General features: G+C 43.5%; 2 protein-coding genes across 2 annotated transcripts; both read left to right on the top strand.

Annotated features, from left to right (window-relative positions):
- Positions 1 to 3,381: 3,381 nt before the first annotated feature.
- Positions 3,382 to 9,527, top strand: lratb.2 (lecithin retinol acyltransferase b, tandem duplicate 2; the record flags this gene model as incomplete). The annotated part of the gene is made up of 5 exons (XM_079257536.1): positions 3,382 to 3,605; positions 3,688 to 3,793; positions 6,082 to 6,156; positions 6,291 to 6,443; positions 9,372 to 9,527. The coding sequence occupies 5 exons, from the start codon at positions 3,382 to 3,384 to the stop codon at positions 9,525 to 9,527; spliced, it is 714 nt and encodes a 237-aa protein (XP_079113662.1).
- Positions 9,528 to 10,914: 1,387 nt separating this feature from the next.
- rbm46 (RNA binding motif protein 46) lies at positions 10,915 to 45,277 on the top strand (the record flags this gene model as incomplete). The annotated part of the gene is made up of 10 exons (XM_079257871.1): positions 10,915 to 10,933; positions 13,031 to 13,213; positions 15,540 to 15,720; positions 15,800 to 15,956; positions 18,781 to 18,910; positions 22,379 to 22,476; positions 24,388 to 24,817; positions 35,154 to 35,353; positions 36,309 to 36,411; positions 45,009 to 45,277. 10 exons carry the CDS (start codon positions 10,915 to 10,917, stop codon positions 45,275 to 45,277), a joined length of 1,770 nt encoding a protein of 589 aa, XP_079113997.1.
- Between the last annotated feature and the right edge of the window lie 15,671 nt (positions 45,278 to 60,948).

Raw genomic sequence — 60,948 nt, 5'->3', positions numbered from 1 at the left:
AGTCTGTTTCTGTGACAGAAATCAGATATCTAGATGCAACGAGATGAATGTAATAATCTGATTTTCCACATCTTCATCGACTTCTGAAAAGTGGTAAAATTCCTGTCCACATTTTCCAGTTCATTATAGGGTTTATTCTACAGTTCATACTGTTTTCTGATATTTTCAAAACATCCAGACTTGTTAAAAACAACTTCAGCTAAAGTTTTAGCATTAGCTGCTAATTAAGAAGCTAACAAGATGCGAAATATTCTGCCTGTAAATGTCTTACTTTGTTAATGCTCCGACTTCCTGCTGCTGCACACCTTCATGTTTTTCTATTGTGTTCCCAAAAAAAGCATCACTTCCAACTTTTTAACACAGAAGTTGAAAAATAACAGAAGTGGCACCATTTTTTTTCCACATATGCAGATGTAAATATGTGGAAATGGGAGTGCATGAACAAAGACATGTGAGTATTAGGTATAAATGTTGGTGTATTAGTCAGATTTTCATAATCTGATTATTTTATCTACATGACCACTTGAATTATCCGATAAATCCAGAAATCAAGCAAATCAGACGTTTAAGGCTGACGATCAAGCTTAAGTTCCTCCATAATACTCAGATGTCTTCTTGTAAATATATTCGCAAATCTGATGTTTTTTATTCTTTTACATCTGTGTGTGTATGAAATAAGCAGACGCTCCATCATGGTCTTGGTTTTCTCATGTAAATGATGGGCAGCAGCAGCGTGAAGCCCAGTTAGCAGCTTATTAGCTCTCACATTCAATCAGCTAATGCTAGCATCATTAGCTAGCATCGGGGTTATTAGACGGTAACGGGAATTTGGAGTCTTATGTTACTACTTATGTACGTACTCTGAAGGAAATCTGCCAACCGACTGTCTGCAGTGAATGTAAACCCATCAGATCTGATCATTAAAATGATCTCATTACTCGTAATGATCAGAATTTCATTGTCATGGAAACAGGCTCCAACTTCGGACACAAAACTCGACGTGTTTACTTTCCAACAAGCATATCTTTCAGCTCTGTAACCAGATGAAGCTCTTCTGTAAATATCTGTACATATCCTTAACGAACTGATTGTTTTCTAGCAGTCACACTTGGGTACAGAATCTGCTTTTTTACAGCTTTGTAACACTTTATATTATGTTTTTATGTAAATAAAGAACTTGGAGGTTAAACGGTCGTCTTCTTTTACTCATTACAAAGTATCAGGCTGTTTTTGTTGTTTCATCTTTATTTTTGATTGCCTGGCGTTAATAATAAATAAACAAGAATACTTGAGGAAAATTAGAACATTATTCTAAATGGTAGCAAAAATTGTAAATGTTTGTGAATTAAATTATGGTAATTTTTCCATTTTTTCTAATAAAAAGTATAATTTGTTTATAAATTATTTTTACACGCAACGAGATCTAAAATTTCTCATGAGGAACTTCCAGTCTTTCTCATGGTTTTATTCCTTGGAGTTTTCTGGTAATCCTTATACTTTGTCGCCCCCTGCTTGTGATTTCTGGAGCTACAACCGGTTTAAGAAGTCCAGACCTCATCCTGACTGAAATGTCTGATGGGACCTGAAGACAGCTGTGCCTGAACCGACACAGTGTGATATGTCAGGTTTTTGTCCATTTTAGTTTGTATTTACATCATTTTAAGACCTGGTGAAACAAATTAAATCATACCAAATGTTATTTTTGTTGCACTTTTCATACCAACGACCAGTACAACATGCTTATCACGATAACAGCAAGAATCCCATGTCATATTAAAGTCACTCCATAATCTCTGTCAGCAGCTTTGACTTTAATGATTCTGATTATGTCCTGTTATTGACTGAAGCTTAAAAACTACTTGTAGTCATGATTTTGTGTTCTGAGCCCTGATTGGCTCGCAGATCCAGCAGGTGTTGGAGGTCCTGCAGGTGTTGGAGATCCTGCAGGTGTTGGAGATCCTGCAGGTGTTGGAGGTCCTGCAGGTGTTGGAGGTCCTGCAGGTGTTGGAGATCCTGCAGGTGTTGGAGATCCTGCAGGTGTTGGAGGTCCTGCAGGTGTTGGAGGTCCTGCAGGTGTTGGACCCTCTGAGTGCAGCCTCTAACAGCACCGCGCCGAACGTTAAGCAGCTTTTTGTGTGAGTTGTGTAATCAGAGCTGGAGGTTGCGGAGTCCATTGCAGCCTTGTTCTCGCTGGACATTAACATGTGATTCAGGTGATTTGGACACGTGTAAGCAGCTCTGAACGCAGCTTATGAACCCCAACATGAGGTGTTTTCAGACAGAAAGGATGGATGTGATTCAGGTGAGTCGGGTGTTTTTGTTCAGGTATTCAGAGCTGCTGTGTGACGTTACAACACTCTGCTGGACCCAAAATCTCTGTTCTGCAAACAAAAACCACCTTTTGTTGTTTTCTGTTTCTTTTTGGGGTCATTGACACCTGATAGTCCACCAGACTGGGACTGGGACTCAGTTGTTCTTCTGGTTCGAGTTTGCTTTCACACTGCACTGGTCAAACGGAACCTTTTCAGTAACATGTATTCCACTTGTTTTGTGCTACGTTTCCTGCCTTGGTTCGCATCAGGCAATCTGAGTCTTACATTTCCGGACAAACCATCAGTTTGCTTGTTTAATCTGTGCCATGGTTCATTTGCACATTCACACCACCCTAAATGAACCAAACTTTCTGAGGAAATGAACCAGTCACAGGAGACTTTATGACCATTTTAGGACACGTTGACACTGGGGCTTTTTGGACCCTGGTTCACTTCCACAGATGACCCAGTTCATTTGGAGCGGTGTGAACGTATGTTGCGACCAAAGTGAACTGGAAATCAAGGTTCATTTTGCGGTTTTCTAACAGTGTGAAAGAAAACGGATTAGTGAATGTTTTCAATCATGATCAAATATTTTCTTCTTTCTTCTTGTTGAGTTGTTATTTCAGAGACTATCGCCCTCTAGCGAGCAGTTGTTGGAACTGCATGATGTTGTTCAGATGGTTTTGTTTCTTTCAGTAAAGTTTAGCATGAAAAAAACAAAGATGCAGAACATTTAGAAATTAGATTCCCAAACGCCCATTTGCGCGGCTATGCAGATGGATGGAAAACTGAAAAGTTTTAAGTTATTTTGGACCCATTTTTGCCTCGCCTGGCCACTCTGTCCAGGACTTGGTTGACACACAGTGTAGATGTTTAATATGTGTGTTGTTATGTACTGCTGTAAATACTGTTGCTGCTGCTGTAGTTTTCAGTCCAGCACTGCTTCGTTTGGGGGTTAATGATCAGCAGCAGATGGAAAATGTTAGAAAGCAGTGAAAGTTTAATCTCCTCTCTGCTCCTCCCCCAAGCAGAATAAAACCTCTGCTGCCCTGCAACTCCTCGCACCATGTTTCGTCTGCAGCTGCTCGCTCTGCTTTTCGTCTCCACGGCAACGCCTGTGCCGCCTGACGAGGAGAAGAAGAAGAAGAAGACAGAAGAGGAAGATGATGGGGAAATGAAAAGGAAGGAGGGGACGGAGTGTAAGTATGACCTGATGTACAGGAGGGGAGACCTGCTGGAAGTTTCCCGGACTCTGTTCACACACTTTGGGATTTACCTGGGAGGAGGCAGGTAGGTCCGACAGCGTCCAGTTTCTTCTTCTTCTTCCCTTTCCTTTCCCTCTCTGTCATGTTCTTCCCTTCCTCGCCTGCAGAGTCGCTCACTTCATCCCAGACATCATGCCCGTCGTCTCCAGTGACCAGGTCCGAATCAAGCAGATGGTCACCAACAGCAGACTCATCCTGGGAGTAATCGCCAAGGTAACAGAGCAGAAACACACCAGGTGGACAAAACAGATGCCAGAGACTCTCATTTGTACCTGATCCTTCCCAGAATGTTTCCCAATATGAGCAGCAGTCAGAGAGCTCTCAGTTTGGGAATTATAGCTTTTTATTAATATTTACTCCTGATGCATCAGTTGTGTGACGACTTTTCGGCTAAAAAACATCTATTTTACTCCCCGTCAATGCCCAGTGACCCTAACAGGGATTATCTGTGACCAAGAATTCAACCTGAATTACCTTGAAGCAGTAAATGTGAGACAGTATTATCATTAATACAAATAAAACTATGAATATCTTTAAAATAAATAAGTAATCGGACGATGTGTAAAATGTAAATGCAATGATCAGTCTGTATTTTCATCCAGGTAGAAGATAAACATGTCAGATGAGGAAAATTAAAGATCTGATTGTTGATCTGATGCAGATTTTATCAGACGACTGATGAAAATCTCCACCTTGCCCACTTCCACTCAGGAAATTCCCTCCAGTCACAGTTCCCCTCAGTTAGCATGCTAGCAGCTAGCAGCTCCATGGTTTAAAGCCAACATTTAGCTGATTCTCCGGCTGCTTTTCCTTCAGGAGATCAAATCAGCAGCAGTTCGATGTGAGAAAAGTGACTTTTAAATGCTAAATACAGCAGAGACTTTTAGCTGTTTTATTAATTCTTCACGGCGAACCACTGAGGACTTGTCATCGGTTGGTTTCAGGTGGTATTTAACACGTCGGACCCTTCATGTGAACGCACATTGGGAGAAAATAAGAAGAACTTCTGGAAACTGCTGAACTTTACACACATTACAGAACTATTGCAGAATTCTCCCTTATTGACGGCTAATCCAGCAGCCATCTTGCTTCCTGTCTCTTCTCTGAGAGCTCTTCAGGCAGTAAAAGTCGGTTTCATCCTCACTCTTGTTCTGTCGCTTTTCTTTTGTTTCCTCTCTTTGTTTGTAAATTTGTAACTTTGTGTATTTTTTATCAGTCATGGTGCACGATCAGAAAAAGCCAAAGTGTTTCTGAGTGATTTTCAGTGTGACGCGGCATCCCACATGAAAACATCGCGGTTTTTCAGCCTCGGCTCCAGACGTTTACACCTCATAAGTCAGCATGTTAAACGAGTAGAAAATGCAGAGTTTAAAGGTTGGAAAGTTACATAAAGTGTTTTTAACACAACAGAAATATCACATGTAAATTTAAACTCCCAGTGGTTTGACAAGATGGAGGCAGAAATGTAATCCATCCATTTTCTCCACGCCAAACGCCAAAAAATAACAAACAAAATAGATCCTATGCTTTGGTTTTGAACTTACCGATGCAAAATAAATGTGAAAATATAAAAGACAGGTTCTTACCTCCTTGTCTAACAAAAACAAGAGAAAACTCAAACCAAATAGGCTCACAGCTTTTAACAAATGTCCCCGAAACAGTTCACAAACTTCACAGACTATGTCTCGCTCTGCCAGCCTGACGCGACCCAACGCCACGCCACGCCACGCCACGCCACGCCACGCCACGCCACGCCACGCAATGCAACGCAACGCGATGCAACGTGACGCAACGCAACACAATGCAACGCAACGCAATGCAACGCAACGCGATGCAACGTGACGTAACGTGACGCAACGCAACGTGACGCAACGTGACGCAACGCAACGTGATGCAACGTGACGCAACGTGACGCAACGCAACACAATGCAACGCAACGCAACGCAACGCAATGCAACGCGATGCAACGTGACGCAACGTGACGCAACGTGACGCAACGCAACACAATGCAATGCAACGCAACGCAATGCAACGTGACGCAACGTGACGCAACGTGACGCAACGCAACGTGACGCAACGTGACGCAACGCAACGCAATGCAACGCAACACGATGCAACGTGACGCAACGTGACGCAACGCAACACAATGCAACACAATGCAACGCAACGCAATGCAAAGCGAAGGATGGTACGCCGCTTCGCCCCTCCGAACCCTCCAACCAGACACGCTGTTCTCCTTCCTTTTAAAAAGCAGCGAGCCAACCCCGACCCGTCTCCTCAGGCGGTCCAATGCTGGTGTCGGGCGGCGCATCGGTCCTTGCTGGCACACACCGGAAAAAACACAAATAACACCACAAGAGAACATAGACACAATACGACTGCAGTCGTAACACGTCCATTTAAGGGTCAGAAAAGCGATCCTGACTAAATTTTCTGTCCTCTTGCCAAATCCTGCACCAGAACAAATGGTCTAATGGTTTAAAGTATGGTTTGTGTTGCAGTGTGGCAGCGTGAGGGTGGACTCAGTGGAGGACTTCGCCTACGGAGCCGAGATCCTGGTCAACCCCATGGACAAGGTGACCAACCAGGCGTTGGCTATCAGCTCTAGTCATGACCTTCGTCATCATCTGAGCCGTGTGTGAGAGGGTCTGGATGGGCTCCAGGTGTTCATTAACAGACTTCGGTGGATGTTTCCGCCGGTTCTCTGCAGATGTGCAGCCGCTTGGCGCTGCAGGGGGAGGAAGTGGCCCAGAGGGCGGAGAAGCTGCTGGGAGAAGTGGCCTACAGCCTGCTGTGGTACAACTGCGAACACTTCGTTATGTACTGCCGATACGGCACCGTCATGAGCTTTCAGACCTTCCAGGTGGGAAAACTGTGCTTAAAGTCAGAATATCTCCTTTATATGCTCAAAGACAGCATCCACTCCCCCTCTTCCTGAAGCCTGATGGTTTAATTTACAGGAATAAGAGGCAGATTCCTTCTGCAAAATCCGGGACAAGCAGTCGGATAGAAGATGCTTAAAGCATCCGTAAAGATGATGAAAGCACTGTTTAATTACCATTTCATCTACATATTCCTTCCCTTTTCAGTTTCAGCCTTAAAATCATTTAGAAACAGAAGAAAGTCTCTGGTGGAGGCTCTGATACGAAGACCTTTCTGGTCCCGGCAGCAGCCTGACCTTCAGCTGCAGGATAAAGCCGATCACCGATCAGACCTGAATGTCCCTCTAATTGGGTTAAGCCTCCTGTTGCAGCAACACTGAGAGCGCCATTGTTCCCGCTCAAAGCCGTCGGCTTGTGAAAGAAAAGGGGAAACAAAGTGCTGCTGTTTGGCTGCAGGGAGCGGAAGAGGAGGAGGAGGAGGAGAGGACATGAAACGATGAAGATGCAGAAAGTTTGGCTCGCAGGGAGCAGAGATGATGAGATGATTAGGTTCATTCCTGCAGACGGATGGAAAACCTGTCACGGACACATGAAACGAGCTAAGAGGAGGAATCTGACAGTAATTAATCAGATCATTAATCTGAACGCCGTCATCAAGGTGATGGTCATGTGACCCTCCAGCTGGTCTACGGAGGTTTTCCAGCGTTTCTATCAAGCGGCAACCTCTGGTGGTTAAAAGTGAAGCGTATGCAGAAGTGCATAAAACTGCAGTTCCCCCTTCATCCACTAGGGGCTGCAAAACAGAGCAAATCCCCATAGACTCCCATGTTAAAAAGACCAACTTCACAGCAGGAATAAACATGTTTACAGCAGAAATAAACATGTTTACAGCAGGAATAAACATGTTTACAGCAGGAATAAACATGTTTACAGCAGAAATAAACACGTTTACAGCAGAAATAAACATGTTTGCAGCCTGGTTCAAAAATCCATTTTAGGTTTAATAGGTCAGGTTTACCTTCATGACAACTGTGGGTGGAGTGAATTTTTTTCTAACTTGCCTGTTTAATAGTGATTTAATCTCGAAGTTTGGCATATTTAGGGGCGTGTCCTTTTGATTGACAGGTACCCGATCTCCTGCTTCAAGTCAGAAGAACGTAGAACAACTGCGGTTTTTAGCCGGTTAACAACGTGACTTAGCTTTAGCCCGCTTACCTCCGTTAGCTGGTTAGCTCCTGTTATCTCCGGTTTAGCTCGGTTAGCTCTTAGCTACAGAAAGCTCGGAGTTCGCTCGATGTCAATCATCCACCATGACACTCACAGCCCCCCTCTCAGCTCCACCTCTTTGCCCATATTTGTATTTTCCTGATGCGGCGACACGCATGACGCTGCCAAGATGGCGATGGTAGGAACCGCCCACCGAGCTTCAATTCAGCTCTTCAGAAACCTACGGGTGACGTCACGGAGGCTCCGTACATCTCTTTATATACAGTCTATGGTTTCTATCCTTCCAGGAGGTTTGCAATCCAGACACAACATGTAGTGTTTATTCAGAGACTCTAGATGGTAAATCCACCATTATTTATCACATCTTCATCACCATCACTACCATGTTGCTAAGAGACCTCTATTTTCACCTGGACATGATGAAGAAGACACTTCCTGTCAGACTTTCCACCAATCAGAGAGCTTAAACTGACGGTAACGTCCAATCAGGAGCAGCCAAAGATCAACAAGTGATGAGAAAAGCAGGAAAATAATGATCCGCAATGGCTGGAATAAAGCCAAGAAGATGTTTGGGATGCAGCTGAGGTGGAGGTGCTGCAGTGAGGACAGCAGGAAGATAGTAGCAGGAAGACGTGTGGAAACATGGAAACAGTGTGTGTGTGTGTGTGTGAGTGTGTGTGTGTTTGTGTTTGTGTGTGTTTCAGACTTGGTCGCTGCTGATCTATGTGTGTTATTTCTACAAATGTCTGGTTGCTCTTTATGCTGCTTTATCTGTTCATACGTTCATTTTACATCATTTTAGCCTGAAAACATCATGTCGCCATGGAAACGTGTCCCCTGCAGGCTGACTGGAGTTAAATAGTTCAGCTTCCAGATGCGGTTTTAATCAATAAATACAGCAGACAAGCAGACCAAAGAGGCTGCAGAGTTAGTCAGGTTGTGTCTGTGTGAAGGACAACAAACACGACGGCGCCATCTGGTGGTTGTTTGTAGGCAGGAGGTGAAACTGGACTCTCATTTTTATGTCATTTCTTCCTCCAAAGTGTTATAACTCCTCCAAGTGGAATAACATTTGTGTTCAGATAGGATGAAAAATGTCTGCATGTTAGCAAAATATCCAACCAGCCAATCACATGTCAGCAAATCAATTTCGTCATGCAGAAGTGATGAAAACGAGTAAAGATCAAACTGAGCATCAGAATGAGGAAACAGGAGAGAAAATGGCAATAAATGAACCACTGACTGCCACAAGGGGATAAAAGGTACATAAAAAAATATAAAATCACTGTAATGGTGAATTAAACAACCACAAAAGCAGAAAAATGACCACAAACTGATGTTAAACGGACAGAAAGAGACACAAAACTGCAACAAATGGAAGCAAAATGAGAACAAAGTTCATCAGAAAAGACTTTTGTTGCTAGAAATGCCTGTAAAATCATAAAAAATGCTTATAAAATCTGTAAAATGATCACACGGAGGCAAAAAAAAAACAGTTTAGAACAACAAATGAAACATCTGGGAAACCAGATGTCTGTTGGAAAATGAGAAAAAACAGACTGAAAAAAAACCCTAAATAATCTGGACGTGAAAAAGACAAGAAATAAAGAATGAAACACAAAGAAACGGATTGATTTAAAGCTGACTGGAAATGATCGATCCTCCTCCTGTCTTCTCATCAGTTCTGTAAGACGGTCCGGAAGCTGCTGCTGAGTCGGCGCGTTGCCAAGGTGACGGCGATGCTGGCGATGTGCTGGCTGGTGTACCTGCGAACGGCGAGCGCCTGGTCCGTCCTGCTGGCCGTCCTGCTGCCATTCCTCATCTGGATGGCGTCCTGACCGCAGTCCTCCTCCAAACCATTTCACTGATTCATCAACAGAAAACTCACAATAAAGGACGTGAAATAAACATTTATTTATTTACTTTGTGCTGTTGTTTCATTTGTTTTGGTTTCATTTAACCTAAAGCTTAAAGTACATGGTGATTTACACGTTTTCTAGTTTTAATGTCCTGATTTGGTGATTTTATGATGTTCCTACGTTGCTGAAAGTGAAAATAATAACGGGATATAATTATTTACAAACTTAACGACCAATATTTCATTTACAGAAGATAAATAACATATCAGATGTTGAAACGGAGATTTTTTTAGATAACTTTATGGAAAATCTGAGCTGATTGTGAACCAACACGTCTGTAAGAAGCCATGCAGCTGGGATGGATGCAGGATGTGGTTCAGTGTTGTCTTGCTGAAATCTGCAAAGTCTTCCCTGGAAGAGACGTCGTCTGGATGGGAGCAGATGTTTCAGCTTCCCAGATGTGGAAGCTGCCCGTCGGACACACGTGGACTCGGCGTCCACGCTTTCCAGAAAGGATTTTTTATGAACTTTGGTCCAGAAAAGACGACTGGGTCGACGTGTTTGTTAACGCAAGACCACCTGAAGGCCACATGCACACAGGTTTGATCCTGGATTCTCTGAATCTTTGGTTATTTATTATGATTATGATTGATTATTATGATTATTTATTTGGTTATTTATTATAATCTGGTTATTTATTATGCAGTGTGGATGCACTGTATTGAGATGGTGCAGGTTTTCTAAGTGATCCTGCCGGAACACACCTAACTCAGATTCAGACAAGCTCTGCACATGTCGGCTAACTACACATTGATTTGAATCAGGTGTGTTGCAGAAGGGACACTGGTCCTCTAGGACTTCTTTTTCTTATTATTTTAAATGTTTTACATTTTGCAACCTAACTAATTTAATATTGGAGTTTTTGTTCCTGAATTTCTGTGTTTATTTAACCTAGTTGTAGTCAGTTTTTAGTATTTAATTTAATTTAATTTAATTTAATTTAATTTAATCGTGCATTGTTACTGCCTTCGTGCCTTGAAGAATGTCGCTGATTGGCTGAAGCCGCTCGCCTTCACGTCACTCATAAACTGTGTTGATTTAACCCTTTTTTTTTTTTTTTTAATCAGTTGTTAGTGTTAATTTAATTTAATTTAATTTCATTTAATCGCGCATTGTTCCCGCCTTCCGTGTCTTGAAGAATGTCGCTGATTGGCTGACGCAACTCGCCTTCACGTCACTCCACGTTACGTCCTTGTCAAACCGTTTCTAAGCAACGCTTCGTCTCTGTCCGACGTGATCGACGTCGCCTCCGAGCTGGTTGAAGTTTTGGCTCCGCTAACAGGAAAATATTCAACAGTGCGAAGAAATGCCGCAGTGTAGAAGCGGTAAGGTTTATTATTTATTAAAGCGGTTCGTCTCGACGTGTAATCGCGTACTCTGATAAACGGTTTGTAATAAATCTTTCTTGGGAGCTAAAGAAGCTACATTTGACCGCAGTTAGCATGGATGCTAACTAGATGCTAACCAACTTTACCGCGACTGCTTTAAAAGTTAAAACTTTACAAAAACCTCACAAAACGCAACATTTAACAACTCTGACTGCAAACACCTTATAAAATAGACAAACATTAATTACTAGTTATGATATCGTTGCTAAATATTGTTGTGCCGGCTCCCAGAATAAAACAATTGCATAAAATTGCCATAAAATAGCAATTTTAACGTAATTAAAATGATTTGATCATTTTAGTTTGATCAACAAACACATTATTGTGAGAAATTAAAGGTGCAAAGACAAGACTATATATCTTTAAGTATGTTATTTAAGTTTTAAATAATGTAATATATAAATAAACAAAGTTTTGACGGATTAAAGTGAGGAATATGATCATAAATAATGCAGATATGTATATATATATATATATATATATATATATATATATATATATATATATATATATATATATGTGTACATATATAACAATATGTACAGATAATAATCCACCTCTAAAGCCAGAAAAATCACAAATATTTAATATGAACGAATATGTCCCGGTGAAACTCCACCTGCAGTTAAATAAACCTAAAGAAGAACTCTTGTTTAATACAGTTAGAGCTACATTAGACTTGTTTTTGTCATGTGACTGATCTTTACTCCTCATCCTCTGGGTCATGTGACTGATATTTACTCCTCATCCTCTGGGTCATGTGACTGATATTTACTCCTCTCATCCTCTGGGTCATGTGACTGATATTTACTCCTCATCCTCTGGGTCATGTGACTGATATTTCCTCCTCATCCTCTGGGTCATGTGACTGATATTTACTCCTCATCCTCTGGGTCATGTGACTGATATTTACTCCTCTCATCCTCTGGGTCATGTGACTGATATTTACTCCTCATCCTCTGGGTCATGTGACTGATATTTCCTCCTCATCCTCTGGGTCATGTGACTGATATTTCCTCCTCATCCTCTGGGTCATGTGACTGGTATTTCCTCCTCATCCTCTGGGTCATGTGACTGGTATTTCCTCCTCATCCTCTGGGTCATGTGACTGGTATTTCCTCCTCATCCTCTGGGTCATGTGACTGGTATTTCCTCCTCATCCTCTGGGTCATGTGACTGATATTTCCTCCTCATCCTCTGGGTCATGTGACTGGTATTTCCTCCTCATCCTCTGGGTCATGTGACTGATATTTCCTCCTCATCCTCTGGGTCATGTGACTGATATTTCCTCCTCATCCTCTGGGTCATGTGACTGGTATTTCCTCCTCATCCTCTGGGTCATGTGACTGATATTTCCTCCTCATCCTCTGGGTCATGTGACTGATATTTCCTCCTCATCCTCTGGGTCATGTGACTGATATTTCCTCCTCATCCTCTGGGTCATGTGACTGATATTTCCTCCTCATCCTCTGGGTCATGTGACTGATATTTCCTCCTCATCCTCTGGGTCATGTGACTGATATTTCCTCCTCACCCTCTGGGTCATGTGACTGATATTTCCTCCTCACCCTCTGGGTCATGTGACTGATATTTCCTCCTCACCCTCTGGGTCATGTGACTGATATTTCCTCCTCACCCTCTGGGTCATGTGACTGATATTTCCTCCTCACCCTCTGGGTCATGTGATTGATATTTCCTCCTCACCCTCTGGGTCATGTGACTGATATTTCCTCCTCATCCTCTGGGTCACGTGACTGATATTTCCTCCTCATCCTCTGGGTCACGTGACTGATATTTCCTCCTCATCCTCTGGGTCACGTGACTGATATTTCCTCCTCATCCTCTGGGTCATGTGACTGATATTTCCTCCTCATCCTCTGGGTCATGTGACTGATATTTCCTCCTCATCCTCTGGGTCATGTGACTGATATTTCCTCCTCATCCTCTGGGTCATGTGACCGATATTTACTCATCCTCTGGGTCATGTGACCTGGACGTTACTAACGACAGGTAACCGTGTTGTGTGTTGGACAGACGGAGACCGAGCCTCTGACGATGAGATGGACGAAGACTCCGGGGAGGCGGGCTTGCCGGCAGTCAGAGATACCTTCGAGGCGTCGTGTACGAAGGAGTTGGCTTTGCTCGCTCTGATGAAGAAGACGGGCTACGACATGGTCCAGGAGAACGGACAGAGGAAGTACGGCGGACCCCCGCCAGGTGTGTGACACGGGAAGGCCGTGTCCTTCTGTCCGTCTGAGATCAGCTGATCTCGTCTACTAAACGTCTCTGAATGCAGCGGTCGTCTCCTGCAGTGTTGTTTCTGTTTCCAGGGCTGCTGCTAGACATCAGTACAACTGAGTGGGGCTGAACACACGCACACACACACACACACACACACACACACACACACTCTGATAGGGCTGCTACGTTTATTTAGACTTGAAATTGATTATTTATGACAATTATCATTTTATCTTTGACAACATGAATATAGTTAACATTAAACTGCGGCTTTTAAACAATGTCTTTAGGATTCCTCAGATTTTAGAAAACAAACAACATAAAGCTTCGTCTTGACAAAGTGCAAATACTGATGTAAACTGAACAGATAAATATAAGTATTAAACAACACTGCGCGTCATGGTGTTCTAGACTCCACGTCATACATTATAACCTTTTAATGCACGGATCCGCTTTTACTATCAAGGTCCCACACAGTAAATATTTTATAACAAATCTTTTTTTAACATTTGCTAAATATACTATACAAAACTAAATATACTTAAATATACTAAGATACTTAACTATAAATATAGTAAATATACTTATACGAACTATTTTAAGTGTGCCTGGATGTACGTTTTATACCAAACAACCGCTGTCAGGCTGCAGCGCGTTTCTCTCATTCACCTGTTAAAAGCCGGCTGATCTGAACCAGCTGGTTAACGCGTTGCTATGGTAACGCCCCGTAACGGAGGGATATTACAGTGTTTAACTGGCCAAACTATGTATAGGAAAATAATGCAGCAAGTTCTCACTGACAATGGTATAAACTATGTTTAGGTGAACTTCCACAACCTACTGCAGTTATTCTACATTGACCTGCAGCCGGAGCCGACTGAGACTGGCCGCCTGGGAGTGCTTTAGGACGGGAGAGGCTCCCGCTGCTCCTTCCCGCCGGTACCCATCAGCTGCCTCCAGAGTCCCACAGGCCAAGAAGGCCCGATAGGACTCCTTCTTCAGCTTGACGGCATCCCTCACTGCTGGTGTCCACCAACGAGTCCTGGGATTACCGCCACGACAGGCACCAACGACCTTACAGCCACAGCTCCGGCTGGCCGCCTCAACAATAGAGGCATGGAACACAGCCCATTCGGACTCAATGTCCACCGCCTCACTCGGGACATGTTCGAAGCTCTGCTGAAGGTGGGAGTTGAAGCTCACTCTGACAGGGGACTCAGCCAGACGTTCCCAGCAGACCCTCACAACACGTTTGGGCCTTCCAGATCTGACCGGCTTCCTCCCCCACCATCTGAGCCAACTCACCACCAGGTGGTGATCAGTTGACAGCTCCTCCCCCCTCTTCACCCGAGTGTCCAAGGCATGTGGCCGCAGGTTTGACGATACGACTACAAAGTCGATCATCGAACCGCGGCCCAGGGAATCCTGATGCCAGGTGTACATATGGACACTCTTATGTTGGAACATGGTGTTCGTTATGGACAATCCATGACGAGCACAGAAGTCCAATAACAAAACACCATTTGGGTTCAGAGGAGGGGGACCATGCCTCCCAATCACTCCCCTCCAGGTCTCACTGTCATTGCTCACGTGAGCATTGAAGTCCCCCAGCAGAACAATGGAGTCCCCAGAAATCAAAAATCAAAAAATCGAATATTGGGATTTCACAATTTTAAAATAGATGTTTAGTTAAAAAATCGATTTAAAAAAAACATTTTATATATATATATATATATATATATATATATATATATATATATATATATATGATATAATTCATTACAAAACTTTTGTCATTTTTATTAAATCTTTTTACTTGTCTTCTTGAGCATTATAGCAGCAGAATGATGGTCTAGCTACTGTGCTGTTTTTTTCCTCATTGAAGATAAGAAAAATGATGAACAAAATAAAGTTTTATACTTTTCTTTTTTGCTTTTAATCTACAAAAATGAGCAATTTCGAAGAATTGTGAAAATCGCAATTTAAATGGAATCGGCTCTCTAAAAATCGGAATTGAATCGGGACAAAAGGGTATCGTCTGTTTATCTGGTTCAGCAGGAAACGTTTAGGACAGGAGGGTCCATAGTTGGTCCCCGAAGGACGCTGTCCAGCCGGTTTGTGACGTATCCCTGCTCCCACGCACCTGGCTTACAGGAAATGAAGTGGACTGATGTGAGTCAGGTCTGTTGGAGCAGAGATACATGGAGAACCTTCAGGGTTCTGGCCAGAGCTGGACCTGATTTAGGACCTGCAGCTACTGGGATGGTCCCAGTCTGAAGGGCTTTCTGGTTCTGTCTGGCAGACTGGGAGGGTCCGGCGCCGCCGCGGGACTGCGAGGTGTTCGTGGGGAAGATTCCCAGAGACATGTACGAGGACGAGCTGGTGCCTCTGTTCGAGACGGCCGGCAAAATCTACGAGTTCAGGCTGATGATGGAGTTCAGCGGAGACAACCGCGGCTACGCCTTCGTCATGTACACGGACAGGTAACCTCCTCCTCCTCCTCCTCCTCCTTCTCCTCCATGTGAACCCAGGAGAAACGACGGCTGGTGTTTGTCGTTGCAGGGAAGCGGCTCAGAGAGCCATCCAGATGCTGGACAACTACGAGGTCCGACCCGGGAAATTCATCGGCGTGTGCGTGAGCCTGAACAACCGCCGCCTCTTCATCGGCTCCATCCCCAAAGACAAGCAGAAGGAGGACATCCTGGAGGAGATGCAGAAGGTGGGACGGAGACCTTCACCTCATTATTCACTGACGGACAGCAGAGATTCAGCCGGTCGTTACATTCACGCCAACGACAAGAAACGTGTTGGTTTCCGGCGTTGCTTCAGCGACGTGTGAGGAGGATTTCTCTTCCTGGGTTGTAAATCTGCTTCATCAGCTGTCAGACAGACGTCGTTTCATTGGGCTCTGAGCTGAGGACGACAATCATTTTCTCTTCCTTCAGTCTTTCTCACTTTGATTGATTGAAAATGTTTATTTAATATGAAAAAGAGTAAATGAACGTCTTTTTTTCCACACATAGTTTTATATCTTACATGGAGTCTTGTCCATTTATCATCCGTTTGAGTCTCCTGGAGTCTGATTTTCCGTGTCAGAGTTCCTCGTCGTGTGTTTTTCCTTGCTGGGCCTTCAGTCGCCCCCAGTTTGCTTTTCTTTGTCTTGTGAGTGAATCTGAACCAGATTGTTCCTGTTTAGGCTGATTCTCTCCTGCAGCGTTCCTTACTATGTAACTCTGCTGTTACGAAGTACGTCGCTGTAATCTTACAGGCAAGCACTCTCCTGTTGCCTAGTTCTCACTTTTCTTTCACCTATTTGGTTTTATGTTTCTCTTTTAGCTCAAATTTGATGAATTTATGCTAATTGTTTGATAAAAGTGTGCATATACATAATACATAATCATATTGTAATAATAAAAAACACTTTTAGAGAAAAGTTCTTCAAACAAGAGAAAGTAAACAAGCGGTTCTTCTGAATTCAGGTATTTGTAGCGTAAAGGTGGCGTTGGGCAACCTCGGGGGGGTTCAGGTGTTAGCGCCTCATCCAGTAACTGGATGGTTGGTGGTTACACACTTAATTTAGACCCTGTTTGCACCACAATGCTGAAGCAGTGAAACAGAAACGTTGTGTTTTAGAGGTTGTCAGTCTTCCCAGTCTCAGCTGTCCTGTTACCTCCAACGTAGAGCGGTAGAAGAGGTCCGTTGTGGACGCCGGTGCCCAACGTGTAATATGGAGCCCTACCTTTTCCAGTAGACATGATTTACCCTTTGGCTTTGCACCGCGACAGTTCCAGTCGGATTTACCCCCTCTATCATGCACAGAGGCTGTTTATAGGTAGCGTTATGTGAGCCTTTTAGCCGTTAGCCATTAGCTGTTAGCCGTTAGCTTGCTTGTCTTCGCTGTTTTGTTTTAATAACAAAGTTGTTTAATTTTGTCTGCTTCGGCATTGGCTCTAACGCGGCACACTTTTCCCTCTAGCGCTTTAATCATCTCATATTGATCTTGATGGAAGGCGTTGTGCTGCTAGTTAACTTAGCATTAGCACCTATCCAAGCTATTTAGCTTTAGTGCTAAGTGTGTCGGTCACACACACAGAGCTCTAAAAGGTAAAATAACTTGGATAACACTGCAGTTTCCCTTTAAATACTTTAGTTTCAGTGATTTGTAGGTGTTTAAAGGCTACTGTGTGTTGGGTTTTAGGTAAAAAATTCATAAAATTAGCATAAAAAGTGATAAAATCAAAGCAACGAGTGAGCGGAAGCAGGAAGTGTGTGTAAGGAAGCAGGAACATGAAACAGACTGATGAAGAAGCTGGTTTCGATCAGAACACAGCAGCTATTAGAAAGGTTTAAAGTCCTAAACACATTTATACATTTTCAGAGTGACTTTTCCAGCTCAGGAGTCAATTCTTAAGCTCAAATCACTTATTCCTGCTACCACTAGCTGCTATCTAGCTAGCTGACTATCTGTTATCTGGCTAACTGACTAGCAAGCTAGCTGCCTATCTGGCTTGCTGACTATCTGGTTAGTTGGGTAGATGCAATTTGATTATCCGGCTCATTCACTTGCTGCTATCTGGATAGCTGACTAGGTAGCTAGCTGCCTATGTGGCTTGCTGTGGCTAGCTGACTATCTGCTATCGGCTAGCTGACTATCGGCTAACTGACTATCTGCTATCAGCTAGCTGACTATCTGCTATCGGCTAGCTGACTATCTGCTGTCGGCTAGCTGACTATCTGTTATTGGCTAGCTGACTATCTGTTATTGGCTAACTGACTATCTGCTATCGGCTAGCTGACTATCTGCTGTTGGCTAGCTGACTATCTGTTATTGGCTAGCTGACTATCTGTTATTGGCTAGCTGACTATCTGTTATTGGCTAACTGACTATCTGCTATCGGCTAGCTGACTCGCTGCTCTCTGGCTAGTTACCTTCTGGCTTTTTGACTAGCTGATAAGTAGCGGTTAGCATGCAGCGCTTGTGTTGCGTTTAGCAGGATGTGGAGCCCGCGTGAAGCCTGGCGTGTGCACAACGTCACTTCTGGTCCCATTTGTTGAGATCGTTGTCATTCTGCTGAAAAATTACCGGAAGGAAAAGGTTTCCATGGAAACGTGTAAACAGAAGCTTTGTGTCAATACTTTGTTTTGTATTTGTATGTTACTGAGAGATGTAACGTGTGTTTGGCTGCAAGGTGTTCCTGCAGCCCAGACCATCATCCCTCCACCTCCGTGTGGGCAGACAGGCTGAGCTGTCTGAGGTGATACACTGTGTGTCTGTGTGTGTGTGTGTGTGTGTGTGTGTGTGTGTGTGTGTGTGTGTGTGTGTGTGTGTGTGTGTGTTTTCATTCTGACGTGTCCAGGATGAAGGCCGACGTCCAGATGTCTTGCCGTTTGTTCAGAAACAACGCTACCAGACGCTGACCGGCCATGTTGGTTGTATTGATTAGTCCTGGGCTGTGTTTCTGTTATGAACCTGCATGTCTGCACGGTATGACCACGCATACTGACATGTTTTTCCTCTGTGTGTGTGTGTGTGTGTGTGTCAGGTGACAGATGGAGTGGTGGATGTGATCTTGTGTCCGAACTTCTCAGATAAGGGCAGAAACCGAGGCTTCGCCTTCGTGGAGTACGAGTCCCACAAAGCAGCTGCCATGGCCCGGAGGAAGCTGTTACCCGGTAACCAACCCCTTTATTTGTGTGTCTTTATGGTGTTTTATGTCTCTTTGTTGTGGTTTTGTGTGTCTTTATGGTGTTTTATGTCTCTTTGTTGTGGTTTTGTGTGTCTTTATGGTGTTTTACGTCTCTTTGTTGTAGTTTTGTGTCTTTGTGGTTTTTTATGTCTCTTTGTTGTGGTTTTTTTTGTGTTTTATGGTGTTTGTGTCTTTGTTGTGGTTAACCTGTACCTAAATACAACTATAAATGTGTGGTTTTGAAACAAAGATCTGCTTTTAGTGGAAAATAAATTGTCACTTTTTAACATTCAAGGCGTTTATTTCTTTTAAAACACGCCTGAAGCATCATCAAACACATCTGCTCTGGCTTGACTGGTGTGGTATCGGTTGTAGTATCGGTAAAAGTACGAGTACACACGCTTGGTATCGAGCTGATACTGATATCGGTATCGGTGGATAACCTACTCATGATGCTTCTGAAAACCACAGAACCAGGTGAAAAGTCCGACATCGACACTCCTGTTAGCGAACGCAGCCGTAGCTCTCCTAGCTGACCACAGATCAGCGCTGCTCTCTCCAGACGTTCCTGAAGAAACGGCGAGCAGGACGGAGTCAAACAACACAACACGCTGTTTTCTTCTTTATTCATTTCTAAATACGGCACACAGATTGCTGTGCTGTATGCTGGTCAGGACAGGGTGAAGAAAAAACCCAAAACAACCAGCTGTTTTCACCAGAAGAAGAAAACGGCGACACTGTGGCCCAGCGGGCTCAGACGCTCGGTTCGCTGCTCTGCAGCCTCCGTTTTTCAGACTAGATGAAGATGAACTGCACTCCTCACTTTGTCCCGCTGGTGTGTGTGTGTGTGTGTGTGTGTGTGTGTGTGTGTGTGTGTGTGTGTCCAGCAGAGGGCGGCAGAGCCCTTCCATCTGAGGCTGTTCAGGTCTCCCCCAGCTGCAGATGGACGTCTTTAGGAAGTGTTTCAGCAGCTGATCAGTGCAGAATGTGAGTCTGCTTCATAAAAGCATCGATAAGGAGTTTATATCAGATTGATTAACCTCCCTACGCCTGTCTGACTGACAGATCTGCCACCAGATCCACCTGATCATCATCATCCTCATCCCTCAGACTGATTAAATCCTCTCTGCTTCCCATCTGACTGCAATAAAAACTCATATTTTCCCTTTTCTGACTGCTAAACATCTCACTATGTCTGTAATCTGTAAGGAAGCCGTGTGTTTGCTGTTTTCCATGTCCGCTGACTGCAGCGTCGCACGTTTAAACAGACAGGAAGCTCAAAAAGCAGGAATCTGGAAATGTCCTGGGAAAGTTTTTAAGGATCCAGCTGCCACTTTAACCCGGTTTTTACCCGTCAGCAGGAGGTACTGTGTCCGCTGAGCAGCGATGAAGCAGAGCCGTCAAATAGCTTCACATATAAAATGTTTTCTGTTAAACTCGAGATTCCTGGGTGGAAATTTCCATATCTGCTTGTCGCCCAGCAGCACAAAGCACCTGAAATCCTTTAATCCTTTAAAATGCTTTAAGCACTGTGAGGAACTGGGAGCATCACGTCATAAAACCAGCAACTGCGCAACAACCAATCATTCATTCATTCATTCATTCATTCATTCATTCATTCATTCATTCATTCTCCTAACTGCTTTTTCCAGCTGGAGCCTATCCCAGAAGTCTCTGGGCGGAAGGCGGGGTACACCCTGGACAGCTCGCCAGTCCATCGCAGAATAACAACCAATCCATCTTTATTTATACAGCACTTTTCACACACACAAGTAAAAACAAGAGAGGAAAAACCTGCAACCAGGACATGGTTGTAGACTGGAAAAGTCCAAACATAGGAAAAATATACATACATAAAACTAGACTGAAGTTGTAGTATTAAACTAAAATAATAAAACTATACTGACTTTATTTACAAGGCACTTTCAAACGAGCACATCTGAAACAAAGTGCTGATTATAAATAAGATAAATGTAGAATTTAAAACTAAACTACATAAAAACATGAGACACAACAGAAAGCAACACAATAAAAACAAATAAATAAAAAACTTTGTCTTGCTGTGGCTGAAAGCTAAAGAATAAAAATGGGTTTTATGATGAGTTAATAAATGGGCAGTAAAGAGGCCGATCTGGTGTGTAAAGGCAGATTATTCCGCAGTTGTTTCCTCCAAGCGTCTTCCCGGACCGTAGGCCGGTTGGGGTGAGGAAGCTCTCAGACGCCGTTTAGACACCGGAAACCGACATAGAGTTTAAAATCCAGTCTAAAACACTCAGTCAGCCAGTGGAGGGAAGCCAGGAGACCAGTAACGACTCCTCTGCGACTGGTCCCAGTAAACGTCTTGATGTGGCGTCGACCGACTCGTGAAGTTTAGAGCAGAAATATAACCGAGATGAAAGCGTGCATCACGGTTCAAAATGCTGCCCGGAGAGAAGAGATTTACCCTCAGTCAGCCGCTTTAAACAATAAAACCTCACAACTTGCAGCCTATGTTGGTTTAATGGGAGTTTCCACCCGGCACCAGTTCAGACCTGGCCTTGTCCAGTGCCGAAACAAACCAGTAGCTTTGCCCCAGTTCATATCGCCGTGTTTGAGTCTGTTTTAAAAACAAAGGACAGCGTGTGGAAGTTTTCTGAGGATATCACAGCAACCTGGAAGTTTAAACACAGCGAGTTTTAAAGTTTAAAGTAGAGAATCAGAATAAAACCCTGACTGTCTGGTCTTCAGGAGGGATGTCTGTAAATGTCGACCGAAGTGCTCTCAGCTTATCTTTAGCTTCTTCAGGCCCTTCCACACCCAGACGTCTTCAGGGGAGATCTCAGAGAAGAGACAGGACGAAGACAACGTTGTCTCACTGAGAAACATTTGGTGTCTCTAATAAACTGTTCTGTTAAACTTTCACCCATCAATCATTTGATTTATTCAGTTCAACTCTTTTTATAAAGCGTCAAATCACGGCAACGCCATCTCAAGAAGCTTTACAGACATCTAACAGAGTCGGAGGATGAACCGACAGAACCGACAGCTCGGCACGGAGACGTTTGTTCCCGTTTCTTTCGTTTCATGAAAAGCAGCAAAGATCAGGGTGACGGACAGAAAACTGGATCTGAGACGTCCGAAACAAAGAGGAATGGATCCAGGACAAACCCAAACCTGGATCTCAGAGATACACCTGGAACTTCAGCTGATCCATCTGCCGTTGGCCGGAAACCGTCTCCATAGAAACGAGGCTGTCAAGAAGCCAGAAAAGGCTCAGCTCTGCCATATGACACAAGAACTGGACGAAAGACCAGTGGAGACCAGTGGAAACCAGTGGAGACCAGTGGAGACCAGTGGAGACCAGTGGAAACCAGTGGAGACCAGTGGAGACCAGTGGAAACCAGTGGAGACCAGTGGAAACCAGTGGAGACCAGTGTATTGTCTTTGTGCTGACACACTTCCTCTCTCTGCTCAGGAACCTTCCAGCTGTGGGGTCAGCCCATCCAGGTGAGCTGGGCCAAGCCGGAGAAGGACGTGGACGAGGAGGTCATGCGGCGCGTCAAAGTCCTCTACGTACGTACTTGTGTGTGTTCATGATTCTCATGATGTGTTCAGGTGCGTTTGGAAACTTAGGCTCTGATCTGGAGGCAGAGGTCGAAGTTTTACACTGAAATATTTATCAGTCTCCATCAGATCAGCAGCAGGGAGGAGCTGCTCCTCCTCCAGTTGGGCGGGGAGGTCGAGACATGGCGACTTTCAGGTTCGAGCTGTTCGGGCTTCTCGTTCCCGTCAGTCATGACCTGAGAGGTCAGTAAACCTGATCGTCTTCCAAACAGCCGAGATGATGAGTTCATGAAAACGCGAACCAGAACTCCAGAGGGTTTTATGTGACTTAAAAAGTCACTTTCTCTGTTTGGACCATTTTACCCCCCAGGCTTCAGTTTAATCTGCTGAGACATAAAAGACAAAAAAGCCCAATTCTACAAACATTTTACTGATTCTAGTTTTTATTGAGTTTCTTTTCTGTCCATTTTCTATCCAGCTGATTCCAGTTCAGACCAGCAGGGAAACTGGAATCAGTCCCAGTCAGTAGCTGGCGAGGGGCGGGTTCACCTGGACAGGTCGGCAACCTTTCCAAAGGACAACTTTAGCCCTGATCTAAACTACCAAAAGTGACATTATTCCTTTAAGTTCCAGATTAATTCCTTGGTATCTATGGCCTGGAAATAGTTTATTTAATTTTTAAGTCTGTTTTGGAGACAGACAGGATTACTCTTTTATGTACCAATACAGATATATACAAAACCTTTTATGGAAAACTATCTGAATCAGTCAGGTTCAGTTCATTCATATGTAGTTCAGTCCTGGCAGGTTCATTATAATCCAGTTTATTTCCTTTTAACCCAGTTCAGTCCAAGTCAGTTCCAACCAGTTTGGTTTAATTTTTGGTTAAATATCTTAATCCATCCATTTCAAGCAAGTTAATTCAGTTCAGCCCAATTTATTTCATTCCACTTCAATACAATTTATTTCCAGTTGAATAGACTTTATTTAGAGTTGGTCCAGTTTATGTCAGCATATTCCAATTTTTCACCATTGTAATTGATATAAAACAGATAATCCATTATAATGCAAATCAGTCCAGTTTATTACAGTTTAGTCTGACCAGTCCAGTTCAAAATAGGTCACAATGATCCAATTTATTCCCAATTCATCAAAGTCAAAGTTCCAATTGAGGAAAAGTCATTTTAAACCATGTTGAGCCAACATTTTGTCATCATAATGCAGTTAAATCCTGACTTGTTTACCAAATTCATTTCCATTTAAGTCAACTCCAAACACTCAACGTCACTTCGGTTCAATTTCATCCAGTTCAATTTAATGAACTAAAATACAGTTTAAATGCAGTTTTTTTTACAAATAAGTTCAAGAAATCACATTTAATTTGTCGTTTTCTATTTTTTTTAAGTCTAAAAGGATTCATTCCAGTTTATCCCTGTACAGTCCAGTTCAATCCAGTTTATTATAACAATTAATCCAGTTTATTCCAGTTTAGTGTGGACCAGTTTAATCAGATCCATCCTATCCAAACAATCCAGTTTATTCAAGTGAAATCTGGTTTAATCCGGTTCAGGTCAGCAGGACTGGACTTCTAACAAACCAGTCGGCAACTCATCAGTCCAACAGATCGCGTTGAACATCGTCTTCGTCTCCATAGTAACCGCTCAGTAATTTATTCCGCTCCGGTCCAGTGGAGCAGAAGGAGAACTGGACCATCTGAAGAACCGATCCTGCTGTTGGTGAGCATGTAAAGGCCCGATTCGTCGATGTTCTGTTCTGGCCAGATGATGGGGAGGACGTCTGCCACACTGGGGACACCGTCTGACCATTCCAGCTTAGAGGACGTGGAGCACGCCTACAATGATCCGTCGTTCTTCTGTCAGTTTGTCTGAGAAAGACTTCTGGTTTCTGCTCTCGTTGCAGGTACGTAACTTACCGTGGGAAACCACGGAGGAAACCCTCCGCCAGGAGTTCTCCCGCTTCAAGCCCGGCTCCGTGGAGCGCGTGAAGAAGCTCAGCGACTACGCTTTCGTCCACTACCGCAGCCGCAGCGACGCCGTCGCCGCCCTGAGCTTCATGAACGGCGCGCAGATCGACGGCGCCACCGTGGAGGTCACGCTGGCCAAACCGGCTGCCATCAGAGATGGAAGCTCCGTTGGGAGGAGGTACAACGGCAGGAGTTACCTAGGAAACATGTCTGCAGGAGGAGGAGGAGGAGGAGACGACAGTATGTTTATGCTGCAGCAGAACGGAGGGATGATGGGAGGAGCTATGGATGGCTTCTCGCCACTCAGAGCCTTTTCCCTGCCCAGCCGCCCGGGAAACCCCTACTATACAAACAGAGGTGATGAAGGTGAGTTTTATATCTGTTTATAAGTCCGTATGAAGATTTAAAGACGCATTACGTAACTTTCTGACCTTAAAACTCTGCGTTCCGGACGTGTTCCAGGACACAGTGACATCTACCATGTGCATTTCTGGAGCTGAGAAACCGACACTTTTACATCCGGGACGCGACGTTGCACAAGTTCCATTTCACGCTAGAAAACTAAACTGTTCTTGAACACGCAACGTCGCTGATTCAGCAAAGAAACAAATTAAAAGAAATAGATACAAAACAACAGTCGCTGTGAGACGGTCTTCTGCTGCCTGGAGGGAGCTAACAGGTCCGGTAGGATGCAACATGGAGGCTGGATTAGCCGTCGATAGCGGGCGCTGGCGGGGAAATGGTAAAAGTTCTGTCGTGTGTCTCTACGATCAGGTAAATCACGTGTTTCATGAACGTTTATCACTGTTTAACAGCAGGAACCTTCGGTGGTCGGTCCTGACCTTCTCTGCCTGCAGAGATCTAAGTGGTGCCCTTCCTTCGCTAACGATGGCGTAATAAATTACAGAGTAGAAGTTTTGTTCAAAGCTGACCATAAACGTCATCAATCCTTCAGTGTAGGTTCATTAATGTTAGCTTGTTGGATGGACCAGGACCCTGACTTTGGACTTGTTAAACAGACCTCTGGCTCTTTGGACCAGACTGGTCCATAATTACTTCCACCAAGGAGGTTTTGTTTTGCCGGCGTTTATCTGATTGTCTGTCTGTCTGTGTGCAACATAACTGATAAAGTTCTGGACGGATTTGCATGAAACTTTCAGGACTTGTTGGAAACATGAAAAGGAAGAACTGGTTTAGTTTTGGTGTTAATCCGGATCACCGTTTGGATCCAGGAACTCTTTAAAGGCCTTGGCGGAGGTTTGCGCTCTCTTGAGTGCTTTTCTAGTTGATCATGGAGGAAGGACTGGATGATATCTCAACTTTTTAAATGAAATGAATATAATTTTACACATAAAATAGGATTAGATGTTGATGTGAATTTAACAACAACTCAATTCAGTTTGATTCCAATTTTTGGGGTGATGAATCAATTCAAACAGATTTTCGATTCATAATCATTACTCTTAAGTAACAAATGGTATTAATCTTCCAAATAACTTCAGTATTCTGTAGGAAATGAGAAATTATTCGGGCCGATTAGATTTAAATTGGAACATGTACAAAGTTTTTCTGTTCGTCATTTTTCTTAATGTCAGTCAGAAAAAACAACACAGTTTCCAGACCATCATTCTGCTGCTATAATGCCCGAGAAGACAAGTAGAAAGATCAATAAAAACAATAAAAATGACAAAAAATGAGGATTTTTTAATTGTGAAGCAAAAAAAATCCAGATTTTTTTATTTTTTCTGATTCAATTCCCCGCCCCTAGTAGAATATACTGTTTATCTCTGCGTAGAGTTCATGTTGGGGAAACTCCCACATTTTCCCCAAAACCTTCCCTACCACTCTCCACCTCTTCCTCACCTCTTCCTCGCTCCTTCCTCACCACTCCCAACAGCTCCCCCCAGTTTCCCACCACTGCCCAGCTGTTTCCCAGTTGTTTCTCCACCACCTTCCTTTCCCATCCCTTCCCCACTGCTCCCCACCGCTTCTTAAGTTTCCCCGCCACTTCCCCTCCACTTTCCCAACATCCCAGCAGCTCCCCCAACATTCCCCACTGGTTCCTTGCTCTTCCCACCCTTTCCTACCCCTTTCTCATCTTCCCCAACAACTCCCCACATCTTCCCAATGTCCCTCTCCTCCACCAGCTACACTGACAGAGTTGTTGGAGAGGAGATGGGGGTTCAGTTATTTGGAGTTTTATGTAGAAAACATGGAAAAAGTCCAGATTAAAGGTTTACAGCAAGTCAAACTTCTGTCCCGAAACAATTTGTCCAAAAGAAGAGACCAGTTTATTCACCACGTTCCCGACCTCCATGAGTTCACCTTGAAGGCTGCAGATAAAGTCTTTTAGAAAGAACAAAAGCACCGCGGCTCTGTGGCGCCGCAACACAACAACAACAACATTATTTGCCATGACAAGGTGAAATATGCTCTGAGCTCTGGGGTCCAACAGGATCATTTTTCTAGAAACACCTGAGACTCTGCAAAGAACACAAGGTGGAACAAAGGCAGTTCTGAGAAGTGTTTATAATCAGACCACCGCTTTCTTTCCAGTCTGTTGGTTAATTCCTGATATTTATTTTAATCCGGTGATTTATTTTCCTTCAACTTTGAGGGAGTGTTTCCTGTCATATCCGTTACTCTCCACATTCATCAAACCTCTCTGCTGTTGTGATCGTCCAGAGAATAAAACGGTGACAAAGTAAAACTCCAGCCTGCAGACATTTCAGTAAATGAGAAAAGTTTTACTGTTAACTCTCTCGCAAATGGACTGTGAAGTATTTATGGGAGGAAATATTTGTAGAGAAAAGTATACGGAGAGAGGAAGTGATGAAGGGAGTCCTGGAAAACAGAAGGAAGCTTCCATAGATGCACATTTCTGCTCTTTGTTCTGGTGTTTTTCTCTCCGACTCTTAGCTGTCACGTATCCCGTCTTTGTAGGGAAAGTAACGTATTTTTTCCTGTTTCCCAACGTCGTTCAGTATTTTTATTTTCTCGTATTTTTAACGTATTTTTACATTGGGAGAAAATTTTCTTTCCTGTTGGTTTACGCGTTTCAGGAAAGTGTTTTTTCTGTTGTTAATCACCAGCATGTCGTAGCCTCTGTACGGCGTGATCGTTCCGTTCAACAGGAACGGAGTCTGAAGTCCCGCCAGCTCAACGGCTGAATCTGACTCGACTCAAAGGTTGAAATATTCCCAGTGAAATGTTTGGAATCCTGATTTCAATTCATGATGGCAGATGTAAACAATCAACAGCTGGTGCCGCGATGTTTGCTCCTTCGCTGATAAACACGAATGTACGAGGCTGTCACACACACTCAGCATCAGCAGACAGGTTTCCACGTTGCGGGTTTGAACTTTGCAGAGTGTGTTTGTTCCCCGATAGACTCGTGTATCAAAGGAAAGATTGGCGAGGCGGCTTGAGTCTGGCGCTGATGTAATTATGTAGATTACTACAAAGCTTTGCTCCAGTAAACACTTGTGGTTTGTTACACAACAACTTGAAACTGGATTTACTCCATAAATTAAACCAAAACACAAAGCGCAGCATATATTTACATGATCTCAGAAACTTGGAGCCTTTTAACATCAAACAGGAGATGAATGCTTCACTAATTGCAGGAACTGGATGTGATTTTTCAGGTAAATGTTTTCTTTAGTCGTCCAGAGCTGATGTTGTTCAGGAGTCTGGGAGGAACGGTGTTAAATCAGGATTATTAGAAGAAGCTACTCGTCACTGATTGCGTTCCCATTGAGCCGCCGCCGGCGTTAGGATGCATGAAAGCAACCATAAAAGTTGTACGTATGTGATCAGCATCGTCTTGCTGAAATCTGCAAGGCCTTCCCCGACGTGACGGGACACGCCAACCGTATGTAGTCCAGTTCTACGCTTTGCCTCAAACCAGTTTAAACGAGCTTTGGTCCCAAAACAACACCGGTCTTTCTGGATTTTTCACTGCATGATAGAGCTTTAAAGGTAGAGTATGTAAGATTTTCAATATTTAAAAAAATAAATTAACTAAAAAAATAACTAAAATCATAATTAGATAGTTTTTTAAACATGTAGGCTCCAGTCTGTCCATATTTGATGTGTTAAATTACATTACAAGTTAAATTAAATTACAAGTTTAATTAATGACAAAGACCCTTCTTAAATGTTTGCCTACCAGTAAAAAAAAAAAGTGCTTTTTGTCATTTGTCATTAATTAAACTTGTAATTTAATAACTCATCATATATGGACAGACGGGAACCTACATGTTCAAAAAACTTTCTAATTATGATTGTAGTTATTTTATTAGTTAAATTTTTTTTTAATATTGAAAATCTTACATACTCCACCTTTAAAGGAAGAGTAGAAGATCCTGGAAAAACGGCTCGAGTACCTACGTTCAGAAAAGACACGCAGGCGGTTCTTGATTTAAGTCATTTCGACTTTACGACGCTCAGTTCAATCTTTATTTGTATAGCACGTTTAACACACCCACCGTTGAACAAAGTGCTTCACACAGTTAAAATCAAATTAAGATTAAATTAAAAACAAATTAAAATCAAATTAAGATAAAAAAAAACCAAAAAATTAAAATCAAATTAAAAACAAATTAAGATCAAATTAAAATCACATTAAGATAAAAAAACAACAGAAAACACACCAAAAGATTCAAATTAAAAACTAATTAACATTAAATTTAAAAGTATGCATAATAAAAACAAAACTATAACTTTGATTTAAGAATTCTGTAAAACAATAAAACATCGTAAAATAGCCGAGAATATAAATAAAATAAACATAAAAAGAAAAAAATATTCAAATAAATATAAAAAATAAATGTAAATAAAAAATAGCTCGAGTTTGGAAATTACGAGGGTCCGTATAAACTCTTATACGGACATGGAGGCTGAAACGACGCCTCAGTGTGTAATTTAATGCCCTGCACCGTTTTTCTATTGATATGATGTTTAATACGTGTATTTAGATGGTTATTTAATGATCAAAGAGGCCATATGGGGTATTTAAGGATATAAATCTGACTTACGTGGAATTTCTCAGCGGTAGGAACAGAACTCGTTCGTAAACCGAGTCCCAACCCCTTCCTTCCCCCCGAAGCCGCGTCTCCAAACACAGAACTGTGCCGTGCTTCTTTCTGGGCTTCACTGGGCAGCATCGATGCGTTACTGTCGCTTACCTCTGAAGTGTCTACCATATGTTGATGTAGCATGCCAGCTAATGTAGCTAGCCAAGCTCTGCTCGTCACCGACCGTGATTTCTACAAGTCTTTCTGAGTCCAGGCGATGATTTCCAGTTAAAAATCATTCTTCTTTAACTTGTGGCTGTGTCCCCTGCATACAGAGATTCCTCCTGACCTTCTCAATCTCCAGATGATATAATAGAGTCTGAGGAACATTTTTCTGGAACGGTTCCACGATGTTTAGACCCAGTTTGTCTCAGATTGGTGAAGCCGTGTCCATCTTTCCATCTGAGAGACTCTGCCTCTCTGAAATGCTCCTTTTCTACCCATCAGTCATCTTACTGATCTCTTGACAATTAGACAGATTAGACGTCAAATTCTCCTCCAGGTGTTACTTTTGTTGCTCCTGATCCACCTTTTTACAGACTTGTTGCAGCAGAATCACAATCAGCTCATATTTTCTATCAAACGATAAAACGTCTCATTTTCATCACCTGGTATATTTATTTTCTACTGGGAGGAAAATACCATGAAACTTATTTTATTTTAATTGAAACTTGTAAATAACTCTTCAGGTTTTATTTGTGTTTTACACAAACCTTTCGTGGGTGGGGAAGAAGACGAAACTCCCCAGTTTAATGGAAAGAAACCTAAAAGAGACCAGTTTTTTTGGGACTTTTGGGGGTTTACAATCCAGATCTGGATCCTGGATTGAGATGTGTTGACATCAGGGTTTATTGTTGGCGTGCATGTAAATCAGTGCACATCTCAGCTCCAAACTGCAGCAGGTATTCTGGGAACGTCGTTCTGAAGGTTTATTCATTCATATTAAGACTAATTATATGAATTATTCACTCGGTGCTTCAATATTTTACTTGTTTGACTAAAAAAAAATCACCTCTCACGCTTTTCTTCTAAAAATGAAGGAAAATTAAACTTTATTCCCTCAAAATGAACAAAAATGCTCTGAAAATTTTTAAATCTTGTGTCAAAAAAAACATTTTTGGTATTTTTTTGTACTGTTAGTTTTACTGGATTTATTTGTTAATTTTCCGTCTTCTTCCTGACACTTGCCTCCGACAGGACGCTCAAACATCCGACCAGTCGGTGTGAACTGGCGAAAGTGGAATTTTCCACCGGTGATAAGATCACCTGATTCTGATGAGTATAGTTGTCTCAGATGTGATTTAGTCCAAATGTTCAGGATTCTCTGCGTTTATGTAAATTACAGTACAATGGAAATGACAAATCTTCTCAGAGAAACTTTATTATCGCTGTAAATGTTGACACATTATAAAGTTTTACTGCCCGGCAGTGTTTGAATAAGCTTTATTGATGGTTCAGAGGCAGACAGAGAGGCGTCTCTGCGGGTAATCTGAGCTCTGGCTGCAGGACGGTCCATTTATTAAAACGTAATAAATATTAACAGTAACTCTGATGAATGATTAATGACTTTTTTGTTTGTTTTATGTTATTTCTTCAGCCTGTCTTTTCTTCTCCGGGTTTATTTTAATCACTTCAGTCAGTAATCTTTAACCAAATGTCAACAACTTCTGGACAGAAAAACGACGCGTTCATTCAGCTGTTTGGGTTTTTTTTTTGGTTTATTAAAATGCAGAACATCACAAAACTCCTGTTGAACTTAGCATTGTTTAGTTTTTTCTCTTACGCGGCTGTTGTCATTTAGTTAAATTTAATTATTTTAGCTTGTAAATGTATATTTTTTCAGATTTTTTGTTTCTTTAGGCATAAAAATAAACACTTTACACTTAAATTTACACGTTAAGCATTCTGGCCGTTGTAAACAGCCTCACGGAAATAATGAGAAGGGTATAAACTGTATTTTACTTTTTTAAATAGTCTTAAAAATGCCAAAAGCCTTTGACTTAGTCAGGTCTTAATGTGTTTTCCTTCCCTTGATTTTAAAATACTTTTTAAGTTGTTTGACTTTGCCGGGCCGGGGACTGCAACTAGCTGAGGCTAAATCTGGTGAAGGGCATCTTTTAATAATGTTTTTATTGTTCCTGAAAAATAAACAAACAAACCTCTTTTGGAAACTAAATCCAGTATAAAAAAAAAAAAAAAGAAAAACTGCAGAAGTTTAGTTGAAAACGTGTTTTTTTTCTTGCATTCTCGAGACGCATAAACAGTAAAACGCCGTAGTCAGAAGGTAATTCTGTGTTGTTTGTCTATCGGAGGAGTTTATAGCGTTTAAGGATTTCCGAGTCAATACTGTCTTTACCAGGTAGTTGGCGTATCATTGCAGGACATAATGAACGAATCACAGACAAAATCACAAACCTGCAGTAAAAATCAGTAGTTTTTACAAACAAGCTGAAGCTAAAAGCAACTTTCGGTTAAAAGCAACTCACCTGCTGTTTATCTGAGAAACTGAACTGACGTAAAATATACGACTAGAGTTTTAACAAGCCGTCCCGACTGCTTGTTGACAACGAGACTACCAGCTTGTTCCGTCCTCCAGAAGAAGTGAGAACTTTGTTCTTGGAAGAACAAGAGAAAAACTCCTCTTTGTCAGGTCCGTTCATCCTCTACAAGAAGCTTCTGCAGCGGGGGAGGGGTCACTGTGGGCGGCGACGTCTGCTTCATGTGCAATAAACCCGGTTATTTCATATTTAACGAGAGACTTCGTCCATCGCAGGGTGGGGTTTGTACAGGTCCGTGTGTTTAAATGCAACATGTTGTCATCCGACCAACCACACGATACGTCTCGGAGTCCCACAAAAAAAACTTCTGCCAGACGGATGTGTCGAGAACATACACTGTACATGTTCTAGTCCTGCATTCATTTTATATGGAAACACTATTAGAGTCTTTGTTCAATCTGTCATAAATCCACATTCCATCAGTTTATCGCGATAAAAGCGACATTTTTAACAAAGATTTCTAAGCTCCGCCCCAATGGGTACTGTTGCTAAACTGACGTCACCCGTAAGTTTCTGAAGAGCTGAATTGAAGCTCGGTGGGCGGTTCTTACCATCACCATCTTGGCAGGGACATGCGTGTCGTCTTGCCCGGAAAATACAAATATGGGCAAGGAGGCGGAGCTGAGAGGGCAGCCGTGAGCGTCATGGTGGATGATTGACATCGAGCGAACCTTGAGGTTTCTGTAGCTAAGAGCTATCCGAGCTAACCCGGAGATAACAGGAGCTAACCAGCTAACGGAGGTAAGCGGGCTAAAGCTAAGTCACGTTGTTAACTGGCTAAAAACCGCGGTTGTTCTAGGTTCCTCTGACTTGAAGCGGGAGATTGGTACCTGTCAATCAAAAGGACACGCCCCTAAATATGCCAAACTTTGAGATTAAATTACTTTTAAGCGGGCAAGTTAGAAAAAAATTCACCCCCCCCCACAGTTGTCATGAAGGTAAACCTGACCTATTAAACCTAAAATGGATTTTTGAACCAGGCTGTAAACATGTTTATTCCTGCTGTAAACATGTTTATTTCTGCTGTAAACATGTTTATTCCTGCTGTAAACATGTTTATTTCTGCTGTGAAGTTGGTCTTTTTAACATGGGAGTCTATGGGGATTTGCTCTGTTTTGCAGCCCCTAGTGGATGAAGGGGGAACTGCAGTTTTATGCACTTCCACATAGGCTTCACTTTTTACAGCTGAAGGCTCCGTCTATCTTTCATATCAAGGTCTATGGTTGAGAAATGTCTTCAAACACGTCCGCGAGAACAAATTGACGTCATTTTCTTCTCTGGACCTAGAACAAGAAAAGGCTTTCACGTATCGTGGAGGATGGAACAAACTTGAAGTAGTCAGGACGGCTGGAATTGATCCACCGACCTTCAGGTTCCTCTTGAGCTTATCGTGGACGATGTGTCCTTGTGTGAGACACTGAACCTTGTTTTGCAACCCACGTTGGAAGCCATGCAGGGTGACGAGTGTGTGTGGATGGATTAATGTGACATTCGGTGTAAAACGCTTTCAGTGCTCCATGCACCAAAGAAAACAATGGAATCAAACTGGAATACCAAGATTGATTTGTAATTTCTGAGGAAAAGTAGAACCTACGATCAGCTCGCCATCGGTGTTGGTGATCAAACTACAAACCCCCTAAAACCCGCAGGCCAGAAATAGTACAGTTTGCTGCACATTTACAACCTTTTTCTGGTTACTCCCCTCTGTAGCATGTTCAGTTACACGTCGACCTATTCTATTCTATTCTATTCTATTCTATTCTATTCTATTCTATTCTATTCTATTCTATTCTATTCTATTCTATTCTACTCTACAGTCATGTAGCAGAAGATTTTATCCAAAGAGACTTACATAAGAGTGAGAACAACACAAGCAGGAAACCAAACAGTAGAGGACATGGTAGGAAGGTGCTGGTGGACTGTCCAGTTGGACGCAGGTCCTTCCATGAAGTGATACAGGCTTTTTGTTTGTTTGTTTGTTTTTGTTTACTCCCTTCCCACCCCATAATATCACCTACGTTATAATACAAAGATAATTACGTTTGTTGCAAAGAACTGGGCTAAGTTCTCCAACTTTCCAACAAATACAGCTAAACTAAGTCTTCGGACAACTTGTACGAAATGTCATTTTATTCAATAACTAAATAATAAACTAAAGGATTTTTGGATGTCTGCCATGGTAACTGGTCATATTGGTCTCAAACTTAATTCCTAATGGTCACATTGAGGAAAAAAGTCTGTGAATGAGGAGGAGTCTGGTTCTGAAGTGAAAACAACAACGACGTTTATTGAACAGAAAACTAGAAGGAACAGAGTTTTACACATTGCAGTTTGGAGAGAAAGTTCAGACATAGCAGAAGTTTCTAGCATGTCTTAAATCTATGTTGTTCTAGACAAAGAATGGTCTGTTGTTGTTCTAAAGGTGAAAGGTTATAATCTCCCTGATGGCACCATGGTGTCTGACTCCCTAGTGGTCCAGATGTCTGGACGCAGACATGTCACGGCCTCCTCACATTATCTAATGTCTGAAAGGGTTAAATAAGCTGACTCTGTGTCATTCAGTTGATCAGGACCGCTTCACAAAGCCATCATCAGAAATGAATTTATGCCAAGGATTATTAAATAAATAAGCACCTAAAGCCAGAAAAGTGAGATTTCTTAAATATAAGGATCCAGAAACCTGCTAGAATTTATCTTCATCCGCCATAATAAACCCTCTGATCCTGGCTTTCTAAGCTGAGCAGTCCTGCTTTTGTAAACAGCCTCAGAAAGATAATGAGGTAAAAGTAAACAGGGTAAAAAGTGTGAAGAAAAGCAGCTTGGGTGTCGGGATTGAAGGTCTTCCAGCAGCCGCCAGCTTCCCAGATGCTTGGAAGCCGCTCGCAGTCGTTTGTTGTTTATCGCTCTCTTGTTTCTGTTTACACGCCGTCTCCATCTGATAAAAGTTTCCCTTCAGGCCTTCATGTTGACCTTCAGCTCCACCTGCTGTGGTTTTATTCTACTTCTTTACCTCGGTGATGCTGGTTGGAGAAACCGTGTCTGATGGGGGACTGTGTGTGTTGTCAGAAGACCTGGACCAGAGCGTGTTCCCCCTGCTGCCCTGCACCTCCCTCACCCCCACCAGCCTGCTGGCGCTGAAGCAGAGCCAGATCAACTCCGCCACCAGTCTGCTGGAGTATCGCTGCCGGAAGAACTACTGGTCGCCTCCTGAGTACCACCTGTACTCCACGCCGGGACAGGACGGGAAGCTGCTGCTCCTCTACAAGGTCGACATGCACCCACCATGACCCAGTCACACCACAACCACCAGTCTGTCACTTGTCCCCGCTTTCCTTCCAGTCACCAGAGCTCAGACTTGTCCTGGCGGCGTTTCTTTCCTCTCTGACTGCACATTTCAGATATTTCTGACCTAAACTGTCGTCAGTCATTTTAAATGTCAGCACGACCTCGGCGTTACCTTTCCCCCTCCGCTGTACGTTTCATGTCAACATCGTCGTCTGTCGGCCTGACAGCTGCAGTTAGACCTTCCTTTTCATTCCGTTGGATGGCTTTAAACAGAAACCAGTAACGGGTTTGGTAGAGGATCAGGTTTTTCTTTTGTTTTTGTTGCTGTTCTTTTAATTTTTTAAATTTTTAAATTTTTAAATTTGTAGTTTTTTTAAATTTATTTATTTTTTTTTTTAAGTTAAATTTTTTTTTGTTTTTGTTTAAGTTTAATTTTTTTTTGGTTTTGTTTGTTTTTAGTTTTCTAAATTTTCAAATTTTTGGTTTTTAATTTTTTAATTTTTCAAAATTTTAAATTTTTTTACATTTTTCAAATTTTAAATTTTAAAATTTTGAGTCTTTTTTATGTTTTTTATATTTATATAGAATATATATAAAAATTAGATTTATATATTTTTTATATTTATTTATATTTCAAATTTTAGGTTTATTTTTTAATTTGTCAAAATATTTAATCTTTGAATTTTTTAATTTAAAATTTTTTTAAAATTTAAAATTATTAATTTTTTCAAGCTGAAATAACAAACTTATAAAATAAATAATAAAATAAAGAATAAAGAACCAAGCGGAGCCTCATGTCCATTGGCCCCTCTTGGAGGAGTAAATGTGTCAGGATGTTGGACAGGACGGGGTTAAAAAAGAAAAGAAGATCCTGGTTTAAAATCTGAAATCAACAGAAACCAGTGTGTAGACTGCAGCCTGTGTGTGTGTGTCCAGGTGGTGCTGCCGTCCACACGAAGCACCTACATCCCCGACAAGCTGTGTGTGCTGCTGGACGAAGCCAAGGAGGTGGCTGCACAGACGGCTCTGTGGAACCTGGGTACTCCTCCACACACTCATCATTTCCAGACACTCTTCAGCCTCTTAACCTTCAAGCTTAAATATGAAGAAAGTGTTTCCATCACACTTTTCCAATATACTTCTATATCAAGTCTGAAAAAGCTCCTTATAAATGCCTTTCTCTATAAAATGTTGGTGTTTCCATTTGCAGTTTTTTTATTGTGACATTAAAGTAAGGTAAAGGAAAAACCATGTCTCTGAACTGGGATAGTCATGTGACCCTCCAGCTGGTCTACGGAGGTTTTGCAGCGTTTTCTATCCGTCCAGGAGGTTTACAATCCAGACACAACATGTAGTGCTTATTCAGAGACTCTAGATGGTAAAAGATCCATCATAACACCATTATTTGTCAAATTTCCATCCCAAAAAAAGATTGATATCACCACTGTGTTGCTAAGCGACCTGGAAATATTGATGAAGACACTTCCTGTCAGACTTTCCACCAATCAGAGAGCTTGAACTGATGATAACGTCCAATCAGGAGCAGCCAAAGATCAACAAGTGATGAGAAAAGCAGGAAAATAATGATCCTCTATGGCTGGAATAAAGCCAAGAAGACGTTTGGGATGCAGCCCCAAAACCAAGCCTTAGTCCTTAGTTTCGACCAGCGACACAGGATCAGGTCCACCTTCTACCACCGGGTTGGACCCCTTTTCCTCCAGAACTTCCTTCATTCTTGTTGCTCAGAAACTTGGGTTCACATATCCAGCTCTGGTCCATCATCCATTTCATTTCAAGATGATTCGACTGTAATGGTGCAGAAATGTGACACGAGTCAATAAAATCCTGTGAAGTTTTGGCTTGATTTGACTTTGGTGTGATGATGATGATATGTGTGTCGGCAAATTGGATCAAAGCCGTGAAGCTCTCTGCTTCAATCTGCTGAACATTTATATCCTGAACATCGGACATCACTCAACTCAACTCAACTTTATTTATAAAGCCCTTTAAAACAACCAGAGTCCAGACAAAGTGCTGTACTCAATCAGCCAAAATAAAAACAGAATAAAACCGTTCAAATGCAAACAAACAACACAATAAAACAACAGGTCACACAAGGAATGTCGTACAAACTGAATGAATAGTAAGTAAAACCAATAATAAACCACAGCACACTGACCAGAAGATGTCTAACGTTGGGTTAGACGTAAGACCGCTTCAGTCAGACCAATTTAAGGTCTGGTTGGTGGGAGGTTTGGCAGGAAGTGGCTTTGTCATCGTTTTCAGGTTAAAACAGCGTTTTCTCAGCGTCATCGTTATTATAGACGTACCGTGTAGAGCAGGGCTGCTCAGTTAGATGTTCAGGTGGGCCAGATTTTCTAATAAAGTAAAATAAAAGTAAATAAAGTACGGGGAAATAAATCAGTAAAAGTAAATAAATAAAAAAAGACATTTACATTTTGAAAAATGAGTAGTTTATTCATTTTTCCATTTTAAATCCATTCCCACATGACAAGGACGAATGCACAAAATAAACTAAAATAATAAAATAATCCAGTCAGAGCCTGTTTTTCTCCTGACTTTGAACATAAAAATCACATATCCAACTAAACTCCTCCATGTGGCACCTCGTTATAACATTATAATCTTTACACACCGACACACACTCATTACATATTAAACACATCGGTTTGGTGCTCCGATGTGACGGCAAATAAACAAATACTTATCAGTCCAGACGGGTTAAATCTGCTGTTTTTAGGGACGGAGAGCGACATGCTTGCTAGTGCTACTCTTACAACTTCAAAACACAACAACACACTGCGGTTAATGTTGCTAGGCAACCAGGTGTTGCATTCATGGTCTGCACAACTGTAGGATTGTAGGCGACTTAATCAGCGTAGGAATGACTGAAGGTTCTTGATTAATCTTATATTAATATTTTATTATTATTATATTATATTATTTTATATTATTATTATTATTATTATTATATATTACTATTATTATATATTATATTATAAATATATATATTAATATATATTATATATTATATTATTATATATACATCTTATATTAATTCTTTAACACAAGCTGGGCCACATGTTGGTTCTGGGCCACATGTGGCCTGCGGGCCGCCATTTGAAGAGGCCTGGTGGAGTCTGGGAATCAACATGTTGTGTCCGGACTGTAAACCTCCTGGACGGATAGAAACGCTGGAAACCTTCAGTAGATCAGGGAAAGGCTAAGCTGTCCATCAGAGTTACACACACCCATGAAACACTGCTGAATTTAATTTAATTTAGATCCTGCAGCGTCGACGCCACGCACCGTCCATTATGTCGTTTTATTCCACGGACAGATTCATGCTTCATCAGTCATCTTCATCAGACAGGTAGAAGCAGCAGGGAGGGGGGGTCACATTTATAACGAGGTGATAATCTGACTGAGTTCAGGCCGCGTCCTCCTCTTCCTCTCTTTGGAACAACGTCGTTCAGACGGGCTGAACTGGGATGAAACAAGCCGCACGCTTTGATTTGCAGCGTTCAGGACCCTGCAGGGGTCATCTGAACGCCGGCTGGACTCTCCTGGTTTGAGCGGAGAGCAGAAATGACAGCGAGGCGTCGTGTTTGGCAGCCGCGCCGTGCCGTGCGTTGTCTGAGCGCGTCGCAGCAGCTGTCAGAGCCTGGACCGCCGCCACCTGGAGCCAACGGCGTCCCCGCTGTCGCCAACAACACGCTGCACCTTTCAGGAGTTCTGCTCAAAGTCAGAGACTTAGAAACAAGCTGCAGAGTGACAGCAGGCAGCTGGAGAGCATGAGGATCATCAGAGTTATTAGTAAAGCGTGTTACCGCCGGCGACGCCGGTTATCAGTCTGTTCAGCTCGTTCCGATGATGTCAGGAATCCAAAGTGAAGCTTTAGTATGCAAAGACTGATTCCTAAGATGTCCACAATAAACTTTTCTTCACCTGGAAGTGGAAATAAATCATCATCTCATGTTTAATTCCACTCCTCCGCTGCAGCTCGACGAGCTCCGGGTCCTCGGGGACGCCTGCCCGCCATGTTGTAGCTGCTTCCAGCTCCTTCACCTCCTTCAGATTAATGGACTGTTTACGTTGTTTACAAGCCTGATAGTTACGGAAGCCTCTAAAACACGCAGAGACCCGACTCGTCCACTTACCATCACATCAAATCAAACTTTATTTACATTAAAACTGCACAAATGGATTTACATCATGAGAACTCCTCGTTTTACGTATAAAAGCAACGTCCAACGGTCCCGTTCAGGAAGACGTAGAAACACTCAGAGACCACAGGCCTCCACGGAGGAGGTGGTTTCCAGCCCATGTTCTAGTCCTGCATTCATTTTATATGGAAACACCTTCAGATTTTTGGTTCAATCTGTCATAAATCCACATTCCGTCACAGTTTATCGCAATAAAAGCGACATTTTTAACAAAGATCGCTAAGCTCCGCCCCCATGGTTGCTGTTGCTACGCCTGACAAGCTTTCGGCTCCTGCCAAACACATGGATTGCTCAGAGATTTCAGTCAGTTACTCCGAACGACAAATTTCTGGAGTAATATTTGGGAAATATCAGAGAAGTCATCAGAAATGACGGAAAGAAGAAATACATTCATAACACCGTCTGTCGGCAGAGCGATGTTGACGAAGACGATGTTAAATATGATGCGAAGGCTCGTCGTTTATATTACAAAACTTTCCACGTCTTGACTGATAATGTCCGTAACAAGCTTATAAAGGAACAGCGATGTTTTGGTCACGTGTGCATGGACATGTCTGAAAACCTCTTACCTTATGAGAATGTAAAAACCTTTTTTCTTTTTGAATTAGCTGTTTTTGTTCAGTTCAATTCAGCTTTATTTGTACATTGTTGTCTCAGGAAACTTTACACATACATCATTTCAAGCCACTTCATACATATCCTGTAATAGAAACCAACTGATTGCATCGAGTCATGACTTGGATCCAATCCTCCATCCTGAGCTGCACGCGGCGACAGTGGGAAGGAAAAAACTCCCCTTTAACATGAAGAAAACCTCTGGCAGAACCCGGCTCAGATAGATGTAACTTTAATATTTCTACAAATGAAATGAAAATTCGCTTGGTGCTGAATAGCTGTTTTTATTCACATTAATGTAAATAAAAAATGAAAGTTTCAGATTCTTTTAAATGCAACACAAGAAGGATTCATGGCTTTTAGTAAATTAATATGTATAAAAACCTCCATACGATATAAAATCACCCCAAACATCACGATATTTCAGTATTGAGCCGGTCCTCGGTTTACGAACGAGTTCTGTTCCTACGCCACAATTCCACTCAAGTTGGATATTTACCCTTAAACACCCCCTTAATGCCCCCATGGTCACTAAATAAATATCTAAATACACATATTTTACATCATATTAATGGAAAAACAGTAATGGCAATTAGAATAGACATTTTAATCAAGATAAAATAATATTACACACTGAGGTGTTGTGTTACGACCCGTTATGAGGGTTGGCGCAACAAAGTACGACGGACACCATGGATGCAAAAGGAAGGCATTTTATTTTATACCCCTGGGTAGCTAACACAATGTAGCTAAGCATGTAGCAACATGCTAGTTGGATGTTGAACAGACAGAGAAAAGGACTGCCAATGCACACTCTAGGTCTGATGAACCCAACCAGGGTAAGACCACAAGAAAACAAACAAAACAGAAGTCTGAATCCCAAATAAATTCATAAGGTTCACACACAGGAATGTCCTGTCATGAAAACCAAAACAATGTTATTAAAGTTCACCACAGACATAGGTCTCAAAGGAATCCCATAAAAGTAAACATCACGCAAAATGTCCAACACAAAACCCAAGTTGAGGGGGACAACCACCAGAAACAGACAGCTGCTTCCCCCTCCAGCCGAAGTGCAGCAGTGTCCTTTTATTTCCTGGTTTGGCACTCTGTGAACCAATAAGAAGAGGGGCCGTCGAAGGTGTGTCCACAGTAACCACTCCTGGATCGGGGGGGCGGAGCTTGCACTTTCATCCAGAATGGAGATCAGGTGTGGTTCTTTCACAGGTGCTCGTAACACGTCGTGAGAGCTTTTACTGAACCTCACAACTTTGAAACTTGCTCCATTTTTTATTACATTTATCTAATGAGCGTCTTAAAGTGGAAACGCTGTAAATGGAGAACCGCGTAACCCGAGGAGCGCCTGGATCAGGGTGTTCATACGAGTCATTATTATCTGTAGTTTTCACACATTTTAGCTCCTTTCTGCAGCATTTTACCTGAAAATGTGACACCGTCACGCCGCATCTCAGACTGGATGTCTTCCAGCGTTTGTCCCTCCGACAGTTGAACTAAACGCGTGCTGCTCGAGCGCCGCATCAGTCCAGCTGCTTGGAGGAGACGGGGAGAAGTCCTGACAGAAGCTGAATGAAGCTCGGAGTTAAAAGATTTCACCCGACTGACTCTAATGTCTCAAACGAACACAATTAAAACTGTTTCTGATGAACACAATCTGCTCTGTTGACGGAGCGAGGAGAGAAGCAGGCAGAGCCGAGCCGCTGGAAGTCCATCCTGCCACGGATGCTTTCATGTTTCCTTTGCCGCTCGCTCCACAGGAAGCCGAACGTCTGCATTGGAGCCGGCCAATAAGAAGACATCCTTCTTACCCTCCGTCGGTTTCGCCTCCTTCCTGTTGCTGCAGATTCATCATCATCTCTTATACATGAGACTGAGGCAACTTCTTGTTTAAATTATGACACTTTTAGATTAAAACTATTTTTTTTAAAAATCAGCTCCCATGTCAGGAAAACGTGACCGTAAAATGAAAATGTGGAGAGGAAACGTCACTTTTCACCCCAGAAAAGACAAAAAGTGTATATAACAATCTTTAATCATCCATATTAATAATATAATCCAGTAGAAAGCACACACATACACACACCATCTTTCCCTCCTAGCTCATGTTGGAGTAAAACACAGCAATGGTACGTCAGTAAAAATGACTATTATATAGAAGACAACAAAGTAAACAGAAGTAAAGAATTAAACAGAAGTAATCCGACTTTCTGCTGTGTGTTCATCGTTATGAATGGTGTCCAAACCTCTTCACAAACATTTCATTTGTTTTTAATCACGTTTAATTTAACCGATATCACATCATGACTGCAGCGTAGTTAAAAATCCCTTCGTCGCATGCTGACAGAAAACCCAACAGCGGTGGTGGGAACACCGAAACATAAAGGAAGACGTGCAGTCAGAGCTAAAAACAGGTAGTAACTGTTAAATGTGTCGTTTCCATCGATGCTACCGTGTCCTGTCTCCTCCGGCGCAGAATTGTGACGTAAAAGTTGATTAAAATAACCGTTCAGACCCAGTTGGCTTTGGCAAAGATCAGATATGTATCCAGTCCTGGTGCTAGGTCAGCTCAACTGGTCGCTGTGGGCGGGACTGGCCAAATTCTAGATTAATACTTTCATATCTGACCCATGTCGAAGCAGATTAGGTAATTTTTTTTATATTTACTTTTGGCTGAGCTAACCCTAACATTGTATCCAGCTGACATCAGCTGTGATCAATACTTTTAACCAATAATTGGATTTTGTCATGAAATGACAAACTGTGTGTGACGGAGATGAGTTAAGGACCTCAGCGGCGATGTTAAGACATACGTTCAGTGTCGTGGATTATTTGGACTCCTTCCAACGCTGAAAATATTGCCCCTGATGTCGGTGGTCTTTAAACGCAGACGAAATGAAAACATATGATAGCAGAGACTTTTAGATCGCTCGTGTAACAACCACCTGCTCGTCCAGCTGATTTGATGCAACTCCAACCAGCTGGATGAAATGTCCTTCATGCTTTGCCGGGTCCGACCACCAAACAGGTAATGTCTCATTATACGGGGGCTGAATAGTGAAGTGGAATTAGTTTCACCACAAAGAATTTCAACCATTTCGGGGGCAAACGAAGACTGAATAGAGGTTTAACGAAGGTCACAAAGCAGGTTCAACCCTTCAGTCAATGGGAATGAATTTATAATCGGTTTATGTACCTGAGACGTATCAACGCCACTAAATAATGCCATGTTTGCTGCTAACAGCAACAGTAGCTAACATGGTTAGCCTGTTTACCGTCTAACAACTGAAAATGGCAAAAATAAGAAATTTTCCTTCGTTCTGGTCTGTAACTCCTTGGATTTTATATTCAGTTTTGTTTTTTTTTTTTCATGAATATTATAATTTGACTAAATCACAAATACTTTGCACCATGCTATAAATCAGAAGTCCTGTTTTCCTGATTTCACCATTGGATACATTTCAGCTCCAATAGACGTAACATAATGCTAAGAATTCTGCGTAAACTGACAGAACAAGCGAAACAAGGAGTTTCCTGGCGCCAGCAATCTGACTTTTCCGACTTTGCAAACAAGAACACGCTTCACTTGGATGTGAAGCCGTTCCCAGATCCGCCTACGAATCAGCTCGATAGCACCTCTACTGGTTGCACTGGTGCGCTGCAGTTTTACATTAGCGTTCCTCTCAAGCAGCAGATTTTAATACTTTTTAATGATTTCCTTTTCATCATTATCTAAATTAATGCAAACCAGAATTTGGTTTCGGAAAATTTTTATTCGAAGCAAAAATTTCAATTAGAAAAAAACAACAACATGAAGACTAAAGTTGTAGCTTCTTAGAGCTAAAATAAGCTAAATCTTTCCTTCTACTGATTTACATTTAATCTCTTCATCAGAATTGTGTGTCTGGACTTAAATATTGTCTGTTTAGGTAAAAAACAGAGTAAATGTGACCAAAAACTGGTGGGATTAGTGATGGAGTTGTACAGTTGACACACAGCCAGCAATAGCACTAAAACCACAGAAGAAGAGGAACAAGAAGAACACGGCGCAGAAACCATCAAATAATACGCATCCAGAAAAGACGCAGGCGAACTTTGGGATTTTATTCTTCTTCTGGTGTTTGTTTAGACTTGTAAACAACTTTACAGCAATAAATTAGAGCGACCAGCTGGGATCAAAACATGGAGGTGAACTCTGAACTCAGCGCTGATGCTAATGGATGAACTGACGTAACTATGGCAACGTGAAAGACACACGGGAGTGTCAGGGCGGCCAAATACGACAACATTCTAAATGGATGTTCGTGTTTACGTACGTAAAGGAGCATAAACGGAACTTTAATGTGAACCCTAAGCAAGGCTCTTAATACTCCCCAACTTCCCTGTGGGCAGCGAAACAAGACATGCATGTCGGGCTTGTTTTCTGCAGTTAGTAACTTCTCTCGTGTAAATCGCTGTGGATTAAAGCGTCTGTCAGATGACTGTAGAAACATGGCCGCCCACTGATCTGTCGTAAAGTAGTTCCCAAACTTTTTGTGCCATGACTCCCAGGCGAACATGTGATAGTGTTAGCGTGTTAATTTTAACAACCTTATAAAATGTTGTTTTACAAAGATCTGGCGACCTGCCTGAAAACATCTGGGGACCCCCGGTTTGGGGGCTGCTGGAGAGACGGGGTGGGAGTAAAATGACCTGATTGGCTCCGAAAAGGAGTCGATTATTTCCACTTAATACCGATCAGTTCTTCCTCCTCTTCCAGATTTGTCCATCTTGACGGGCGCTTCAGGCGACTCCCCCAACAGCCCGCCTTCTCCGCTCGCCATGTCTTCATCCGATGATGGTGTCCTGACATACAGCGGACCGGCCTTCACCTCCTGCCTCCCTCCTCCTCCTCCTCCTCCTCCTCCTCCTCCTGCGCCGTCCCCCTTCCCTTTCCCCCTCTCCACCCTGTCGTCCCACTCCACCTTCTCCCCCAGCGCCTCCCAAGCTCAGCGCCTCTACATCAGCCCCCTGTCGCCTTTCTACTGAAGGTGAGACTCGGAGTCTTTACATGAAGAAACTTTGGGCTGAAAAAAGGATGAAAATGTGAGAAAGTGAGTGTTTAAAGATCCCAGCGGAAGTCGTCTGGCAGCTCTCGGCACATTGCATCCAGCCACGGCGAGCAGCTGTAAAACGCTTGTGAACAGCAGCTGCTCTGAGACCAGCCAGTCAACATGACGGTGCATTTAGCAGCTACAGGAACAACTCATTTCCCTCAGGAGTCGTGTTGACGGTGAGGCATCCATGTCCAACAGATACGTCACAGATGTTTCCAACCTTTCTGATCAGACTTCATCGAGCTTTTTTTAATGACATCTTCCCGACCAACCACCCGCCACCATGTTTACCGTAAATCATTTTCATTTGAGATAAAAACCTGAAGCAGAAAGTTTGGAATTGGAAGCAGACGTTTTGGTCACCAAGCTGCCAGTACTTTTCCTCTCGTCTCGATCCAGCTCTTTCTTTGTGTTTTATTTCCATTTTTACTTCTAATCTCCTAAAGTGAATTTTATCAACAGTTTTCCAGCTTTAACAGGTTCTTTTCCTTTTTTTTTTTTTGTAAATTTTCTGCTTTTTTTTTTTTTTTGCTTGTTTTTAGTCCTTGTACCATTGTCAGAAGAGCCATTTCTGTGGCATCTTCATTGGTTTGGTTTTATTTTCCTCTCTCTCGTCCCTTTTTACTTTGGGTTTTCACCAGTTTGTCCAGTATGAGCAGAAGAACAAGCAATGAGTTTTCCAGTATGTTGCTCTACTTCCTCTGTTTGGTTGACTGGAGGGTCTCTTTGCTTTCACGTTGTGACTGTACGACATCGGGGTTCACTTGCAACCAAACCCAAATCCTCCAACCAAACCAGGTGTGAGTCTGATCACATGACTCCAAACAAACCAGACTATCCACAGACGGACCAGGGTTTGGCAGATTCCAACAACGGCTAATCCATGTTGCATCGTGTCCCTTCTCTGAGATCTCTCTAGCCAGTAGAAGTCAGTCTCATCTTGACTCTTGTCTGACATCGGGGGGTTAGGGTTAGGGTAACTGTGCTGTAAAAAGAGTCCAAAACACAGAATCGTCAGGTTGGAAAGTTACGTAGTGTTGCTTAAACGCTGACCTGTCAATCATCTAAGCATGAAGAAGGCTCCAAACTCAAGGGATGAACCGGTATTGTCTCCAGATGAACTGGATCTGAAAGTTTCCTTGAAGAAATAGTAACAAATCCAGCAAATACCTGAACCAGGACCTTCGAGATGCATCTGGACCTTCACTTGATCTATCCACTGTTGGCTGAAACGTCATCAGAAATGGTCTCGATGGAAACATGGTCGTCAAGAGGCCAGAAAAGGCTAACGTATGTCACATGACACAAGAACTGGTCTGATGGAGGATGGATCCGTCCCAGATCCTGGCCCTCAACGGGTCTGATGGAGGATGGATCCTTCCCAGATCCTGGCCCTCAACGGGTCTGATGGAGAAATGGATCCTTCCCAGATCCTGGCCCTCAACGGGTCTGATGGCAGGATGGATCCTTCCCAGATCCTGGCCCTCAATGGGTCTGATGGAGGATGGATCCTTCCCAGATGCTGGCCCTCAACGGGTCTGATGGAGAAATGGATCCTTCCCAGATCCTGGCCCTCAACGGGTCTGATGGAGAAATGGATCCTTCCCAGATCCTGGCCCTCAACGGGTCTGATGGAGAAATGGATCCTTCCCAGATCCTGGCCCTCAACGGGTCTGATGGCAGGATGGATCCTTCCCAGATCCTGGCCCTCAACGGGTCTGATGGAGAAATGGATCCTTCCCAGATCCTGGCCCTCAACGGGTCTGATGGAGAAATGGATCCTTCCCAGATCCTGGCCCTCAACGGGTCTGATGGAGAAATGGATCCTTCCCAGATCCTGGCCCTCAACGGGTCTGATGGAGAAATGGATCCTTCCCAGATCCTGGCCCTCAACGGGTCTGATGGCAGGATGGATCCTTCCCAGATCCTGGCCCTCAATGGGTCTGATGGAGAAATGGATCCTTCCCAGATCCTGGCCCTCAACGGGTCTGATGGAGAAATGGATCCTTCCCAGATCCTGGCCCTCAATGGGTCTGATGGAGGATGGATCCTTCCCAGATCCTGGCCCTCAACGGGTCTGATGGAGAAATGGATCCTTCCCAGATCCTGGCCCTCAACGGGTCTGATGGAGGATGGATCCTTCCCAGATCCTGGCCCTCAACGGGTCTGATGGCAGGATGGATCCTTCCCAGATCCTGGCCCTCAACGGGTCTGATGGAGGATGGATCCTTCCCAGATCCTGGCCCTCAACGGGTCTGATGGAGAATGGATCCTTGGCCAGATCCTGGCCCTCAACGGGTCTGATGGCAGGATGGATCCTTCCCAGATCCTGGCCCTCAACGGGTCTGATGGAGAAATGGATCCTTCCCAGATCCTGGCCCTCAACGGGTCTGATGGCAGGATGGATCCTTCCCAGATCCTGGCCCTCAACGGGTCTGATGGAGAAATGGATCCTTCCCAGATCCTGGCCCTCAACGGGTCTGATGGAAGATGGATCCTTCCCAGATCCTGGCCCTCAACGGGTCTGATGGAGAAATGGATCCTTCCCAGATCCTGGCCCTCAACGGGTCTGATGGCAGGATGGATCCTTCCCAGATCCTGGCCCTCAACGGGTCTGATGGAGAAATGGATCCTTCCCAGATCCTGGCCCTCAACGGGTCTGATGGAAGATGGATCCTTCCCAGATCCTGGCCCTCAACGGGTCTGATGGAGAAATGGATCCTTCCCAGATCCTGGCCCTCAACGGGTCTGATGGAGGATGGATCCTTCCCAGATCCTGGCCCTCAACGGGTCTGATGGCAGGATGGATCCTTCCCAGATCCTGGCCCTCAACGGGTCTGATGGAGGATGGATCCTTCCCAGATCCTGGCCCTCAACGGGTCTGATGGCAGGATGGATCCTTCCCAGATCCTGGCCCTCAACGGGTCTGATGGAGGATGGATCCTTCCCAGATGCTGGCCCTCAATGGGTCTGATGGAGGATGGATCCTTCCCAGATGCTGGCCCTCAACGGGTCTGATGGAGAAATGGATCCTTCCCAGATCCTGGCCCTCAACGGGTCTGATGGAGGATGGATCCTTCCCAGATCCTGGCCCTCAACGGGTCTGATGGAGGATGGATCCTTCCCAGATCCTGGCCCTCAACGGGTCTGATGGCAGGATGGATCCTTCCCAGATCCTGGCCCTCAACGGGTCTGATGGAGGATGGATCCTTCCCAGATCCTGGCCCTCAAGGGGTCTGATGGAGGATAGATCCTTCCCAGATCCTGGCCCTCAACGGGTCTGATGGAGGATGGATCCTTCCCAGATCCTGGCCCTCAACGGGTCTGATGGAGGATGGATCCTTCCCAGATCCTGGCCCTCAACGGGTCTGATGGAGGATGGATCCTTCCCAGATCCTGGCCCTCAACGGGTCTGATGGAGGATGGATCCTTCCCAGATCCTGGCCCTCAACGGGTCTGATGGAGAAATGGATCCTTCCCAGATCCTGGCCCTCAACGCGTTTTTGCTTCTTTTGCTGGATTTCTATTTATATTTGTTTAAGTAAGTTTATAATTCAGCTCATCGGTAAACATGATGGGAGGATCAGAGATCTACTGAAATATATTGATTATCTGTCAACAGAAGCGAACACATGAACTGTATTGATTAGAAGGTGAAGTGATTATTTATATAATATGACAATATGTGAAGTGAATCTGATCTTCATCACCTGATTCTGGATCCCATCTCTGCCTTGTCCAGATGGCGTCTCTACGGGCGATTACCAAGTCATATGAAGAGGACGCCATGTTGCCGGAGGTCTTCATCAGCAGCAGGATGGAAGAGGAGGAGTGTGAAGAAATAAAAGGCAGGATTGACTTTTTATTCGGACTTCACAACCTAAAGTTCAGATTTGTTTCCTTGGTCTGTTTTATGCTTTTATCTGTTCGAGCTGCTTGGCTTCTTCCTCCTTCTTCCGATGAGCTGCAACTGAACGTGAACTATTTCCTGATGATTCAAACCCTTTTTTCTCTTCCTGTTTCGACTATTTCTCTCTTCTGGTAGCCACAGTTACAGTTCAACATGCAACATCCAATAAGGTGAATTTATCCAGTTTGGTTCAGTTGTTTCCTTTCAAATTAAAAAACAGGCTTTTGTCTGGAGGGACGTTCCATATTAGCACCATGTACCTGCAGCTAATGGAGAAGATTTCCATGTTTTAGGCTCCGCCTGCCCGAAAGAGGAAGAAGAAAGCAGGAAAAAGGGGCTGAAATGAGTTGATGGAAAATGTTCAGGATGTGCACAAAGTTTATTTAAATGTCTTTGTTAAAACTTTGTTCTTTGTGTTAGTTTAGTTGTTTATTGACCAAAAAGTAAATGTACATTTTTATAAGTTCATCTGAACCCAAACAGAATATTTAATGGAGAGACTTGTTAGTATCAACTTCATGTTTCTTTATGACTCCATTTTTATAAATAAATATATTTCAAGCAAAGAGAAATGGTGTTTAGGTGAGTCTAAGGCAGGGTGCAGGTTGGAGACAGGTCTGACAGAGGAGCTTCTAGTGGTGCTTGATTCCTCCAGAACCAGAAAAGTGAAGCTGGCATCATGGTTGCTGCAGGTTGTTTGGTAGGAGGCGAGATGTCGTAACAAAACCCGCGTTTCCACTGACGTTCCAGATCAGGACAGGATCTATTTTCTTATACGTTTCCACAGAAAAAAACAGGGACGAGACCCAAACCCTGCTACGTTTTAAGACCCTTTGTTCGGGAGTCCAACAGCCCCGTTTTCACCAAGAGGTCTGACTGTTTGGTTCAGGAACGTCTATTGCATTTCCATGGCAACCATACCGTTTTCCAGCGGGTGGGTAAACTTTAGTTGCGACGACTATATGGACTCTGGAACCACCAAGAACCATTTTAACTAAACCGTCCCTCTGCACAACTGCTCAACCCAGATGGACAGAAAGACAGTGGACACATCTTCTATGCTGCCATTTAGAAGAACGTTGATCAGACAAAGATGTGGTGTATCCAGCAGTCAGTGTCCATAAAAGTCTTCATGTGTGTCAAACTGTGTCAGAATTACACTTCATAGAGAAAAACTCACAGTTCACATCATAAGGTCCAACTTCTAAAACCTGGTTATTCCAATTTTTACTCCCGTTCCCCCACATCACCATGAGAATCTCCTGTTCCACCTCATCATGATGAGAATCTCCCGTTCCACCTCATCACCATGAGAATCTCCCGTTCCACCTCATCACCATGAGAATCTCCCGTTCCACCTCATCATGATGAGAATCTCCCGTTCCACCTCATCATGATGAGAATCTCCCGTTCCACCTCATCACCATGAGAATCTCCCGTTCCACCTCATCATGATGAGAATCTCCCGTTCCACCTCATCACCATGAGAATCTCCCGTTCCACCTCATCACCATGAGAATCTCCCATTCCACCTCATCATGATGAGAATCTCCCGTTCCACCTCATCACCATGAGAATCTCCCGTTCCACCTCATCACCATGAGAATCTCCCGTTCCACCACATCATGATGAGAATCTCCCGTTCCACCTCCTCATGATGAGAAGCTCCCGTTCCACCTCATCACCATGAGAATCTCCTGTTCCACCTCATCATGATGAGAATCTCCCGTTCCACCTCATCACCATGAGAATCTCCCGTTCCACCTCATCACCATGAGAATCTCCCGTTCCACCTCATCACCATGAGAATCTCCCGTTACACCACATCACCATGAGAATCTCCCGTTCCACCTCATCACCATGAGAATCTCCCGTTCCACCTCATCATGATGAGAATCTCCCGTTCCACCTCATCACCATGAGAATCTCCCGTTCCACCTCATCACCATGACAATCTCCTGTTCCACCTCATCATGATGAGAATCTCCCGTTCCACCACATCATGATGAGAATCTCCCGTTCCACCTCATCACCATGAGAATCTCCCGTTCCACCTCATCACCATGAGAATCTCCCGTTCCACCTCATCATGATGAGAATCTCCCGTTCCACCTCATCACCATGAGAATCTCCTGTTCCACATCATCACCATGAGAATCTCCCGTTCCACCACATCACCATGAGAATCTCCCGTTCCACCTCATCACCATGAGAATCTCCTGTTCCACCTCATCACCATGAGAATCTCCCGTTCCACCTCATCACCATGAGAATCTCCCGTTCCACCTCATCACCATGACAATCTCCTGTTCCACATCATCACCATGAGAATCTCCCGTTCCACCACATCACCATGAGAATCTCCTGTTCCACCTCATCACCATGAGAATCTCCCGTTTCAGCTCATCACCATGAGAATCTCCTGTTCCACCTCATCACCATGAGAATCTCCCGTTCCACCTCATCACCATGAGAATCTCCCGTTCCGCCTCATCACCATGAGAATCTCCCGTTCCACCACATCATGATGAGAATCTCCCGTTCCACCTCATCACCATGAGAATCTCCCGTTCCACCTCATCACCATGAGAATCTCCTGTTCCACCTCATCACCATGAGAATCTCCCGTTCCACCTCATCACCATGAGAATCTCCCGTTCCACCTCATCACCATGACAATCTCCTGTTCCACATCATCACCATGAGAATCTCCCGTTCCACCACATCACCATGAGAATCTCCCGTTCCACCTCATCATGATGAGAATCTCCCGTTCCACCTCATCACCATGAGAATCTCCCGTTCCACCTCATCACCATGAGAATCTCCCGTTCCACCTCATCACCATGAGAATCTCCTGTTCCACCTCATCACCATGAGAATCTCCCGTTCCACCTCATCACCATGAGAATCTCCTGTTCCACATCATCACCATGAGAATCTCCCGTTCCACCTCATCACCATGAGAATCTCCCGTTCCACCTCATCACCATGAGAATCTCCCGTTCCACCTCATCACCATGAGAATCTCCCGTTCCACCTCATCACCATGAGAATCTCCCGTTCCACCACATCACCATGAGAATCTCCTGTTCCACCTCATCATGATGAGAATCTCCCGTTCCACCTCATCACCATGAGAATCTCCCGTTCCACCTCATCACCATGAGAATCTCCTGTTCCACCTCATCACCATGAGAATCTCCTGTTCCACCTCATCACCATGAGAATCTCCCGTTCCACCACATCATGATGAGAATCTCCCGTTCCACCTCATCATGATGAGAATCTCCCGTTCCACCTCATCACCATGAGAATCTCCTGTTCCACCACATCACCATGAGAATCTCCCGTTCCACCTCATCACCATGAGAATCTCCCGTTCCACCACATCACCATGAGAATCTCCCGTTCCACCTCATCACCATGAGAATCTCCCGTTCCACCTCATCACCATGAGAATCTCCCGTTCACCACATCATGATGAGAATCTCCCGTTCCACCTCATCATGATGAGAATCTCCCGTTCCACCACATCATGATGAGAATCTCCCGTTCCACCACATCATGATGAGAATCTCCCGTTCCACCTCATCACCATGAGAATCTCCCGTTCCACCTCATCATGATGAGAATCTCCCGTTCCACCTCATCACCATGAGAATCTCCCGTTCCACCACATCACCATGAGAATCTCCCGTTCACCACATCATGATGAGAATCTCCCGTTCCACCTCATCATGATGAGAATCTCCCGTTCCACCACACCATGATGAGAATATCCCGTTCCACCACATCATGATGAGAATCTCCCGTTCCACCACATCACCATGAGAATCTCCCGTTCCACCACATCATGATGAGAATCTCCCGTTCCACCACATCACCATGAGAATCTCCTGTTCCACCTCATCACCATGAGAATCTCCCGTTCCACCACACCATGATGAGAATATCCCGTTCCACCACATCATGATGAGAATCTCCCGTTCCACCACATCACCATGAGAATCTCCCGTTCCACCACATCATGATGAGAATCTCCCGTTCCACCACATCACCATGAGAATCTCCCGTTCCACCTCATCACCATGAGAATCTCCCGTTCCACCACATCACCATGAGAATCTCCCGTTCCACCTCATCATGATGAGAATCTCCCGTTCCACCTCATCACCATGAGAATCTCCCGTTCCACCTCATCACCATGAGAATCTCCCGTTCCACCACATCACCATGAGAATCTCCCGTTCCACCACATCATGATGAGAATCTCCCGTTCCACCACATCACCATGAGAATCTCCCGTTCCACCTCATCACCATGAGAATCTCCCGTTCCACCACATCACCATGAGAATCTCCCGTTCCACCTCATCATGATGAGAATCTCCCGTTCCACCTCATCACCATGAGAATCTCCCGTTCCACCTCATCACCATGAGAATCTCCCGTTCCACCACATCACCATGAGAATCTCCCGTTCCACCTCATCATGATGAGAATCTCCCGTTCCACCTCATCACCATGAGAATCTCCTGTTCCACCACATCACCATGAGAATCTCCCGTTCCACCTCATCATGATGAGAATCTCCCGTTCCACCTCATCACCATGAGAATCTCCCGTTCCACCTCATCACCATGAGAATCTCCCGTTCCACCACATCATGATGAGAATCTCCCGTTCCACCTCATCATGATGAGAATCTCCCGTTCCACCTCATCACCATGAGAATCTCCCGTTCCACCACATCATGATGAGAATCTCCCGTTCCACCACATCACCATGAGAATCTCCTGTTCCACCTCATCACCATGAGAATCTCCCGTTCCACCTCATCACCATGAGAATCTCCCGTTCCACCACATCATGATGAGAATCTCCTGTTCCACCTCATCATGATGAGAATCTCCCGTTCCACCTCATCACCATGAGAATCTCCCGTTCCACCTCATCACCATGAGAATCTCCCGTTCCACCACATCACCATGAGAATCTCCCGTTCCACCACATCATGATGAGAATCTCCCGTTCCACCTCATCACCATGAGAATCTCCCGTTCCACCACATCATGATGAGAATCTCCCGTTCCACCACATCACCATGAGAATCTCCCGTTCCACCACATCACCATGAGAATCTCCCGTTCCACCTCATCATGATGAGAATCTCATCATGATGAGAATGTGGAACTGAACTGGAGACTCATCAGACCAGTTTCTCCATCTTCCATTGTCCAGTTCTGGTGAGCCTGTGTGAATTGTAGCCTCCGTTTCCAGTTCTGACTGACAAGAGGGAACCCGGTCTTCTGCTGCTGAAAAGGAGAATCAAACCTGCGGCCTGTAGTTTTCCCTGAAGCATCAGAAAGCCTCATCAGACGGAACATGATAGCTCATAAGAGTCGAGGCAGTTACGTCATCCCCGTATCGGACTCTCGCCCTTCATCCCTCGCTCCTTCTGTTCTGCTTCAGCGGCATCCTTTCTTCTTCTTGGGGTTTAATCCCCGTCAGCGTTCAGAGCTCTGCGTTTCAAGCGGTCCTGATGCTGCAGAGTTTCAGGTGTTTCTGCTGCCTGATGCTAAACGGACATCAAAGTGGCCTTTCTCTCTCTTTTACTTGCTGATGGAGGAAAATGAGCTGAAGTGCTGAAACCTTCCTCTGTTTTCCCTCCTCTTCCTCTTCTCTGCTCCTCAACCTGATCAATCAGCAGAGGAGGGAAGGCTTCCTCTTCTCTGCTCCTCAACCTGATCAATCAGCAGAGGAGGGAAGGCCGTAGTTATTCTGCATCATGTGAGGCAGGAGAAGGAGGTGCAGAGTTTAAACAGATAGGATTATGAAAGCAGAGGGAGAGGAGGAGGAGGAGGAGGAGGAGGAGAGGAAGGCTCATGTTTGTGGGTGGTTGTAATTAGAATTAATGTGTGATCACCAGGGGGAGGTGGGGGGGGGTCGACACAGTTAAAGTTTGATGTAATTCACCGACACTTTGTTGCTCCGTCAGCACAACAACAATCCTGGCCGCTCTTCATCTCCATTTTCCCCGCTCCTCTTTGTTTCCGTCAGCGCTGGGAGTTCAACTTCCAGCCAGGCGTCTCGGCGGACGCCTCGCCTCGGTCCGCCCGTCTGCTTCCAAACAAGCAAAGCCGGAAGCTCAAAGGAACCTCGTGTTGTTGTGTTTTTAAGTGAACAAAAGTGCCGCGTTTGGACGTGGATTAGAAAACACCAAGATTTCCGCTCCAGAAGCCGATTCAGTTTTTCTGTCTTTCCTCGCCGATGCAGAAACAATCGTCCTGGATGCACACTCACGTTAAACTCTTAAGTTTGCTTTTGTTCCGACAGAAGAACTGAAAAGAAGTTACAGGAGCATGAACGGAGGATAAGATTCATCTGACAGAAGCTGATTTTAATTACTGTTAGTCCACCGTTAGATATAAAACACCAGTCTGGTGAGAATAAGTTGGTAAAGAAGGAGTTTCAGACTTTTGTAAAGACTGAAACTAAAATGGTTTATTCAGTCAGAAGTTTGGTTCAGGAGTGTCCATCTGGTCCTTGTGGGCCACGATCCTGCACGACTTCCCTGCTCCAACACACCTGACTCAAACTAATGAATCCTTAAATTCTCTCAAACATCAACAGTGCGCCTCCTTGATGGATTCTGGTTGTGCTTATTGACCTCAAGCCCATTTATGTGGTACGCGGCGCTCAAAAAGCTGCCGACATGTTTATGTACGACCTTGGTAAGCTACAAAAATGCATCGCTTCGGGGCATTATGGCTGTCAGCAGCCTCGCGGACTAATATGTACTGTTCTTTGGCTTATTTATTTACTTATTTTATTTTATTTGATAAGGACGAGTATGCTCCATGGATGATGACACATACTGCAGCATTTCAGACAAGGCTAATTTTCATAGTTGGGCTTTTACACAATAAGAAAGTATACACAGTTTACATTGCATTGCAAAGTAAACTATATGTAAAAGTATTTACACATATGTGCCTTTATATATAAATACAAAACACAAATACACATGTTTACACCAAAATGTAAAATGAAGTACATTCAAGGCTGTCCATAAAAATCAGTCTGAAATAAGAACATTGTCAAAACATTCAATCAGAACCACTGTTTTTTACCACCAACATGGAAAAATTACAATACTAAAGGTGAGTGCAGGCCTGATGTGTCTTTATCCAGTTCTTCAGTCTGGAAATAAACCTTTTACAATTTGGTATGGTCTTAAGGTCTGTTGGGAGTGACTTCCATAACTTGGAACGCTTCACAGAGAAGACTCTGTCTAAAACTCATCCTAAAATAAGGGATTTACAGTCATGGTTTGTCACACTTCTGGTAACTGCTGCTGTTTGTCTCTCCACACATGTGTTTAGAGGTTCAGCTACTAAATGATAGGTACATCTGAAAATTAATCTAATAAAGGAGAAATTGAACAAACCGTTACTGGTTTACAGTGTGGGACCAGGGAATAAGCAACTTGTACCTGTGTATTACCGGCAGGGTTTAATGCTTGTTAATGCACAGTTTAGATACCAGTTGTTTAGTCTGCTTATACCATGGTCTCCAACTGTAAACATTTTATAGCAAATGGTTTTTGGGGTTTTTTTTTTAGTGAAATTTGCTGAAGTTTAGGAACTATTTTACGTTGTTCTCGATATAGTTTTTATTATAAACAACCGTTGTCAAGCTACAGCACGTTTTGTTTTTTTTCCCACCTGTCTAAAAACCAGCTGATTAGCGTGTTGCTATGGTGACGCCTGTAATAAAGGCTGTTTAACTTGCTGAACTACGTGTGGGTGCATACGAAAATAATGAATGCCAATTGGCATTAGAATTATCACGGACCATGATGCGCCTTATATTTGGAAAAAAAAAGTGATATAAGAAAATCGTTGATATCGCGCCTTTTGGCCTGAAAAATATGGTAACTTCATAAGCTGTTGGATCATTGAATGGACACCAGGGATACCCGCAGGACAGCGACCCTTGAGGTCCCACTTTGGGCACCCCTGAGTTAGAACGACTTCAGGCTGAAGGACATCGACTATGTGATTGAGTGTTTCACCGATATTGACTCGGCTGTGTCGCGGCGCCACGACTATATTTTAAGCAGCACACCTTCAAAATGCTGAAACTTAAATGTTTTAACACAAAGTGTCAGAAAGTCTTCATGGAACCTGCGTTGCCACCTACAGAAACGCAGTCGCCATAGGAAACTCTGCTGTCCAACATCTGCTCTGCACATAAACGCTGCATGCAGAGGGCGGGACGGGGACAGGGGCTCGGCCAAATTAAGGGTTTGTTCAGATCAGGATAGTCCGCTACACTCGGTCCGACTGAAGTGACTTCTTTTGTCGTCCGCTTCCTGTATTTACAGACAGAAACCTGCGTTTGTAGGCGGACCGAAACCTCTTCTTTGATCTAAATCAGAATTCGTTTGGCGCATTCACATTTCCCCAAATGAAGCAAACGGACTTGGATTTGGACCAAAAATGTGTCCTGAACGTCTTTAGTTACGCCCACAATCGAGGTGAACTTCAAGAACATCCAACAAGGTAAGTACACGGTGTGGAGTCCGCTGAGAGGAAAGGCTGCTGCTGATTGACTGCTTTTGATTTACAAGTTGAACAGACATTCCAATAAAGATATTGATGAATGTCAAATGTGACGCTGATGTAACGTTGGTGCTAATGCTAGGCTAATGAAGATGACGCTGGTTAGCATAAACACATAGGCTTTGATCTGCAGGACGTAACTTTTAACCAGAGTTTTTCAACCTGCCGTGACACGTCATCAGGTGTGCCATGAGAAATGATCCTTTTTCACCTAATTGGTCTAAAAAGCAGCTCAAACAGGCCCTGATAAAAGATAATAAAATTCTTTTTTAACTTGTGTTTATCAAATCAAATCACAGATACTTTATTCATCCCAGAGGGGAAATTCAGAGTTCAAGCCAGCTCGTCCAAGGTTCGACATACAGACATGTAACATTAATGACAAAAGAAGAAGACAGAACCAAGCTAAAGCCACGCAGCCAGTTTTACCTTATAACTGATAAGAACAGAGAGACATTAGGATCGTAGCAGGTCGAGAGAAAAAAGGTCATGTGACTCCGGGTCAGAGTCCTAAGAGACAGAGAAAAAAAATCTGATTTCTGTTGAAAGACACTTTGAAACGATTGACTTTACATCATTAATATAGGTGTTTAAAAGGTTTGTGGTGTGCCTTGTGATTTTTTTCTGTGAAAAAAATGTATTTTGGCTCAAAAGAGGTTGAAAAACGCGGTTTTAACCGGTGTTTTGCAGTTTCAGACGAGCCAGCGAACGAAAAGCGAAGTTCCGTCTGGTTTGTTTCCTTCGCTCGCTGTGCGTCCGCCGTACATTTTAACAGCATTTCCACTGGTTTCACTCCTTTTCCTGCGTTATGACGGATAGCTAAGCTCTGACAAAACTGTCGGTCTGTCAGCGTGGAGCATGGCTGGGCCTTTAAACGCCACTAAGAGAACAAAGTCCATCTTGAGCTTGATGTTATGAAGCAAGCAGGAACCTGAAAACTGCATTTTATTTCAGGATTGATTTTTAGATGAAGGTCGGACCACAGTTCAGTTGGTCAAAGGTGCGATCAATGACCCCCCCCCACATCGCCTCTCAATGTCAGGAAGTGATTGATTAAATAAAAATTGGCTACAAGCATTAAACCTAAAGCTTCATTTAAATTCAGCAGCACACTTCAGGTCAAGAACCTGAAACCAGACCTGGTCTGGGAGTCCTGATGAAGTCCTGTGCCACTCGAACACGTCTGTCTCTTAAAGAGGAGGGAATGAGCTTTTCTGCTTCTGCACAGCAATCACAGCTGCTGTGACTTCAGAGGCGAACAAAGGGAAAAACAAGCAGAAGTCAGAGGAAATGATCACAAACTGAAGCCGATCCGCCGTCGTCTGCTTGGTCTAGTCGGTAAAGTTGACTTTTAACCATGAAAACTTCACATTTTTTTAGATAATGTTGAAGAATAACGTAAATAAAGAGTGACTGGACGAACTCTCACAACTTTCCTGTAACCTGTAACCATGACAACAAAGGTCATTTCCACATCAACATGACCTTCATCGTTTTTCTAACTTACCTTTAATGTTTCCTGATGATGTTTGATCCGATTAAACCCAGAAAAAAACAAAAGTTTGGGTTCCAGCTTCCAGTTTATTTACAGGGAATATAGAAAAAACCTTAAAACGAACATCTAAAGTCCGTTGATGCTCCGAATGAACAGTTTTATGTCCAGAAAACACAGAAAAAATACACTTTATTTGCTATATTTGTTATGTTCTTGACAAGCGCTTTAAAAAGAAAGTAAATGAGAAGAGTTTTTGCTGGACGTGTAAAAGCAGGTTGCTTTCTCACACCACTGCATTCTTGTGTGGTGACTGGTGGAAATTTAATGAGCCCCACTGGAATACTGGTCTTATTTCATCCTCATAACTTTGAGTTTACACCATAAATGGTTTCCTCTGCGGAAGGCAGGTGCTGCAAAGTGCGTATAGAAGAAGAAAGGAGCGTCGCGTCATGAGTCGCTACTGTCCAAATCAGACATGGCAGATTTGCATGGGATTAAAATAACACAAGATCTCCTTCAATTACTCCAAATGTGGGGCGCCCTCAGGAGACGTGGGATCCCGGGGAGACGGGCTTTGGTCCTCGCTCTGATACGGGAAGCTTTGAAGTGCATCCCTGCAGGGCTTTTTGCTTTTTTCCTCTCCACCGGGTCTTTTCATGGAGACGAAAGTGGACTAGAGCAGCAGCCAGCTCAAAGATGGACACGTCTCTACGTTTAACGTGTTGCTGATGGGAAGCATGAAGACGGCCTCCTCTTCTTCTTCCTCAGTGTGACTCCCTGTAGGAACGAGGGAAATGACTTTTTGTCATTGTTGCATTTCAGGAAACAGAATGAAACTAATGTGGTCATTAAAAGCCTCTTTTCCCTCCATTTTGGTTTCGATTAGCCTGTCTGCCGAAGAAAACTGAAAATAATGCGTTCCTAATGCTCATACTTCATCTCAGGGATACTTTCAGGAACAAATTATGAAGGACAAGCTTTATGATAAGTAACCTCAGTCCTGGTTTGACCCTCCAGGCCTTTTTATGGGTCTGGATTTATGTCTCCATACTTTCATCTTTAATGTGACGGTATTCTCATCCAAATGGGTTGAAGAGTTTAGGATATGTAGTTTTATCCTCCTTTTTTAAAGGGGCAGGCAATGAACTTATGAAATATGGAATTAGTGGACATTATCAGAGTTTTGTTCAACCAGGTTGAGATGGTTTTGTTGTGGATGAAGTGATGAAAAGGAAGAATTTTAACACAGAAAACCCTGAACTTTGACAGATTTTCTCACTTCGGCTCGCTCTATCATCCATGTTCATCCTGTCTCTTCTCTGAGCTCTCTCATGTCAGTAAAAGTCTGTTTTTGCTCTGGTTATTTTTTTTGGACAATGAGCCACAGAAGGCATCCGAAACAGCCGATGTCTTGATATCCAGTTGTGCGTAAAGCAACACTCGGCTATGACTAAAGGTTGTGATGTGGTTTCTGTTGCACGGCAACAACAGCTCCACGAATGAGCGCAGTAAATATCGCCGTACCATCAAGTAACGTATAAACGCTTATAATGTCTGATAGTTACCTTG

Source organism: Telmatherina bonti (genome assembly GCF_933228915.1).
Source record: "Telmatherina bonti genome assembly, chromosome: 18".
Classification (NCBI taxonomy): domain Eukaryota; kingdom Metazoa; phylum Chordata; class Actinopteri; order Atheriniformes; family Telmatherinidae; genus Telmatherina; species Telmatherina bonti.
Note: the sequence above shows the minus strand (reverse complement) of the source record. Positions and strands in the feature narration are given on the sequence as shown.